Raw genomic sequence first — 71,427 nt, forward strand, 5'->3', positions numbered from 1 at the left:
TGTACATTGTTTAATGTGCAATAACTGTAAAAACTAATTTCAACACACATACCTATTATACATATGTAATCATGTAAATGTGTATTTCAAGTAAATTTGTACATACATCAATCTGATTCCATTTTACTTGTTACACTTCTGCTGCAGCAAACAAATTTCCCAGCTTTTGGGACAATAAAACATTTCTGATTCTCAATTAGATGTTTTTACATTTGAAGTAAAAATATCTCATTGAGAACCAGAAATGTGTTATTGTTCCAAAAAGTGGGAAATATGACATTTGTAAGAGGATACTGATGACATTATTTCCTATGAAAGTGTTTCCACTTTCCATAAGTCCTAACAGTGTAAATTTCTGGCATTTTGTCTAAGTAGTGTTTACTACCATTACTGTAACAGTGACCTGCTCATAATTTTTCGTGTTCACTCAAATGTTGAAATTAAACAAAATGTTTTTGTTACTTGCCTCTTGCATTGCCTATTTACCATTTATGGTCATGTTATTTTATGTGCAATTTAATGCAGTATTTTTCAACCTTGGTCCGCAAGGCAGTTTGCCAATAGTCAGACACACCTGGATTAATCAGTTTGTCCAATAATGTAAGACAGGAAATAAAGAGCTGTGCTTAATTCAGGAAATAGTGAAGTTGTGCACAAAGCTCAGAAAGCACAAGTTTGTTTAAAAAAAAAATAGCACAGCCCCACCAAAAATATTTTTCACCAGCCGCCACTGGAAATTGGACCTGTCAAACTTCTCATCAACATTCGAAAAGTACTGCACCGCATTGAAAAATTCAAAAAGCGTGAGCGGCAGAAGGCTTTGTTGGTCATCTGTGTCCATTTTTATGTGCCTACCATGAATTGTCTAGAAGCTATGACAAGAACATTTTAGCTGTCTGAAGCAGATCTGAGGTAGAAAACCTCTGTTCCTTTAACATCGGTTTCAATGAGGGAAAATCTGGGTCTCTCCTCTTTCTGAGGCTTGTAGCGAAAGAACGGTAACACTCACAGATAAAATGAAACCCATTCTGAAAAGCTGACAAAAATTCCTACTTTACTTTTTGAGTTATAATTTGTTTTGGTAGTCCAAACGGTCTGGGGGTAGTAAAGAGTTGTTCACAGAAGATGTGAAGTTCAAAATTTAGAGTGCGGAATTTTCAGTTTAGAGTGGGGACAGACATTTTTTTATCTGAATTTTCTCAAACAAATGAACCGTACGACCACAATGTTTAAAGTACAGTCATGAATTATAGCTCAAAATGAAGGTATATTTGTTAGCTGTAAGCCAGCGTATGTCTCATTTCAATCGGACCTACGGTTCTCTCGGGACAATGCCAGAAATTGAGCAAGGGAGGGTCACTGCTCCTATCTTTCCCCATTATAACTTTTGTGAATTTTTCTGAAAATTTCAAGTCGTACCTCAACTTCTACCTGCGATTTTAGAAAAACCGTGAAAGATATCAAAAAGCCTCTTTAATATGTTAAACAGGAAAGTCTTGTGAGTTTGTTAAACTTTGAATGAAGTCTCTAAGTTAAAAGGAACCCAATAGAGTTTGAGGTCAAAAAAGTGATAGGAATTTGCTGAAAATTTACCAATCCCATTCATTTCAATGGGAAATTTTTCGCAGAAAAAGTTTAATAACTCAAAATTTTAAAGATATCAATGCCAAAAGTAATAGACGGAAGGAGCTTAACGAGCTAAACGTTTTGATATAAAATTGTTGAAATAGCTCAAAATTTGAAGGAGAAGAAGAGGTTCAAAACGTGTATGGAAGCAGAATAAGAAGAAGCAGAAGAAGAAGAATAAAGAAAAACAGGAAAACAATAATTGTTTGAATGCTTAACAGCATTCAAACAATTAAATTGATTTTAGCAAATGGCTGCAATTTAACACAGAGTGAAAAATCTACGGGGATCTGAATAATTTCCGTACACACTGTAATAAAGAGTAAAGGAGATAAAGTTCCACCCTAACGGACCCCATCGGTCACCTGGAGTATCCGGATGTTCCCTGGAGGTGGGTTCACTGGGGGTGTCTGGGACTGGGGGGCCATTGCCCCCCTCTGGAGGTGCTTGGGTTGCCTCGGGGGGTGGACTGCCGGCGGTCATGAGTGGGGCCCCTTGGAGGTCTTGGCGGCGGCCATGGGTCATTGCCTGGTAGCTGCATTGCCCCTGGGCGGGTCTGGGTGGGGGCCCGGGGTGTGGGGGTGGCCGGCCCCGTGTGGGGATCTGGGCGGGGCCTTGGGGGTCGGGTCCTGACATGTATGCTGCCGGGAAGAAGGCAGGAACTTGCAGCAGTGCCTGGCCCGGGTTCGGGGGCCTCATGTAGACCTTGGCTCCTCTGCTGTTCTATCACAGGGGAGGGGGAGGTCCAGGAGGGGGAGGACCCAACCTTACCTGGATGTCCTATGTCTTATATATTCTGGAAGTTGTGCAAATGCAGGGATGGGCATAGATTTTTTGCTGGGATGGGGCTGGGTTGTTGCCTTCGGACTCCGTGGGGCTCTGTAATGCTGCTGCTTTGGGCCCTGGCAGGATGGGCTGGGGTCTCCATGCCCTTGGTGGCAATTTGACAACGGAGGTGCCTATTGGGGCCAGTGGGGGAGCTGGCTTCCTGGAGGGCTAAGCCCAACCAGCCGTTTCTCCCCATCCCCGCATATTTCTCTCCTCCTGCTTCCTCACATCATCACACAAACATACACATGGGACCTTGGGGGGTGGACAAGTCGGGGAGTGCGGGTATGGACCCCATTTCCGCATTCCTGTGGCTACCTGCCCCCCAATTTTATTTGCACCTTATACACTTCCACTGACGACATTCCACGCAAACACACACTTAGGGCCTTGGGAGTGAGCACATTCAAGGGCATTTGGCAGGGGGATTTCTCAGCCTCCTCCCGAGTGCCGGTGCCCACTTCCAATTTTAAACTGCACTTAGACACCGAGGGCTGAGGGTGTAAGTGGGGTGGTGCGGTGGCATCAGCTGGCATAGGCCGGATGATGCCCGCACTGCCCGCTCACCACAGCCATGGAATACACCTCATGATCACACAACACTATATTGGAGCAGGCGGAGGGAGACTAGGGGTCTTAGCACACCTCTGTTGTTGCTTGACTTCCTGGGGATGGAGACTAGGAGGGAGATCTGGCCCTCTGGTTGGGGTCTGGGGTGGTGGGTTGCTGGGCTCGGCGTTGGGCGGAGGAGCCTGCTCATCAGCACCCCAGCAGAAAGGGTCAAACTCTGGTAACCGGTGATGGTTGTACCCAGTGTGCAGCAGTACCGGGACCAGAGTGAATAGGGTGTGTATGGGGAGCATGAGTGGGTGTCCGGCGTGCATTTTTGTAAGTCTTTGGTTGTATGTGTATGTGTGAGCATGAGGGAGGGAGTGTGTGACTGTGTTTGTGTATGACTGTATATGTCAGGTGGGGCCTTTGACTCCTCCCCTCTCCTGGGACCTCCTTTGATGATATAGATCTTCGTCTCCCCTCCCCCACCTGGTGTGGGGTGTGGTGCCTTGGTCTGCCTGAGTGTTCGTGGCTCCCGGGTCAGGGGGTTTAAGATCTTTGGCGCCTGCCTGGTCAATCCCAGTGGCTGCCTGGTGGGGTCTGGGTCCCTGGGCTCTGCTGGGTCCTCGGCGGGGGTGGTCGCCCCTGGGTCCTGGGTCGCTGGGTCCCGGGCTTGGCCGGCTAGGGGGTGGGAGGCGGCGGGCGGGCCTGTGGGCTTGCCGCTGATATCTCCCGGGGCTCTGCCGGCTGCTGGTTGTGGCCCCCCGGGGCGATCCTCTGCGCCTCTCGAGGGGGGCGGGGGCCTTTCTGGTTGCAGTCCCCTTGCGGTTCCTGTATTCTGGGGCAGCGCCTGGATCTCTGGGACTTGGAGCTCCCCCCGTCTCCTACGCATCTTTGGGGGCAGATCTGTGGTCCCTCACACTCTCTATTGGACGCTCCTATAGATAAACCTTACAGAAACAAGCGCGTGTACACACACAGGTGCTCACATGGTGCTCTCAAAAGTATGGGCTTGGGCACGTTCAACACTTGTCTCAAGGCTGTCGTTGCCACTAAATGCACTGTGATTTATTATCGTGTGATTGTTCAGTTAAACAATGTTGATTTTATATTTCATCATCAGGCTGACGCAGTGATAGCTTGCTCCTGATGTATTGTTGTGTGTCCCATTTTTTTCTGCTCTTCTCTTTCTGCAGGTCTAGAAGCAGACTCTTGTTCATTATTGTTTGTTTTTGTGGACCCCCCCCCCCTCTCTCTCTCTCTCTTCCCACCATTTGTCTTTTCCTTTCTCTTTCACCTCTGTCTCTGTGTCTGGTCGGAATTATAAAGCATTCAAAAACAATAACAATAAAATTTGAAGTATCAGGCGTGACATTTAAAGCAGACGCTTTGATGCTCCACCTGAGAATAAATCTGTAAGGCTTGTTACCAGCATTCAGACAGGACACGGTTAGAAAAAAAAAAGGAAAGGAATAAGAAAGCAGGCACCCCACATTTTTGATTAGCTTCTGAAATAACTTCTCGGGATTCACACGATCAAATGAAACGTAAACATTGTAGTTTTTTGCCTTTTATATTTAACTAAAATTTCCTTTAATGCAAAGATGCATAAGTCACTTCCACGCTGTCGTTTTAAATCAAATTGTTTGTCTGAGATCAGGAAATATCTCTCAATATCACCATCTCCAGAACTTTGGACATAACACTGGCCAAGGCTGTTGTTCTACAGTTGTCAGAGCTGTTTAGCTTCCTTACTTCATCTTTGACAACTGGGACTAGAACAACAGAGCATCGAGTCAGGCAGCCTGCATGTAAAGAAACACATAGCCACTAGAGGGCATTACTCAGCTGTAATCTTATCCATAAATTACTGCAGAGGAAACAATAACTTCATCATTAAACTCCACATTATTCACTACAGGTAATGTGCTCTTCACACAATTAAGCAGTTCATAATATTTATTAGCCATAGCTGTGCAAGTTCTTCAGGACACACCCATCAATATTCAATGGTACAATTATTGATAGTTTTTAATCTCCCCAAAAGTCATTGACGTTATTATTTTGCAGCGTTCTAGCCCCACAACAAAGATAAAATGAACTTTTTAATCTATGGACCTTCCAGTCTGGCCTCCCCTGATACCCTTTTCTCTGATGTTTACACAAAGCACCACGGCCGTACACAGAGACTCAACAGTTGATTCATACATAAGACATAACTCTTTCTGATGTAGCTCACTCTTACAGTTCATATCCATAATAAAATGTCTTATGAAATCTTGATTTTACCCAACAACTCAGTATGATTAACAACTTTGTTATGTTGTTAAAGGGACTTTACGGAGTTTTGAATTTTTATGCTCGCGATTGCCCCCTCAGGCCAAAAGTGTAACGGCAGCTTCAATAGTAGGCTCGTGCACGAGTCGCGCATGCTGTACGTGCACACTCCTTAACGAAAATAACAGCTGAGACAGTCCCTTGTGTGTGTGTGTGTGTGTGTGTGTGTGTGTGTGTGTGTGTGTGTGTGTGTGTGTGTGTGTGTGTGTGTGTGTGTGTGTGTGTGTGTGTGTGTGTGTAGCCCGGAGGACAGGAGAACGCACAGCTAATTCATTAAATAATGTGGTTCTGTACCTTTCTCTTCAGCACAGCCGACAAAGGTTTATGATGGGTCAGTCCTCCTGCATGCTCAGATCATTCCCTTCCCTTGCTTGAAAAGTTGTTCCAAAATGAAAGTTGAACCCACATCTTTTTTATCTGTGAATTCAATGCCGTTCGGCGAGTCTCAAATAAAAATTTGGGCATCTTACTGTAAAAAAAATATACCATTAATGTAAAAAATAAATTCTAAATAAATTATGTTCACGTCCAGAGTCAAACCCGGGTCTTATGCACTACAGCCGAGCTAAACCTCCAGTGACATCTTTTGAATCTGTAACAGTTATATGCTTGATGACAGCTGAAACAACGTTCAAAGAACAGTTCGGAGGGCGATGCCTGAGCGTGAACGCGCATGAAGCAGCCTGCTCGACCCGAGCATCTCTCTTTTTCTGTGATTTTACAGAAAAGCAGGCAATCACAGTAAAAATGCCAGGGCTCATTCTACAGGACCAGGGCATTGCAGGAGAATGTATGAAGAAGACATTTATTATTTCTATACATGTTTTGGCTGGCACACTTCCATAATGCCCCTTTAAAGATATTAAAGATTTTGACATTTTTCTTTTTCTATACCATGATAAATGTTAGTTATGTAGTTACATCAGATTGCCAGCAGATGGCATCATGCCATTAACAAGTTATTACATTCATACATTGCTACCCTACTGTTTTATTGGGGTTTGGCAGGTGGGGCCAGAAAAACCTTTTGAGGCCTCTCATACCGAATTGAAAAAGAAAGAACAATCTTTTGTAGTGTATCTAACAAAACAATCACTAAGTGCTTCAAAAGAACAAATAAATACGTAAATAAATAAAAATGATTAAAAATTATTTAAAATATAAGAATGAGAAAAATATAAAAAAATATATGTGATTTAAAATGTAAGGAAAGGGAAAGAGAAAATTAACAAGAAAAGGGTAATCAGTAGATCACGGGAAATGTGGAATTGGTAAAGAGAGCAGAATAAGGAGAGAGTGGTGATGAAGGTCTCACCAAAGCCAGCCTGAACAAGTGAGTTTTCAGCTGCTTTTTAAAGGAGACCATTGAGTGCACTGATCTCAGGCTCAGGGGGAGAGAGGTCCAGAGTCTGGGGGCCACAGCAGCAGATGATCTGTCACCTTTGACCTTTAGCCTGGTGCTGCACAACCAGTAGGCTTTGATCACTGGACCTCAGGGACCTGCTGGGGGTGTAGGAACTAAGAAGATTGTCATGAGTCGGTGAGTACTCCCGTCGCACATTCTATCTTTGAGGTGTTTTTCAGGAGAGGGAGGCGCCCAGCTGCTTCTGGTTAGCAATCAACGGCACTGGCTTCTTAAGGAGTTGGAGAACACACCTCGACGCGGGATGATTACTACTACTCGGTAGATTCCAGCCGTCTAGTGTTACAGTGACTTTGTATCTCTTGTGTTTGGCTTATTTCTCTGTGGACTTTTGTGCTTACGTCTTGTTCAGGATTTTTTTTGGAACATCTCTGGAGTAGAGCCGTCTCAGGATACAGTGACTCATCAGGAGACTCACCTTTGCCACATACTGTCTGGACTCAGCTTCCCAGTGTTCTTCATCTCTCCAGTCGCCCCACTCCTCTGCTTCCCACACGCTCCCTCTCCTGGATTTACACACCTCGACTCACCCAACTCTCGACCGGCCCCTCCCTATTTTTCCTCATCTCCTTTGCCCAGTAAGTCTTATCTCTGCACCTCCTCAGTTAAGACTTACTTCTCAGGACTCACCTTATTTTGCTCTCCCCTCCTCAGACGCTGAGTACGGACTTTACTCATCCACTGGAAGCTCCAGTGCGCTTTTTGTTCCAGTCTACTAATAAATACCTTTTTTTGATCTTTATTTGTGAGTGTGTTGATTCTGCATGTCCTGGGTTAAACTCCTTCCCCAGACCATGTCAGAATCATCCCGCCAACCCGCTAACCCAGCAGACTCAACCCTCTCAGATCTTCTTCAGAGAATGTCTCAACAGGAGCAGACATTACCACTGCTTATGGATCAGCTCAACGCTGCCCACAATCGTTACCAGCAGTTGGAGGCCCTAGTCCGGCAGATCCATGAGCGGGTTACGCAGCCGCTGCCACAGACTACAAGGTCGGAACCTCAAGCAGCCGCTCCTGTTGCTTCCGGACCGGGAGTTCCTGTCCCCACAGAGATGTCACATTTTCGTCCAGCCGTTTCTCCTCCCTCACAGACATTCAGCGGTGAGTTCGAAGAGTGCCACAGCTTCCTGCTCCAGTGCCGGCTTGCGTTCGAACGCTCACCTGGAGCCTTTCCCACGGACTCAAGTAAGATTTCTTACGTTATTGGAGTACTACGTGGAAGAGCCCTACGGTGGGCGGAAGCTAAGAGCCATTGTGCTGCCTTTTTAGCAGGACCTTTTGATGAGTATTTAGCGGACTTTACATTAACTTTTGGACAGACTGAGTCCGTTTCAGATATCGGAAAGAGACTCTGGAACCTGTCGCAGGGCCGACGATCGGTTGCAGACATGTCTGTGGAGTTCCGAACCCTGGCAGCTAGGACTTCGTGGAACGAGGAGGCGTTGATGGCTGCATTCACGGAGGCCCTCAGTGTTCGTGTACTGGATCAGCTGGCGCTGTGCCCCGAACCTCAGTCTCTCGAGGGGCTCATTCGCCTGGCCATCTCCATTGATAAACGTCACCAGGAGCTACGGCGCCCCGCCAGCAGTGCCCGTCCAGCTCCCATTCCTGACCGAAACCTGGGTGGTCATCGCTCCTTTTCCGAGACCCCCACAGCTGATGAACCTATGCAGATGGGTCGCACTCGCCTCACCCCAGAGGAACGGGAACATCGTTTGAGGTCAGGTCTCTGTTTATATTGCTGGCAAACCGGACACTTTGCCAGAGCCTGTCCTGCTCTGGGAAAAGGGAGAGCCCATCAGTAAAGCCGGGGCTACTGGTGGGCGGAAATTCAGACTCTTCTAGCTCCCGTTGTTCAATTCCATGCACTGTGTGTTTTAATTCTGAACAATTTCAGTTAGAGGCTCTGGTGGACTCTGGTTGTGAGCAATCTATGTTGGATGTCGGTTTGGTGAAGAGGTGGAAAATACCTACCACCCGTTTGTCTTCTCCTCTCACGGTTTCGTCTCTGGATGATCGCAGTTTGTCCACCATCACTCACCAGACCATCCCACTGCAGATAAAGGTGTCAGGTAACCACACAGAACTTCTGGCGTTTTTTGTATTTCCCTCTCCCCAGTCTCCAGTGGTTCTTGGCCATTCCTGGTTGAAACACCACAATCCCCAGCTTAACTGGAGAACCAGTCAGATTGAAGGATGGAGTCCTGAGTGTTCTCTAGCCTGCCTTCGCTCAGCCTCACCAACTCTCCAAGATTCCACAACCTCTCCTCCTGAGAAGATTGACCTCTCCAACGTCCCTCCGGCCTACCATGACCTCCGACAGGTATTCAGTAAGGACCGTGCTTCTTCTCTTCCCCCACACAGACCTTTGATTGCAGCATTGAGTTGTTACCCGGAGCCCCACTTCCCTCCAGTCGACTATATCACCTTTCCAAACCTGAGAGGGAGAGCATGGAGAAATATATCCAGGAGTCTCTAGCAGCCGGTCTTATCAGGCCGTCCACCTCACCATTGGGGGCAGGGTTCTTCTTTGTTCCAAAGAAGGAGGGGACTCTAAGGCCATGTATTGATTACAGGGAATTGAACCAAATAACAGTAAAGAACAAATATCCTCTGCCTCTGTTAACCTCCACTTTTGAACCCATTCAGGACGCCACCATTTTTAGCCACCTGGATCTCAGAAATGCGTACCACTTGGTACGAATCAGACAGGGTGATGAGTGGAAGACGGCATTTAAGACTCCGTTAGGACATTTTGAGTATCTGGTAATGCCTTTCGGCCTAACTAATGCTCCAGCTGTGTTTCAGTCTCTGGTGAACTCTGTTTTAGGAGATATGTTGAATAAGTACGTGACAGTCTACTTAGATGACATTTTGATTTTTTTCAAAGACTCTGGAACAACACGTTTTGCATGTGCGTTCTGTGTTGCAACGACTCCTGGAAAATCGGCTTTATGTGAAGGCAGAGAAATGTGTTTTTCATGTCTCTACTGTTAAGTTTTTAGGGTTTGTGATCGAAAGTGGGAGACTGAAGGCTGACCCTGAGAAGGTCCAGGCGGTCACAGAGTGGCCTACCCCCTCGTCACGTAAACAGCTTCAGAGATTCCTGGGTTTTGCCAATTTCTACAGAAGATTCATCAGAAATTTCAGTCAGACTGCCACACCTTTAACCAACCTCACATCCACTAACCGCCCTTTTGTTTGGTCCACAGAGGCCGAAGCAGCCTTTCAGAAGCTGAAGAGACTTTTTACGAACGCTCCAGTGCTCCATCGCCCTGACCCCCAACTCCAGTTTACACTCGAGGTGGACGCCTCAGACACCGGAGTCGGTGCCGTGTTGTCACAGGTATCACCGCTCGACCATCGCCTTCACCCTTGTGCTTTTTTTTCTCGCCGTCTCACCCCAACAGAGAGCCGATATGACGTGGGTGACAGAGAGCTCTTGGCGGTGAAACTCGCCATTGAGGAGTGGAGGCACTGGCTCGAGGGAGCTGAGATTCCCTTCATCATCTGGACTGATCACAAGAATTTGGTCTACCTCAGAGAGGCCAAGAGACTAAACCCACAACAATACAGGTGGTCCCTTTTCTTCTCTCGTTTCAACTTTCAGATTTCATACCGACCCGGATCCAAGAACGTAAAACCAGATGCTCTCTCGAGACAATATGCTTCTGACCAGGAGACTGAGCTCTCCACCATCCTACCCCCGGCGTGTGTTGTGGGAGGTGTGACGTGGGAGATACGTGACCAGGTACTGGAGGCACAGAGAACTGACCCTGATCCAGGTAAGGAACCTCCAGACAGGATCTGGGTTCCGCAGGCTGTGAGAAGCAAGGTCATTCACTGGGCTCATACTGGCAGATTTTCACTGCACCCCGGAGTAGGATGTACAATAGCACTCATCAGACGCACATTCTGGTGACCGGCCATGTACCGAGATGTCAAGGATTATGTTTCAGGTTGCCACATCTGTGCTCAGCAGAAGGGTGATCACCGTGCACCTGCGGGACTGTTGAACCCTCTGCCAACCCCCTCTCGACCATGGTCTCATGTGGCTCTGGATTTCGTATGCGGTTTACCGAATTCTCAGGGGTTCAACACCATACTCACCATTGTGGACAGATTCTCCAAAGCATGCCATCTCATTCCTTTGAAAACTCTTCCATCTTCTACTGTTACAGCCAAACTGCTCATCAGACATGTTTTCCGGTTGCATGGTATCCCGGAGGAGAGCTTGTCCGATCGTGGTCCCCAGTTCATATCCAGAGTTTGGAGGGAGTTTGCAGAGGCTCTGGGGGCCCGAGTCGCCCTTACCTCTGGACACCATCCCCAGACCAATGGTCAATGTGAGCGTATGAACCAAGAACTCGGTGCTATGTTACGCTGTGTATGTTCAGCTCACCCGTCATCATGGAGTTCGCACCTCCCCTGGATTGAATACGCCCACAATTCTCACGTCTCTACAGCAACAGGTCAGTCACCTTTTGAATCCTCATTGGGTTATCAACTTTCCCTGTTCCCTCCAGTCTCCAGCCCTCGCCTCGGTTCCAGTTTCTCCGGGGGGCCAAACGGGCCTGGGCATCCACCCGGGCGGCTTTGGACAGGACGGCTGCCTCCAACAAACGGCTTGCTGATCGCAGGCGGCGTCCTGCCCCGTCCTACGCTCCTGGTCAGGAGGTTTGGCTCTCCTCCAAGGATATCCCCCTGAAGGCATCCAGCCGCAAACTTTCGCCCAGGTTTCTGGGTCCTTTCAGGATTCTGGACATCCCCACGCCCTCTGCGGTCCGGCTGGCCCTGCCTCCCTCTCTCAGGGTTCACCCTGTGTTCCACGTGTCCTTGGTGAAGCCGGTGACCACGAGCCGTCTCTGCCCTACGCCCGCTCCTCCCCCGCCTGCACGGTTCTACAAGGGCGGTCTGGTTTATTCTGTTCGCAGGATTCTGGACTCCCGACCCCGTGGCAGGGGCATCCAGTACCTCGTTGACTGGGAGGGGTACGGCCCGGAGGAGCGTTCCTGGGTTCCACGCTCCTTTATTGAAGATCCGTCCCTCATCCGGGACTTCGAGGAGGCGTCTGCCAGGACGCCGGGAGGCGTCCGTTGAGGGGGGGGGGGGGGGGGTGTACTGTCATGAGTCGGTGAGTACTCCCATCGCACATTCTATCTTTGAGGTGTTTTTCAGGAGAGGGAGGCGCCCAGCTGCTTCTGGTTAGCAATCAACGGCACTGGCTTCTTAAGGAGTTGGAGAACACACCTCGACGCGGGATGATTACTACTACTCGGTAGATTCCAGCCGTCTAGTGTTACAGTGACTTTGTATCTCTTGTGTTTGGCTTATTTCTCTGTGGACTTTTGTGCTTACGTCTTGTTCAGGATTTTTTTTGGAACATCTCTGGAGTAGAGCCGTCTCAGGATACAGTGACTCATCAGGAGACTCACCTTTGCCACATACTGTCTGGACTCAGCTTCCCAGTGTTCTTCATCTCTCCAGTCGCCCCACTCCTCTGCTTCCCACACGCTCCCTCTCCTGGATTTACACACCTCGACTCACCCAACTCTCGACCGGCCCCTCCCTATTTTTCCTCATCTCCTTTGCCCAGTAAGTCTTATCTCTGCACCTCCTCAGTTAAGACTTACTTCTCAGGACTCACCTTATTTTGCTCTCCCCTCCTCAGACGCTGAGTACGGACTTTACTCATCCACTGGAAGCTCCAGTGCGCTTTTTGTTCCAGTCTACTAATAAATACCTTTTTTTGATCTTTATTTGTGAGTGTGTTGATTCTGCATGTCCTGGGTTAAACTCCTTCTCCAGACCATGTCAAAGATCACCAATGTAAGATGGTGCTTGTCCATGTAAGGCCCTAAAGACCAGAACCAGGATCTTGAAATGAACCCTGAAGTTGACTGGCAGCCAGTGAAGCTGGAGGAGAAGCGGGGTGATGTGGGTGTGTTTGGAGGACTTGGTCAGAAGCCGAACACAGGCGTTCTGAACCACCTGTAGACGGTTCAGGGAGGTTCTGCTCAGACACGTGAAAAGAGAGTTACAGTAGTCTAAGCGTGAGGAGATGAAGGTGTGGAGAACTGTCTCAAGTTCAGAGCGGGACAGAATGGGACTCAGCTTAGCAACGTTCCTGAGATGGAAGAAGGAAGAGCCAACAAGAGAACTGACATGAGAATCCAGGGTGAGAGCTGGGTCAAAGGTCACGCCAATATTCCTGACAGAAGGTTTGGTGTGAGAAGCAAGCTGACCAAGAGAGTCTCTGACTTTGGGAACCAGCTTGTCTGGGGCACAGATGAGGATCTCAGTCTTATCTTCATTCAGCTGAAGAAAGCTCCCAGCCATCCAGGTTTTGATAGAGTCTAAGCAGGTGTGTAACAGCTGCAGCTTAGACATCTCATGGGGCTTAAAGGAGATGTACAGTTGGATGTCATCTGCATAAAGATGGTAGGAGATTCCTGTGAAAGAGCTCAGGCTTATTATCTTCAGTCTTATCTGAAGAGGAAGCAGATAGAGGCCCCAGCACAGAGCCTTGTGGGACACCATGAGTGAGGGAGGTAGCAGAGGACCGAAACTTGAAGACGGTCACAGAGAAGGAACGCTCAGATAAGAGGTGAACCACTCCAGAGCAGTTCCTGATAGGCCTACCCAGTCTCTCAGCCTCTCCAGTAGCAGATGATGGTCAACAGTGTCAAAGGCTGCAGTCAGGTCGAGCAGAACCAGAACAGAACAGTCCCCTGCATCACTGTGAGTCAGAAGGTCATTAGAGACCCTAAGACTGGGGTCTCCAACATTTTTTGGCCCGTGAGCTACTTTTACACAATGAAAGTACAGGAGAGCTACCACCATACAATTTATTCACATTGATGCTTTCCGTGTGTGAATTTGCTGATGTTAAAAGTGCTATACGTGTTCAGCAGTTATGTCATAAATGAACAAATACTTCGAAACACTATCCATTTAAAGAACATTTAATATTCTTTAGTAGCAGTTCATACAAAACATTTCAAGTAATCATTGTTATGATCACTTTTCCAAACAATGCAAAATAATTCTTCTCATAAAATGAATAAAGCAGAGAACATTTTAAATGAAATACAAGCTAAATGTGATGAAAACACAAAATTATAAATAGCTTGAACTGAAGTAAAATAAATGTAAAGATAGAAACAAGATTTCTTTCCTGCTTTCCTGATTCATTTAATCATTTTTATGGGGTTTTTTTTTTTTTTGCTCATCAAAGTTGAGTTAAGCTTCAATGACTGCTGGTAAAATGATGCTTTGCTGTGTTTTTTGTTGACAATATTAAAATAAGGTTGGAGGTTTATCCTTTTTATCTGCCTCTGGATCAGCTTTGCGGGTCTGACGGCTGTGCGCAACACAGAGCAGAGAGAGAGAGGGCTTTAAAATCATGTTGAGAAAATCATTTGTTCAAACTAATACACAGGAAATGTCCAGGAAGTTTGGAAGCCTGTATTCATCATAATAAACAAACAGGCTTTTATTTGTGTTAACCAGCCTTTACCAACTTTACTGTCGCCCAAAATATTTTACTGAGGATGTTTTTCTGAAACCAGATCTTTGTAACCAACATCACCCCGTCTTCTTTAGAAGCACGTCTTCATCACCACTCTTTTTTTTTACTTCCATAAAATGTATTTTAATTATATTTAGAGAAAACGGGACATCTTGCAAACAAATTAAATATCTGTCCCTCGATAATAACAAGTCTGATAGGATGGCTCGCTGGCTGCTTTCAGACGAGTAACTTTTAAGTGAGCTACTGGTAGCTCGCGAGTGATATGTTGGTGACCCCTGCCCTAAGAGGAGCTGTTTCAGCTCTACAAAAACCTGACTGGAAACTGCTACAACCTTTTCTAAAACTTTGGGGATTAACAGAAGTTTAGAGAATTTGAGCTGGTGGTACCTCTGGGAGGGGTTAGCCATTGTTGATGCCTATTGGAATGCTCGTTTATTAGTTTCAATGAAAAACCAGATGCAACCAAAACATTTAGCATAAGTTTGAGAATCACAAACGTTTAGAAACGTAATTTGAAATTTTTAAAAAATATATGTTTTGGAATTGTAGAATTTTTTAATTTGTCTGTTGCTGTACTAAAATTAAAATAAAATCTATGGAGATTTATACTTTATTTTGAAAATAATGAGCAGCAGCAACATATATAAATATTTTATTCTGATTATTTATTCACTCATTACCTGTATATTTTTATTTATTTCTTGACTAATCAAGATGGATTTATGGTTTGTGTGAAGATTAATATGCAATTTCCTAGGGGTGACCCTGGCCACCCCTGGACATCCCTAGGGGACACCACTGCTATGAATGTGTTCTTCACTCTCGAAAACCACCTAAAGTAATTAAAATAACAGAAGAATTGCAGCAGTTTAGTTTGTGTGTTAGTTCCCTGAGGATGTGTTTAAAACGAAAGGATGTTCTCCATCTTGACCTCTGAAACAAATGTCTGACCTCAGCGCTGAGCAGCAAACAACACTGGACCTAATTAGACCAGTATGAATAAATGATCAATCACTGGGACATTACAGACAGATGCTGCTAATCGTTGAGTTATGAACATTTCATAAAGCTTCCTCTGATTTTTGTGGAACTTATTAACTTTTAATCACTCGTTCATGATTAATAAATCCTGTAAAAACAAGGTTCTGGCTCTAGCACCGACAGCTGGGCTAACCAACTGCTGAGCACTCACACACGTGCGTGTACACTAATCCTGAGTTTTTCCCCATTTTTGGGGTGCAGTATCAGATGAGCACTTAGCAAGGGGTCACCAGACCCTTGTGAATAAGCAGCTCAGTGAGACTGGTGGAGTTTCTGTTCTGGGGGGGTCAGATGGGGTCCGCTTTTCAGAGACCAGTTTGCTTTCTGTTGGGTGTGAGTTTGTGTATCGGATGACCTCATTTAACTCATTTTCAGTGGTTAAACAACAAACAAAAACTTGGTTTTGATTTATCACTCAGGAATAGCTGTGATCTGTTCTGTCCTCCTGTCAACCAGCCACAGCTCCGTTCCTGCTGGATGCTACGTTGGTATCGGTGCATAAATAAAACAATCATCAGTAAAACAACCATAGTAATGTATGCACCATAACCTAATTTCCATGGTTACTCCCAAAGCCTGCACTCTTTTTGGTTGCTCCTTGCTGCTGCTTGCTGCTCCCAATGACTGGAGCTCGCCGATAGATCACTTACCTTTCTCATTTCTGATCAGTTTACCTGCTTCTGACGGATTACTCCGATTATATTGTGTGTGTGTGTGTGTGTGTGTGTGTGTGTGTGTGTGCGTGCGTGCGTGCGTGCGTGTGTGTGTGTGTGTGTGTGTGTGTGTGTGTGTGTGTGTGTGTGTGTGAGTGCGTGCGTGCGTGCGTGTGTGTGTGTGTTTTAATATTATGTTTAATATTTTCTGCTCTCGCTGCTGCTTCTTGGTCAGGTCTTGGGTCGTCAATCGACTCACCTGGTTGAATAATGGTCAAATAAACAAATAAATAATGTGGACGACGGTGGCACAGGAGTCAAGTGCTCGCCCCGTAAACGGTAGGTTGCAGGTTCGAGCCCCGCTCAGTCTGTCGCTGTCGTTGTGTCCTTGGGCAAGACACTTAACCCACCTTGCCTGCTGGTGGTGGTCGGAGGGACCGGTGGCGCCTGCGTACGGCAGCCTCGCCTCTGTCAGTGCGCCCCAGGGCAGCTGTGGCTACATCGTAGCTCATCCCCACCAGCGTGTGAATGTGTGTGTGTGAATGTGTGTGTGTGAATGGGTGAATGATTGATTGTGTTGTAAAGGTTCCAGGACTCTAGAAGGCGCTATATCAAATGCAGGTCATTTACCAAATAATCACCCTAGGCACAAACATTGTTTTGTCCAAACTTTTTGAAAATTAAATTAGGAAAATAGTTTCTCTCCCATCCTTTCCGCCCCTTCCTTTCTTTTCTCCCCTGTATCATACTGAAGAATCACCCGCAAGCTTTGTCACTTGACTCTATCACCCTCCGCCTCTCTGTCCTCCTCCCTTTCATTAACCCCCCCCAAACTGCAGCCTTTGGTCTTTGTCCCTCCCTGGTCCCTCCTCATCTTTTGTCTCTTTCCCTCCAGAATTCCTCTCCAGAGGCAGGAGCTTCCCACTCTCTGTCTGTCCATCTGTCAGTCTCAACCACGAGCAGATTTTAGCTTCTCTCTCTTGAAGCCTGAAGGTGCCAAAGGTCTGCTCAGCTGGTTGGTGTGTGAGAAACCAGAGGTCACTGCTGGTTTTTACTTTGTACACACGTTGTTGTCATGTTTCTGCTGCTGACTGTAGTTTTCATTTAAAATGATTGGAATGGTCTAATTGAACTGAAATGCATGTGCAAAATGTAATGGAGTTTACAGAGCACATTATTTTCTGCAGCTGCTCAGAGAAACAAACAAACAAATCAGTTGGAGTCAAAGCAGAAAACCATATATGGAGGAAGGAGCAGTGTTTTATATGTTTCTGTTTGATGTCCTGCAAAAAACCTCAGTAGGCGGATGAAATGTCGCGTTTGTCTTGGTCCCCCAAAAAGAGTTAGATAGCTTAGCGTGGCACATGCTGTCATAAATGAATCTTTGTGGGCATCCCACCGATTCCAGAGCAACCTCCAGACCCCTGCGCCAGTTTCGCCCGAACAAGCTGATTGTAAGGATAAAACAAGTCCTGGTCTGATTGTGTCTTCACAAAAAGAATCTCTTGTTTCTGTCTTTAGAAGAAAGAAGCAAAACAACTTCTCCCTTTCTGTAAAGATTAGATGAATAACCCTCTAGATGAATGTCACCTCTGGTTGAGACTAAACTAGACTTCCATTAACAAAGGCTGTTATGGGAGTTTTTCATAAGTCAAACTTTGGGAAACAACTAAAATAAAATATGTTTTTTTTAATGTTACATATCTATCACACATATTATAATGCTCCACACTAACATATACACAAAGCCTGATAGCAAATCTCATTAGTTTTCAACTTTATTCTGAAAAGACATCATTTCTTATCATCTTATTGTATAATTAAAGCCAGTGGCTTTTATTTTTTCATTCTTGACTACTTTGCCGTTCTAACAAAGGTTGTAACTAGTTGTATTTACTTTTGCATTCATGTCGTGGCAACCAGTTAGTGAACGCAGTGGTTGTCACAAGATCAGCACAGCAGGAGGGTAGCATCCCAAAATCAAATTGTTCTGGAACAGCGATCAGATCTCATGCACATCCCCCCCACTGACAGTTAAAAGGCATCATCAACACAACCAGCGATGACGTCACACACACACACACACACACACACACACACTGCCTCGGGGACAGTTTTCTGTTGATTAAAGCCCCAGCATGGTGTTGAGCTGGTGCTGGGTAACATTCTGACAGTGCTTTGAAACACAGTTACCATTACCTGAACTGGAGCCGTTGGAGCTGAAACAAGTCACATCCATGCAAACACGCCAAAGTCAGCCAAGACTCTAAAACAGGACCTGAAAGTATCGCCTCCGGTCACTCGGTGGTTCATACATACTAATACCTCTTGTGCAATGACTCCCTCACCTTCAAGCCCCACTTAGACAATCTGTGAAGAAACTCAAACTCAGATTGACGGGAAAAGTAAAAACTGTGACATCTTGGATAATAAAAATAATTTAGGAAAAATTGTGAGTTTTAACAGTTCATTCATGAAAAGAGGCTAACTGGTCTTTTCACGAATGAACTGTTAAAAGGCACATGAGCTTGGGGGCTGATCTGGGAACACATTCTTTATAGAAATCCCTACAGTTGCTACCACAACCTTCTAGCTGCTGCCGTGGCTTTTCCTATAACCAACTCAAACAGGTTCACAGACAGTTTTAGACCAAAGAAAACAAGACTCTGTTGAAATCAGCATTTAAACATTCTTTAATTCAGCTGTCCTTAGGTTGCAGGTTTAGTTGGAAGCAGGAGGTTTAATTTGGACTGAAACATCTTCCCTCTCTTTTGTTTCCTTTTTCGGATCTAGGGTGTGGAGCTTGGAGCCAAATTATTCCGTTTATGCACCTCCAGTAAAGGTCAATAAACCCAATTAGCATTTGCAATGCCAATCACTACTTTAGCAGGACAAAGTATACTAATGAATAGCTGAAGCTCTCCCACTCTGCTTTGCTGAAACGATGCCTTCCTGTTTGTACTGATGACCTGCGTGCATTGAGCTGCATGCTTTAACTGCAGCGGGAAGTGTGCATGAAAGTTTGGACCTCTTAAGAGATCATTTTACAATAATCAAGCAGGAGAAGTTGTATAAACACATAGAAAGTCTCACACAAACCCCAGCTGTTTTAACAGCTCTCTGTTTTCCTCAGGCAGCCAATAGTCTGGTTAAACTGGTTACATGATCCCATGATTTACTGCTCGAAATTTGTAAAATTTTGTTTATCCCATGAAACAAGGCTTCATGCTGAACTGCTTTTATTCTCAACAGTAAAAATAATTTTAAACGGGGATTGACAGAAGCAAAACAATCCAACTATGGCAAAGATTAAAATTACTCCATGGATGCTAGACATTTTGACTGGGGTGAAAGGGTTAATCTCGGTCTAGGTTTTCTTTTGTTTGGGTTTCTTTGGGGGGGGGGGGGGTTAATGTTTGGGGGAAACAAATAATCAGTTAACATCCAAAACTGGTACAAGATTTACATGATGCGTTCATATCTTCGGTAGCTGAACATGTGGTGCTGTGAAAGCATCATAAGTAAGCAGCTGTCTTTAAACGTAGGTCAAAAATATTTAGATGTATTTTTTTCCAATTTTGTGCTATTTTGAACTATGTATCAAATCAATTTCCCTCTGGGATTAATAAAGTATTTTTGAATTGAATTGAATTGTACATTTGGAATTCAAAAGAAATAATGTTTGATTCATTCTTGACAGGTCTAAAGTTAAAGTCCCATTAGTTGTCACACACACAGGTGTGTGTGCAAAATTTGTTCTCCGCATTTGACCCATCCCCTGGGGGAGTGGTGAGCTGCAGACACGGCCGCGCTCGGGAACCATTTGGTGGTTTAACCCCCCAATCCAACCCCTTAATGCTGAGTGTCAAGCAGGGAGGCATCAGGTCCCATTTTTTCAAAGTGTTTGGTATGACCCGACCTGGAATTGAACCCTGATCTCCCAGTCTCAGGGCGGACACTCTACCACTAGGCCACTGTGAAAGGTTGGATTAATCAGTTCATTTAAAAAAGCAATCCAATATAAAGGCAGTGGTTATCTGATTGATTGTGAACAAGTGATGTTCAGTTAGCCTGGCAAGCCAGACTAAATAAATGTATTATTTAGTCTGGCCATGCTCCATTGACGGCTCTCGGTTGTGGGGCGGGTTCTACCGTTGTCTTTCAAATGATCTCCACATTCCATTGGACAATGAATGTGACATACTCTTGTTTCACTCTGTTGCATCATCCCACCCACCAGGCATATAGAGTGCCCTGATTGGCCCACAAAGCGATAAAGCTCTGTGATTTGTTCACTAAGCAGATAGAGCACTATGATTGGCCCACCATTATGGACCAATCACAGCTCTTTATGTGTTTGAAACCCCTCTAGAGAGCTGTGATTGGCTAGCCAGAGTCCTGGTAGGAGCTGCTGAGGTTCCAATGGAGCATGCCTAGACCATTCTTTGCAAAGCAAGAATTTGGTCTAGTTCACTAGGCTAATGTTCAGTGGCTTGGCCTGCCAGACATCCTCTGTTTAATTCTACACACAGAACTAACGCCTCCATAAGGAAGCATGGGGCTGACTGGCTGCCAGGCTAGATGTTCAGTGGCTTGACTAAAGTTTTCATGCCAGATTGATAGAATCTGAGTGTTTTAGTTAAACATTTGCAGAGTGACTGCATCATTAAATGTGAAGGTAAACAATGCAGTTTTGGTGAAAATATGCTGGTGTCATGTCCACTCCTATTACATGATGCGTAGGAATGTATTCATAAATTATATCATTAATGATTTGACTTAAGAAAGACTTAAAATGCAGACTAAAATATGATCAGACATGTTTATGGAGACTAAGAGGATGGTTAGGTCACATCCTCTCTCCTCTCTATCCGGTGAGAACAATGGAGAGTCGCCTCGGGCGTTGATTGGTTATTCAGGTGTAACAACGCTTCTGATTGGCTGAAAAGTTGCCGCTCCTTGGCTTTTATTTTGAACATTAACGTGAACAGCCTCTCTCGTTCTTCTCAGAGAGCAGAAGCTGTCAGGGTGAGCTGAAGCTGAGTGCTGCTGCTCTGACAATAACAGCAGTTATGTGGCTCTAGTCTTTTCACAAGGCCGAATGAGTATTTGACTCCAAACGGAGCTACCGAGTCACCTAAAGTCGGTGCTTCGGATCATATTTTTGGACATGTTTTCTTAATTTGCTGCTACCTCGCTGGTTAGCTTCCGGGTTCGCGTGACGTTTTTACTGTGTTGCTATTTGGCTTTATCTGCTTCACAGCTCAGATTAAATCCATCACGAAGTGCTATCGTCTCCAGGTCTTCCAGATTGGATCGCAGTAACGATGGAGTCCCGTTTTGGCAGCACTAGTCCGGTTAGCGCCGCATTTAAACGCAGGCCTGACGGGATCCACGGCCTTTCCTCACTCACTTTGCCCGACGTGAGCGGCTCGAGCGCGCACTGTAGGACTTTGTTCTCGCCCGGGCCGGCGGCGGTTCTGTCTCCGGTCACCAACTTGGCTCTGGACATGAACAATTTAGCCGGACTTGGGAGGTACTGTATGAAGTTTGTGGGTTACTTGAACCTATTTCTTCTTCCTACCAATGTTAACCTTTTTATACACAATGTTTACATGAGTTAATGTTTTTAATCGCAGCCAGTACGACACTCCTAAGAGAAGAAAGTCTCCCCCCCTTGAGAAGGTCCCCTCTTTTGCCTCTGATGCCTCCTCTGATGCTGGTGAGCTCGTTTTTTGTGTGCCATGCGTGAATTCCTGTGTTAATAGGATGCTTCACATCTACATCAGTACATTCATGTGTGATTAACTGGGCAGCAGAAAGCTTTTGGTATTTTTCCATCACCCGTTTTTAAGCTGATTGGTACTCTTTGGTTCTTGCATATATTTTGAGATTTCCATTTGTTCTTCAGGCCTTGGTCTGGATCTCCCCAGCCCCGTGGATGGAGAAGTGGAAGATGTGTAAGTGTTGAGATGTTCTCTTCCTGCCATTACTAACCACCTTCTGACCGTTTTCATTCTCCTCGCCCTTCTAAACTGCCTCTGTGTGCTCTGCTTTAGCCACGCTCCATTTCTCTTCCACAGCATTATTGTTTCTGTCGACTCTATGTTGAGAGAAGCGTAAAAGCATCTTTCTGAGCATCACTTCCTCCAAAGACGAGTCTGTAGTTGACGATGATCCCACGAGTACAGAAACTGTCTGAGAGCCTTGGTAAGAGCTTGTTGAGCTCAGCGTTATCTGCTGCCCAGTCCTGGGTGGCCCCTCAGCTCACAGTTGGGCGCAGTGTTGCCAGATCCAAAATCCCACAATATCGTACAGAGAGGCCTAAATTATCGTTTTTCAGTACAAATTATCGTACATTATAAATATGATAATAACGTTCTATAAACGACTTCTCACTCCAATATAATATAACAAAGAAGGTGTTTTATATTGCCCTGTTTAATTAAACATCTTTAAAACCAGTAATATAATGCCTATAAATGTGCAGAGTGTGTCGGCACCACTCCGACCTCCACGCATTGACACAACATGCACATTTGCGCTGTCCTATTGTCTGGTGTTGCTTTGCTTTACCTTCACCCGTCCCTTCTCTGGTTTTTCTTTTAAGATTACAAGCCATTGTCTCGTCGCTCTGTCCTCCTAGCTTAGACTTAACTCGGCGCGCTCGCGGGCAAACAGCAAAAACTGGCGGGCCACTGCCACATTATTTAACCGTACAGTTTCTCGCGAGAGTAGGCCCTATCGATGTGATTGGGCTATTTATTGTACAGATCCAGTCAGTTTTTGTAATAGACACAATAGCATAAACCTGTAAGCACCGAGGTGAAATCTGACTTCAGAACAGTTTAAAATTATGTAATTGACTTGGGAAAGCCACAGCAAAAGACGGTGTTACTAGGTGCAATGTGAAATTATCGTACATTTGAGGATTTTTGAAACTACTGATCGTACAGAGCCCAAAATTATGGTACACATACGATAATTATCGTACATCTGGCAACACTGGTTGGGCGAGTCTCTGCTGCCGGATGTGTTTTCCTTTGCAACAGTATTGGGGGGGGGGGGGGTGACCTCATTCTCAACAGCTGTTGAGTTGCTCGGAGGATTCCAGGTTGGGGGAGGTTGCCCTGCCTCCAGCTTTAATGAAACCCAACCCCTCTTGGGTTTTGGCACACTTTTTCTAAGCAGCATTCTTTTGGTGGTGGTGGTGGGGGTGGGGGGGGGGGTGTTGCAATGGTGCTGTAGAAACGAGGGCACAATCACAGCAACTGCTTTCCCCTCTTCTGGTTCTACACGCTCCCCCCATCAGCAGACAAAGAGCTCTTGCAGAATGGGGGCTTTAGCAGGCATCTGGTAGATTAGCTGATCTCTGCCCCCCTACACACACACACACACACACACACTGAGCAGCACAGCACCCTGCCTCTCAGCTCCACTAGTTAGCATACAGGTGTGCATGGCTCCAAGGCAAAGGACCACCTCTCTTCTTTCATCCATCCAACTGTTTCCTCTGGCTTCCACAGAAGCTCAGCATTTGTCACTTTTAAGATTCGATTAATTTTGATGGACAGGAGCTTTGTTCTTGACTTTATTTATTCTCACCATGTTCAAGGTGTCCTTTTTAAAATAAACAATAATTCAAATTCAAATTTTATTTGTCACATACACATTCATACACAGTACAAAATGCAGTGAAATGCCTTACACAACTGCTCGTGACCTAAGAGTTGAAAATAAAAAACTGTACACCACGAATTAGAATGAAGGGTAAATTTAACTGGGAAAGAGTAAGGTAAAATATATCTGAATTAAAGTTGAATAATAGAATAGCTTTACAACAAAATACACGATACAATACAAATTAGAATAAAAGGTAAATTTAGATGGGAAGGAATAAGATAAAATATATATAAGTTGAAGTTGAGAATAAAGTAACTGTACAACAAAATACACAGTATGTAAATGTATAAGAATGTATGAAAAAATGAAAATATCTGTACAAAACAGCGGCTGAACAAGTACTAAATGGAAATGAAAAAAAAAACATATATATATATGTATGTATATACATATATATATATGTATATATATGTATATATGTATATGTATATATATGTATATGTGTATATATATGTATATGTATATATATGTATGTATATATATATATATACATATACATATATGTATATATGTATGTATACATATATATACATATATGTATATGTATATATATGTATGTATATATATACATATATATATATATATATATATATATATATACATATACATATATGTATATATACATATACATATATGTATATATATGTATATACATATATATATATGTATATACATATATATATATATATATATGTGTACATGTATATATATATATATATGTGTACATGTATATATGTATATGTTTTTTTTTTCATGTCCATTTAATACTTGTTCAGCCGCTGTTTTGTACAGATATTTTCATTTTTTCATACATTCTTATACATTTACATACTGTGTATTTTGTCTGTTATTTGGATGGCTGAGGTCCTTCACGATCTTCCTGGCCTTGGTCCAGCACCGCCTGCTGTAGCTGATCTTTTTCTGTTTTTCTCCCCAGGTTTGAAAAGGGCATTCAGCAGTCCAGTCGAGTGTGTAACCAGTATGTTCCTTTAACCTCTTCATGCTTTTTCTAGGAGTTGTTCATTATTCATACACCTGTTGATTTGATCATTTCCCTCTTCTGTATCCATTTTAGGACAAGGTCAATTCGAAGAAACAACTCCTTACCAGTAAGTGTTTTCTGATCTGCACACAAAAGGAATATGGTGTTAAAATGAAGGCTAGATGATACTGTCACACTTCAGTGCCATTTTGTGTATTATGCAGACACTAACTCACTGAATCTTTTACAACTCATGTTCTCCTCCCCCAACATCAGCTCCAGCTCCTGGGCTTCAGTCCGTGTCTGAAAGGACAAGAGACAGACTCAAATCGCTATGGAATATTTGGCCAGCCACCTTCTCAGAGGACTGCTTCATCCAGCTCTAAGCATGACAAGGAGAACATGCCAGAGGTCAGTGGGGTCATGGTTTTGGTGGAAAACCTCTAGAAAGTGTTTATTGACCAGAGTTCTGGTGGCTTTAGCTCATTGTTCACTGCAGCAGCTTAAAGCCACACTATGCAACTTTATTCCATGTTTTAAAATACTTTTCTTGAGCCAGTATGTGCTAAAATGTCCTTTGCAGGTTTAATGAAATGTCCCTGTGACCCCCACTGCTCTCTGTTGTGGCACTTAAAACTTCCGAGTGGCGGGCTGCCACCGGTTGGACCTAGAAAACATGGAGCTGACGTGCCTGGCACTGGAGTCTGCATGTTTTAAAGTGATGTTGTGTTGTTTTTAACTGTGAATCTCTGGAAATATCCATCAAAATGTTGCAATAAATGACCTAAAAGATGCCCAGTTGTTGAAAAATATTGACAGTTTCATAACTAATAACCATAAAAATCTGTTCTAAAATACATGGAGCGGGTCCGAGTCTCTGGGCGACAGCATGCTGTGTTTCCTTCTATGGAAGACTGTGAAAACAAAATTTATTTACTGATTTGTAGCAAATGGTTAGAATTCTTTCAGCATTAGTAAACTTTACACATTTACCTTCCATCTAATGAAGGCGGGGGACACATTGCTGATGGATTAAGGAATAAAAAGACGAACGCACAGAGAGAATAGTTTCTCTTTTGGTTGTACTAAATGGACACTAGGGGGTGCTAAAAGCAATCCAACATGGCTAGTCTTTAAAGTGTATCTGTTGCCACGGTGATTGCATTGCATCATTTGAATGAAGTTTTTATTTTTTTTGGTTCTGCATTTTGTGAGTTCTGTCCAGGACGAACGTGTGTGTGAAAGAGACGATAGCAGAATAAAAGACTCGGCTGCATGTGCTTGTATCTGGAGCTGATGATGAATGTCTATGTTGTGAATTTAAATAAGTTTTCTTGACTTTTCACAGCAACCTGGGTTTGCTTCCAGAGTTAAAATTGTTTCTGTCCATGTGTTTATTTTTAGGAGGGCTTTGAATTCAAAAAACCCTCCAAGCCTGTGTCACGGAGTCGTGGGCGCTCCTTCAACGGCGACCACCCAAAGGACGCCTTCGCCCTGCGACCCAACTCGGCCCCGGCTCTAATGGTATGACCATGTGTGAAGGTCGAACGCTTGTGAGCTGGTAGCAGAACGAGGCTGACGTGTGTGTGTTTTCCAGCTCTCCTCACCTCCTCCAGTCTCTCAGATCGACTCCTTTAACTCCAGCCCTTTGTGTCTGAGACGCTCCTCCCTCACCTCCTCCCTACGTGACGACGACGACGACGACGGCTTCTTAGACATATTTGATGACAACATGGAGGTGAGAGGAGTGGATTAGAACAACAAACACAGTTGAACATAAACCAATATGGCAGCAACAGGTCTCTGACAGAAGCATTCTGCTGCCTGCAGGATGACTCTGGGATGCCAACAGGGATGGCGAGTTTGCTCACTGCCCCGCTGATGGCTGACAGCACAGCAGAAGACTCTGTGAGTTATGTTTCATACACTTATCCATAGGGCTGCACGATATTAGGAAAACCTGCGATATTCGATAACAGTGCTTAATATTGCGATATCAATATTACTCACGATAAATGAACAAATACTAAAGTATGCAGTGTTGATGTCGTCTGGCGTGTGACGTCTGCTCTGGGTTCAAAGCAAACAAAAACTAATGCATGAATTCCATTACAACATAACATTTTTATTGCAAAAACATGCAGCTGCACCTGCTACTGTATTAGCAGCTGCACCTGCTACTGTATTAGCGGCTGCACCTGCTACTGTATTAGCGGCTGCACCTGCTACTGTATTAGCGGCTGCACCCGCTACTGCATTAGCGGCTGCACCCGCTACTGCATTAGCGGCTGCACCCGCTACTGCATTAGCGGCTGCACCCGCTACTGCATTAGCGGCTGCACCCGCTACTGCATTAGCGGCTGCACCCGCTACTGCATTAGCGGCTGCACCCGCTACTGCATTAGCGGCTGCACCCGCTACTGCATTAGCGGCTGCACCCGCTACTGCATTAGCGGCTGCACCCGCTACTGCATTAGCGGCTGCACCCGCTACTGTATTAGCGGCTGCACCCGCTACTGCATTAGCGGCTGCACCCGCTACTGTATTAGCAGCTGCACCCGCTACTGTATTAGCACCTGCTACTGTATTAGCACCTGCTACTGTATTAGCACCTGCTACTGTATTAGCAGCTGCACCTGCTACTGTATTAGCGGCTGCACCTGCTACTGTATTAGCGGCTGCACCTGCTACTGTATTAGCGGCTGCACCTGCTACTGTATTAGCAGCTGCACCCGCTACTGTATTAGCAGCTGCACCCGCTACTGTATTAGCGGCTGCACCTGCTACTGTATTAGCAGCTGCACCTGCTACTGTATTAGCGGCTGCACCTGCTACTGTATTAGCAGCAAAACAACAAACTGCATGCATGCAGTTTCTCAGTGACTTTAAAACATCACCTCCACCATAAAACTTTTTCTGATGCTTCAAATACAGAAAAACATCCCTTACCAGGGTTTCTGAATAAATAAAAATATCAGAAAATAAGTTTAAATGTTAAATAATGGTTAACATCACTTAAATACAACAGCAAATTCTCTCATTGCTACTGAACATTTTCTCCACTTATGTGGTTATGACATAAGGCTGTTGCTGTAATTGGGAAGTGAACTGCGCTGGGCCAAACTAGGAGAATATTAAGATTTTCTGAGGGAAAGAGAAAAACAATTGTCTACCTTTCAGAAGAGGAACTGGCAAAAAACTACGTGGAAAATATGTGAAAACGTTTGTTTTTAACCCCAAATTGAACAAGTTTACCTAGATCTTAAAAAGCAGCTCAGCTGATGAAACTGCAACCGATTCTGGTAACAAGCTAACAAATTGAACTAGCTCCTAAGATAACCGGCTAGCAGAGCTTCTGACTGACGGTTTATGTGCAGCAGCAAATCAACTATCCTGATTAACAAGGTTATAAACGCTCATAAATGAAAAATCACTTTGATGTGTGGGGGAACTTTTCCTGGCCCTCTTTAGCAGGGTGGGACTGGGAGGAGAGTGCTGTAGCCTTTTAGCTAGAAGCTAACCGGAGCCACCACCCGGTGGAACACTAGCGACATGGAGGAAGGTGGGTTGGTTCACCGGCACGTGTCGGAGTCAGCCCGGTTATTATCAGCTGCTTAACGACACCGAGCGGACTCACGTTCACGTTTGAAAGCAGCGCTGATTCCAGAAACTCAGCACAAAGTGCGTTCGTTAATCTGAGCCAGCATGACGAACAAGGGAACGGCGCCGCTAACTCAGTTCGGGTGCTGCTTTCCATCCTAAGGTCTACGTAGGGGGCGGGCGTATTACGTGAACGGACCCATCTGATTGGGCGCATATCAGAAGGACTACATTTGATTGGTCAAATAATACTTCCGCGTAAAAAACAGAGCTGGTTTACAAAAAGCTGATGTATGACACGGATGGAAATGTTTGACCCAACATTTATCGCCGTTTTTGGCGTGCTTTGCGATGGGCCTATCGCACGTCCTGTTATCGAGATGACGATAATTTTTCGATATATTGTGCAGCCCTACTTATCCATCAAGTCTTCAGATCAACAACAGGATGTCTTTTCTCTGCATGTTGTCCCCGTCCTCGTGGGTCTTCAGCCTGTTATCCGGTGTCGACCACGGAACCTGTTTCGCTCACCTTCCACGCCCAGTCCGGCGTCCCGTCCCTCTGGGAAGCGCCCCGACTGCCCCACTGACGAAAACACCCCCATCAGGGTAAAGAGACGACGCAGCCTGGCAGGAGCGTGCGTCACCACTCTGGAAGAAAAGTCGGAGTCTCCTAGATCTGTGAGTTTGTTGTTTGCATGAACGTTAACGGCAGCAGTAGTGTCCAAAAACAGGCAGGAACTCACTTTTAGTCTGAAACAAGGAGCCTTAAACGTTCCAGTCCAGTGTAGTTCCAGATCTTTTCTGGGATGGTTTCTACTAACGAAGGGAACTGCAAACGTTCCTCAACACCAGAGTTCTACAACGCACTTCTCCGTTACGCCATGGCAACGAGTGCTGCTTCACACTACGGTTTATAAAACCACCTGAAATAAAAATAAAAGGCACAACTGCTTTATTTAGATTTTGTTAGCTAATTAGCGTTTAGCGTCGATACGAAGAGTCTTGAAAACAAACACACAGCAAATCAAGTCCAGGATTATAACGTTTGTGCCAGAAGTCCACAGAGACGCTCAGCTGTGTCTGTTGGGGTAAACTGTTCACTATGGTGCACTATTTCTGCAGCCATGACTCCGTGTTTATTATACACACAGGGTGGTGCACTAGGTTCTGTAGGCAACGGCCCGCTGGACCTTTCTAAATGGGTCGTGTTTCTCCTCCTAAAGTCAGTTTTTTTCTCCTTCCAGAGTTTTTCTCTGCTCCAAAGGTCCAAGTCCTTCTGTCACGTAGAGATAGAGAAGCTGCTCGACCGTGAGAGCGGCTCTCATGAGCTGATAGGAGACTTCACTAAGGTAGGGCAGACTGGAGTCGGCTGTTTTCTTACTCAAACGGGTTTAAAAGTGTTTCCTCTTCTTTAGCCTTTCGTGCTGCCCACCGTGGAGGGCAAACATCAGGACCTGAAGTACATCACCTCTGAGATGGTGAGCAGAGCCTTTGATAGAAGCCCTTTCTGAGCCAAGACTTAATGCTATCAGTGATAATCGTTTCATGACGTTTAGATGGTCGCAGCTCTGACCGGACAGTTTGATCATTCAGTCGAGCAAATCATCGTCATCGACTGTCGCTACCCTTACGAGTTTGAAGGCGGACACATCAAAGTAAGTGAACCGACGAGCGTTTGAAATACTGACACAGATTTAGCGTCTCACATTCGGCTTTGTATTTACCAAACTTGCTTTGGCGTGATTGGTTCCAGGGTGCTCTGAACCTGCATCAGGAGGAGCAGGTTGAGAACTTCCTCCTCAGGACACCCATTGCCCCGTCCTTCCCAGACAAACGGGTTGTCATCGTCTTCCACTGCGAGTTCTCCTCGGAGCGTGGCCCTAGAATGTGCCGCTTCATCCGGGAGCGAGACCGCGCTCTGAACGAGTATCCCAAACTCCACTACCCCGAGCTCTACGTCCTCAAGGATGGATACAAGGACTTCTACCATCATTTTCAGGTCCGTTTGGGTTCTGAGTTGTCTACATTGAGAAATGGGTTATTGTCGTCATCAGGAACTCTTGTTAGGGCTTGAGGTTAGTTTTGCATTAATACGAAGCCGGTTTCTGTCTCTGGCATTGGTGATGAACATCTTAGGAGCACCTTAAAGTATCAACGATGCAGGACCGCAGCGACATAAACACAGGTAGATTACAGGTGTAAGAGCAGCTAATTGGGTCAGGCCAGACGACCTGGTGACTGACCTGGCAGCACGTTAAGAACAAGAAGAAAACGAATGAGGGGTGCCGTGTAGCTTCTGGTGTTCTTTTGGAAGAAGTTGCAGCATTTAATCAAACACCGGAAGGGAAGAACGAGATTTTAGGTGGAAGCTGCTGGGAGCCATACTTCTAGTGGTGATGTAACTTTACCAGGGATGTAACGATGCGCTAAGATCGGTTTAAAACCAGTTTAATATTCATCGTTTTAGAAAGAAGAAATCAAGTCACAGCGGCTACAAATATTACGTAATATGGCATGCTTGCTTGCGCCAGACATTGTGCCAAAGTGCTGCTAATCAGAGCAGGCAAGTAAGGATGCAACAAATTATTATTGTTAATAATAATGATCAGTGACCTGTATGGATCGGTTCAGTGGTGGTCATAAGGAGGAGGAGCTTATTAAACCACCTGCATCATTTAAGCATATGGGAGCATTGTGGCTGCGCTGTAAGATACAATCATCCAAAATTTAGCACGTGCTTTCAGTCTTAAGGTGCTGCGCGCACACACACACACACGCACACACACACACACACACACACACCTCTGATCATTGGAAAGGAGAAGGGTGGTGTGCAAAACATGCCTCTGACAATTGTCACAAAGGTGGTAAGGCCTGTAAATATTGTTGGGGACAAATCTGTAAAAGAGGACTAAATAAAAATAAACGGCGCATCAGAAAGGTGAGGAGATGACCAGTGAAAGCAGGGGACACTCGGAGAGCATCTACATTGGGCAAGCCATTTTAACAATTAATCAGCAATGACACCTCTGTGTAGCTCCTGATTTTAGCAAGTTGCACTTTGAGCAGAAATTTTTGCACCAAGTTTTCTACAATATAAAGAAAGAGCAAAGCTTTTTGTTTTTTCTGTTCTTTTTCTTTCTGCCGATCCGAAAAACGACCCGATCCATGACTGAAAACCGTGATACGATCCAAACCGAGAGATTTTTCCTCGGCTGCACCACTAGAAGCAAGCATGGCTACAGCAAGCAACTTTGAGAAAGTGGATGCTCCAAGCAGTTTGAAGTCAACAGTGGTGCAGCATTGTGGCTCCTCCACGAACGACATCCTGACAAGACAACAAGGGTCACACTATTGTTCGTGTTCTCCATGGCATTTGTACACGATCACTGCTGCACCTTTCAATGATAAAGGTCAACTACGTACACAGGATCGGTTAGGCCACGTGTAAGACACCACACTTGTATTAAGGCAAAGGCTTTAAATAGGGATGCACCGATACTGATAGTGATGCCAGTATCAGTAAAAGTAACCGATACAATGCAGTTGCCTGAAAGTGGCTTTACTGTAACTTGACATTTCTGTTCACCTAGTATTTTAATTTTGTGATCATTTCTATTCATTTATTTAATTTATTTACCTCAGTCTTTTCCTGTTGAAAGCAGAGAAGAAAATAAAACCTGTATTCCAATTCATTACATGTTTTTGTGTGGTAGAAGTATCGATATTGGCGAGTACTCGGATCCAAGTATCGTGTCGTATCGGTTTGGAAAAAAGTGGTATAGTTGCATCCCTAGTTTTAAATTATGTGCGCCTACATTCATAACTATGAAAGTAAGTTGGCAAGCTTCTGGCTTGGGTTGATAAATGCTACATGCTAGCTTAGGGCTGGGCTATTAATCAAAAATGTATTATCGACTAATCAATATCGGTTTATCATGTCAGTATAGTCGGGAATAAAAGAAAATGAAAAGATGTTTGTAGGTAAGCAACGTTCATGTCCTTTTAAGGAGCTGTACCACCTCGAGTCATGTGACTCGATGTAATACATGTGACAGCCCCATCTAGTGGACAACTTTGTGAAATTCTCAATATTTCGTGATGTTGGTTTTAGGCAATATCGCCTAGCCCTATGCTAGCTCTTTGCTAGCACAGTGAGGAAGCAGTGCTAACAACGTTAGCAGAGAGTTATCATTTCAGAAACAAAAGACTCATGGTGTTAACCCGCCTCTATGATAACGTTGTTAGCGTGGCTTCAACACTGTGCCATCTTTGGCTAGTAAAGGTCTAGCATCTGTCATCATTTAGCAACCCAAAGCAATAGATGTAAGTGGTCACATGCTATTTAAAACCATAGTCTGTATTTGAATGTGGCGTCTTAAATATGGCTTGAATAATCCTGCCGACTGGCATCCATGGCAGGTTGTGCGCAATCGCTAAAAAAACGCAATCGACAACACAAACGGTGCTGCAACCCAGAAGTGATTCAACTGGCTAAGAAGTCAGGAAGCGTCAGACCAGGGGTCCGTGGCATAAACCCTGTTGAGCTCTAAACAGACGTAAATAATGGTTGCTTTTGTTTACATACATGCTAGTGTTAGCATCATCACAGCTAGCAGAAACTGAAGGATAAGAAGCAGTTTAAAACTCTCCTGAGCCCCTGCTTCAACATTAAAATGACTCATGATCCAGTTATGGAGTTTTTCCGTGGAGCAACAAGTTGAGCAAGTAATTATCGTCATGAGTCTTCTTCAGTTTCAGCATCATTGTTGCTTAGGAGTGGGGCTCTTAAGCTTCCTCATAATCTGATTACCTCTCACAGGGTCCTGTCTTCTCCCCTCTGTGTGACTCATCACTAAAGCCTCTATCGCCACCATGCAATGTGCTGGTGTTGCTGACAATGTTGCTTTATTGTAAATCATATTAACTGTTGCTCTCCCTGGCGATGACTCCCTGTCTCTGTAAGGCTGGAGGTAGCGCTGCTGCATGCTAGCATCATTGTTTTAGTGTGACTTATTCTTGTTGTGTGTGCAGTCCCAGTGTGAGCCCCCGTCCTACCGGCCCATGCTCCATGAAGATTTTAAGGACGACCTGAGGAAGTTTCGCCTGAAAAGCCGCACCTGGGCTGGGGAGCGCAGCAAAAGAGACATGTACACCCGCCTGAAGAACCTGTGACCTCCTCACTGAAGCCCGAGTCCTCGCCCATCTACGGGATAACAGCTTTTGAGATCGCACACGCTGAAAAAAGAATTTTTTATTTTTAGATCTCAAAAGTTATTTAACAAAAGTCGAAGGTTTGTGCAAATTTTAACCGAGGGCCGGTGTGACGAGCAGAAGACTCAGCCTGAAGAGAAAGCGTTCAGAGGTGTAATTAAGATGATTTTTGTTTTAGTAAAACCACTTGGACCTACTGTCTGTTCTACTTTATTTTATTTTATATGATGGCATTGGCTGCACATTCGGTGCCATCCAGCAATAATCCAACCAAACCAAGCTGCAAAGGCGCAGGTTTCTCGTATTGAAGCACTTAATTTTAATACCTTGGAATGGTATAGTGCTTTTTTTGATACGTTTTTTTAGACATATGGTTGACAAGTTGTGTTTTACTTTAACATCATGTGTTTTTGTTGTGTTTAAGTGTCTCAAAATGCAAATTGGCTAATGGAATGATGTAAAAGATGAATACAGACGTTTTCATTTCTCATCCTTCTCAGCTGTGATTTTATTGTACCAAAGCACACAACGCCTACCTGGTGACTGCTCTGAGTCTAGCTTAGTGTGAGGAGATTTATGGTCTTGGCATCTTTTTAAAAAACGTTTTAATTGAATTCCTAAATTTTCGTGTGTGTGTGTGTGTCAGTCATGGGGGGAGCTGCTGAAATAAACATCCAGTGTGTGACACAAAGACGAGCCTTCTGTCTGAATTGTGCCGTGTGAGACCGGTGAAGCTGGTTCTGGTTCTGACTCGTCCCAGCTGAGCATAAAGATGATTTAAGCTTTTGGTTTTAAGTTGGACGACTACATTTGATCCATGAATCTGCTCTCAGCATTCCCAGAAACCCTCAACAAGAGCTCTTCCTTTTTTGTTTTGCTTGATGGGCCGTGGACTTTGTTCCTGTTGGGGTTCTTTTTTCCTCTTTTTAAATTTCCCTCCAGCAGCCGGTTGTGGGAGTGGCCTTTGTGTTGCACTACTTACTCCGCCTCCCTAAACACACACATTCCTCTGTATGGAGGCGGCGCTGCAGCCTGACGTGCCGTGACTAGAGGTTAACCGTTGTTGCTGGGAAAATAAAACCGGCCACCACGTGCAGGAAAAACGTGACCCTCTGCAGAAAAGCACAGCCCTGCCCTCTTCAACTTGGTATTTTTCAAATTTGACTCCCATAGAAACCACACAGCAGCAGATAAGAGGAAAGCTCAGCTTGCATTTTACTAAAGAGCAACTTGATTTGGTTTGTTTAGAAAAAAAAACGAGTTTCTTATAAACTTGTTTCTAAAAAAGTTAAATCAGTTCAAAATCCAGATGAGTTCAAATAGGTCAGTATCGAAGCAAAATCTCACCTTAGAGCAAGAGGATCGGTCTTTCCCTCCCTGGTTGTAGATGTTCTAGATGTCTGATCAGATTTGTAAGCCAAAGCATAAATGTTTGCAGATCCTGCACCACTCGTCTTTAAGAGGTAGAAGTTTGAGCTCTAAATGCTAAAGAGGAGCTTTTATCTGATGTGGTTCTGAAGCTACTCTCATAACATCTCACTGATGTCGGTCAGGAATGTAGTTTCAACAGTTTGTGCTGGTGAACTCAACCCTGAGCCTTTCTGGTCAGCTGTTGTCCATCAGCGGTCAACAGGTGAGGCGGTTACACTGAATGCAAATCAACGCAGAAAGCATGTCCAGGCAGCCGTTAGAAACCTGACCCCACCCATCCCGTCTCAGCTCCTCACCTTCCCACCAACACCCAGAGGTGCTGCAGGCATGAAGGGTTCTTCATGGGTGAAGATATAAGGTCATGCTGCAGCTCTGTCTCCCAAACCCGAGTTTTAAACCCTGACAGGTGAGGCGATGGGTGGAACACCTGTTGTGATGCACAGCTGGGGTTTGGAGAGATGTAAAGGAGGAGTTTTCAGGGAACATCTCCATTTCTCCTCAAATCGACGCAATAAGAATGAAATGGGCAAAAAACAAATCTAGAAATTAATTTATCTGGAAATTAGCAGAAATGCAAGAGTTCAGGCAAATATATTATAAAATATTTCTGCTAAAATACAACCATACACTATCCTGGCAAGCAATTTATGTAAATATGTCCACTTAAACTACACAGTGCAACTTCAAGTCAATCACACTTTGTTGTGTCTACCACTAGGGAACAGTGTAGACCCTTTTACTGTTTGTAAACAATATGACGTCAGTGAGAATGCACGCGCAGCTTGGCAACAGAGCATGGCGTTGTGTCAGGCTTTATCAAGCTACGCTGCGGGGTTATCACCGGCAAATCTTGAATGTTCTACTATTAAACTCACTTTAACGAATGGCAACAGACTCCCGGATCCCTGTGGCATTACGGAATGGGTGGAAGATGTAGGTGCGTGGCCAGATATCCAGTGGCCAGATATATATACGTTTTTAGTGGAGAGGCCCAGTAAGTACACACGTGAGAAGCTACGGGCGTACAAATCGTTAGATGCATACAACTATGTTGTCTGTGGCCACGTACAGAAAGTAAAATATTACCACATAGACTCTGAGTTTTGAGTCTTGAAGGCAGAAGTCCTTCCTAGCCAAAGACGAGGACACAAGAGTGCTATGTACGAGGCTTGGGTCATAGTAAACAAACCAGAGAACTACGTACCTGCATGGCAGGGTGAGTACAGCATAGGTTTCTTTTTTTAGCGAGGAGTCCAATGACACCTCGCCTGTAAATAAATAGACTGCTTAAAAGCAAACCAGCAAACGCAACTTACTTTATTTAATAGAACACACATTAACCAGCTTTCTGGTGTAATCTTAGTACATAATTACCTTACCTGATATAAAATGGGCGCTACAAACGCGAGCATTTCGGATCGTGTATTCAGTCGTTTTCATCAACCCTTTTGATGGCCTGCAGCCACAGACGCCTCCGATTTTGTTGAAATGGATGTGCTCCCTTCAGAATTCTGTAAAGTTTCAGTCCACTGCTTGAAGAGAAGCGATTCTGGCATCCATACACGCAACAACCCGACATTTTATGTGCTCAGAACTTCAAAACAAAGGGTTTAAAACGCTGTTTTAGTATCGAGTGTGAATGAGGAAGCCGTCACTCTCGTTGCCAGGCTGCGCGCGTAACTTTTGATGACGTAGGTAGTAAAAGGGTCTATAGGAGAGGAGAACTAGGTGGGAGGAGAAGACACAAATGAGGAGTTAAGGTGGATGCCTGATTCTGCTACATGTGATGCAAGCTTGGAAAAGGGATTCTTGCCTACTCGTTTTTTCTGATACAACTGTCGACAAAACTGTCCACTTAGGAAGCAACATTGACACTGTTGTGCAAATGGAATGGACAACAGATGGAGGTTATGGGCAATTAGCAAAACATTCCCAATAAAGGAGTCGTTCTGCAGGTGTGATCATGGGCCACTTCTCAGTTCCTGCTTTCTGGCTGATGTTTTGGTCAGTGTTGAATACTGGTGGTGATTTACTCTAGTGGTGGCATGAGACGGTGTCTACAACCCACACAAGTGGCTCATGTAGTGCAGCTCATCCAGGATGACACATCAATGCAAGCTGTGGCAAGAAAGTTTGCTGTGTCTGTCAGCGTAGTGTCCAGAGCATGGAGGTGCTAGGAGATGTGGAGGAGAATGTAGGAGGGCAACAATTTAGCACCAGGACCACTACCTCCACCTTTGTGCAACAAGGAACAGGAGGAGCACTGGCAGAGCCCTGCAAAATGACCTCCAACAACACGTGTCAGCTCAAACGGTCAGAAACAGACTCCATAAGTGGTATGAGAGCCCCACGTGAACCTGGGGGTTGTGCTTACAGCCCAACTCCAAGCAGGACATTTGCCAGAGAACACCAAGAGTAGCATTAGCATTATTTGCCACTGGCGCCCTGTGCTATTCACAGATGAAAGCAGATTCACACTGAGCACATGTGATAGATGTCACAGTCCCTACCGCGCTCCAGCCTTGGTGCAGGACTGAGGCATTGTCTATGGTTTTATTGTTGCTGAATGAGTTTAACTGGTTAATATTTGGTAGAAATGACATCACAGCCACTCAGATTAAAAAAAGCACCACTGTCACCAGCCTTGATAGCACAGACAATAAAATCAAAACAGCTGCTGGAACTGCAAAATAACATTTCAGTGACTGGGGCTTTAAGATATGATATTCTACATGGAAAAGGAGGCAAGCATGGCCATTAGTTTGGTGGGAATCCAATTTCTCATGTTTTCTGTTTCAGTCTGAGTAAATATGATAAAAACAAACCTAGTGGTCATTTATCTAAGACTTTCCCTGTGTCTCCCAGGATTTTACAGTGAAATAAATGCAAAACAGCAGAGGTGTGACCAAGTCACTGCTTTGCAAGTCACAAATAAGTCACAAGTCTTGACTCAAGTTCAAGTCAAAGACAACCAAGTCCAAGTCGAGTCCAAAGTCAGTGATGTGGAAGTTCAAGACAAGTCCAAGTTCATAACTTTGAATTTTCAAGTCATAATCAAGTCATTTGTCCAACTTCAATTTAATGACAACGATAATAAATAAATTCCAGAAATAAAGCTTCTTAAAGCTTCATTTATTTGCTGAAACAAGCAGAAAGTGCAACTGAAACTGATTATAAACAAAGTGCTGCTGCAGTTAGCAGAACAAGATCAAACCCAGAACGAAGAACGACTTATGATTTTTGTCCATGTCGTGCCACTTTTGTGTTAAAATATTCAATATGCTCAAGTCATTATCAAGTCAACAGATGCAAGTCGATTCAAGTCGCAAGTCACTGGCGTTCAAGTCTGAGTCAAGTCATAAGTCTTTAAAATAATGACTCGAGTCCACACCTCTGCAAAACACTAATGTTGCAATCATGCTGGCAGGTTACCTTCAAACAGGTTTCCTTCTCAGGGGTAGTCAATTTTTTAAATGGTCAAAGAGGGACGTAGTTTTTGTTTACGATCCGTGAGACTGCGGGATTGCCAAGTCTGTGCCGAGCCTAACGCTGCAGCGCCGGCATTTGTAATGGGACATTAGCAGCAGAACTGGGAGTAAGAAAGTTACTTTTTGTTAAGAAAAACTGGTTGCAGTACTCACATTTGACCACAGGATGTAATTTTAGTTCATCCTTACAGTGCACCTGTAAGGACTGAGGATGTTTAAGTTCGGATGTACTCTGCACTAACACACACACACACACACACACACACGCACGCTCGCCGGCAGGCACGCACGCACGCGCGCACACACACATTTATCTTTCATCATTGTGAGGATCCACCATTGACTACGTTTACATGCAGCCAATATCCGGGTTATGATCGGGTTAAGGTCGGCATCCGGGTTTCTGAGTTGATCAGAATAACCCGTTTACAAGCATAAATAGAAAGAGTTACCTCTAACGTGCATAACCCGATGTAAATGCGGACGTTGGGGTAGCGTCAGGACGTATGGACTACGTCCAGACGCAATATGCGTCATTTCCGGTTATTCTCGTTCCGGTATCCGTGAAAACAACAACATGTTTCCCAGTTCGGAAGAGATAGCGACCGCGTTTGTTTGCGCTTTAGTTTCCTCGCCACTCCGAAAGTGTGGTGCTGTGCCGCGACTCGCCATGTTGCTCCCAACTTGTTGTTTACTTCCGGAGTTCTGGCGCATACAAGACGTCTCACTACTCAAAAGACCAAGATTCCTTGCGAACAGAGCATGCGCAGAACACACGCTTTGATGGGGATATCCCGATATGCGTTTACACGACCAAACATTCAGGTTAGAAAAGGGTTACCCCAGGTGTAGTAACCGGGTTTTTAAAAACCCGGTTATGAGCATATCCGGGTTTTTGGCGGTGTTTACAAGGACCTGCAGAACCGGGTTATTGTGAATATTCAAGTTTTAAAAGGGTTAGTGTTAGAAAAATGTCCTCTCTTAAAAAAATGTGCTCACATTGTAGGGAAAATAGTGAAAATGGTCCTCAGTAGGTAGTGCACGCACGCTCTCTCTCTCTCTCTCTCTCTCTCTCTCTCTCTCTCTCTCTCTCTCTCTCTCTCTCTCTCTCTCTCTCTCTCTCTCTCTCTCTCTCTCTCTCTCTCTCTCTCTCTCTCTCTCTCTCTCTCTCCCTCCCTCCCTCCCTCCCTCTCTGAAGCAGTAAAACCAGCAGCGGAGGCTGGATTAACAGTCTCTGCTGTGACCCTCTGAACCCACTCCTCTCTTCTGCCTACTTCTGGCTCATTTTTGCTTTTTTCCACCCTAAAGGCTGTTGATGCTCGTTCACACACAAATTCATAGATTCCAGCTGCTTGCTCTTTTACGCTAATTATCTAATATTAAAACATGATAATGATGAGAGGTTCTATACTGCACTGGACCTCTTTCAGCCTAAACGATGAATCAGAGTGAGTTCCCCATTAATAAAAATTGACATAGATTCACGGATCAAAGAGAAAATGACACAAATCAAAGGATGAAAACGAATAAAATATAAAAATATCTGTTAATCTCATTTTTACAGCACATTCCACACATTATTTAGAGGACGGAATCCCGAGCGCCCTCTTCTGGCTGAAACAACGCGATACAACAGTTAAGCGTTGAGAGGTCACGTGACCAACACGGAAGTCAACAAAGATTATTTTCCCAGAGAAATGAGGGGCTTCTCTAACGTCTATGTAGGAACATGGTCCGCTGTTTCCTGATCCACTCCGTGTGTCCCGTCAGCGTTCTGTCTGCCGGCGACACTCGGGTTCTTTACTCCCGGGTCTTCGGTCCAGACGAGGCGGTTCTGTGTGAGCAGCACCGGGAGCTCAGCTCGGAGGACAGGAGGCTGCTGCAAAAGGAGAAGATCAGCGTCGTAGCGAGGTATTCTGGCTGTCACTGTCAGGACCACACCTGGAGGCAGGTGTTGAGGAGTGGGTTTCCGAACACTTCCTTTCAATTCAATTCAAGTTTATTTATATAACACCAAATCACGACAAGAGTCGTCTCAAGGTACTTCACATAGTAAACATTCCAATACAGCTCAGTTCATTAAGCCAATCAGAAAAAAGTTTCACATATAAGGAACCCAGCAGGTTGCTTTACAGCAATCCTCATACTAAGCATGCATGCAGAGACAGTGGAGAGGAAAACTCCCTTTTAACAGGAAGAAACCTCCAGAGAATCCTGGCTCAGTATAAGCAGCCATCCACCACGACTCACTGGGGATCGAGAAGACAGAACACACACACACCAAGTAATGTGTCTATAGTTATATTGTGATTTCTTAGTAAATATTCTATTTGGTGAGGGATAAACTTTATTGTATTTCTCCTAGTGAATCTATAATTAAACGGATAAACCAGTAGTAGCACATTCTATGCCAAGGAAAGCAAAAAGTTATTATCAAGAGAGGGATAATGATTTAGTGGTTAGCAGCAGTGTGCTAGTCGATGGCCCCCTCCATAAGGCCACCACAGCTCAGCAGAACATCGTTGTAGCTTCTTCTGGGGAGAAAAACACTTAGAGGGAAAATAAAGTTAACAGCTGAAATAGCAGGAAATAATACAGTTAAAGAGCAGATAGTAGAAGAAAGTAGTCGAGTGTGAAAAGTGGTCAGTGTGTCCTCCAGCAGTCTAAGCCTATAGCAGCATAACTACAAAGAAAACTCTGGATAATCTATCCTATTTAGATGGAGGCATGTTGGAGGCAGGGCAAGGGAGAGACATCTTCACTAGGGATGTCTCGATCTCTAATTTCCCTCTGGGATTAATAAAGTATTGACTGATTTAGGGCTGCAGCTATTGAATATTTTTGTAATCGAGTACTCTATCGAATCTTTTTTTCGATTAATCGAGTACTCTAATAAATTACCCTTTTGTGTTTGTAAACCATTATATCAAATAGCATGTTATAAAATATGAAAGACCTCTCAAAATGAGAAAGCAATTGCCAGTTATTCTTCAAGTTTTATTCAAAATTAAGTTTGCAAAACTTCAGCACTTCAACTTTACTTCACAGTAAACAAATGCGTGTGCAAAAAATAAGTATACAGCCTGAGCCGATTTTCCCCTCGTGCGAGAATCTACCAGCCTGCAAGCCAGACAAAAACTAGGAGGATAACTGTTGAAGTAGCGCTGCGAGCGGCTGCGGCCCAAACAGAACCAGAACCGCTCACGGCGCATGCGCAAACAGCTCGCCGGCTGTTTCCCTATTAACACACGTCCGTTTTAATTTCTACACTTTTTTTTCTCACACAATAACAAGGATTGTCGAGAAAGCATGTTTGCTGTGGTTTTGTCAAATTATACTGATCACAAAACATTTATTTACTTTCTTTCGTTTTCCTCCACCACTCTCATAAATACCTGCGTCCTCCTGCAGCAATCCCGAGGGACACAAATATCAATAACAACACAATAAAAAGTCCGACATGTTGTGTAAAAACTGCAATTTTTAGCACATTTTAAGTCCGACGTGTTGCTACCAGACGTACGGTGTGAGCTGAAACTGAGTGCTACAAACGAAAAAGTCGCACAGTGTCTGCAGAATACATAGAAATACAGGCTAAAATGCACTATCTTGTAGAGGATCCGAGTCCGCTTGCAGAAGTGACATTTACAGGTGCTGCAGCACGGAAGATGTGGTGTTGTGGTAGGCTAAATCCATTTTACAGTATTTATACTGGACTACGTTTTCCACCTTACGACGTGAAAAATGGTTCCACAACTTTTACATTTTCTGTCTTTTTCGCACTCCACCGGGGTTCAAGTTGTCCACCATGGCTTAAGAGAAAGTTAAGTTACATTCGCTACTCGCAGTGCAGTGGGCATGTGCGTCACTTATTTCGGTCCGGGTGAAACATGACCCCGTGCGTTTGCAAAACCATGAATTAATTAAATATGAATTAAACGAATCCTCGAGGCAGAGAATTTGACTCGAGGATTTTTTGTACTCGAATTATTCGAGGTACTCGAGGAATCGTTTCAGCCCTAGACTGATTGATTGATCCGATCACATGATTGGAAATCGACCCCGATCACGTGGTTTCAGACTGATCGGGACTCGGGCTTTACTTCCCAATCCAAGCCCCTCTGATACTGGGTTCAAATTACAGGAGAGCAACTTTGTTCTCCTTAAAGGTTGTCAGCCTCCCTGATGCCCTTAACTTACACACCCAGAAGGAGCACAAAGAGATCCAGTTTCTACTTTTATTATATTATTTATATGGACTCAGCGTAGCGGGGATTCTTTTGAGCAGAGAGCGGCAGGCAGACCGCTGATTATTCATGAACTCCAGCTGTGTTCTGCACACGGCCACAGTAACATTTTCTAAGTTTCTAAGTGGCGTCACCAAAAAATATATAATTAACACACAGTCTTTCATGTCAATTCTTTTTCTCTCTGGTATGTTCTGTCTGTATTTGAGCATGACGTGTGGACGCGCTCGCGCTGCCCCCGCTGCAGCGCTCGTCACTGGCGCAGCCGGGCAGCGCGGCGCACTCCGCTTTTTTGAGGTCAATAGATCAATTTGATCTGCTAGTTAAAACGTTACTTGTGAGGTGAAAAAGAAGGAAGCAGGCAGGAGTTTTTCTGGAGGACTGGGAGATGCAGGAAGATCAGAGACAGACAGGACAGGAAGATAAGAAAATAAAAACCAAGAAAACAAAGTTCTTAAAAAAATAAAATATAGTTAGATTTATCCCACTACACGTTTGTACTTGTATAAAGCAATAATTTATCAGCATGTAGTATTTATATAGTTGATACAATTCAGATCATTTTGAAAACTCCGTCCCATGACCAGGGACGTATCTAAGCATTTTGGGGGCCAAGGCAAAATAGACCCCTGCCAGGTATTTTAAGTTGAAGTGCTATCTGTTTTTATATTAGACTTTTTATATTCGCAATAAAGTCCAAAAGTGAAACATTTATGTTATTTATTACTTGATTGTTCAAGCTACCTCACATCAGTTTCTTCCTTTTCTTTCTTTTTTTAAATTTATTTATCGAAAGTATTAGATCGGGACTCGGTATCGGCAGTCTCAAAATCAAATGACTCGGACTGGAGGGCCAAAAAAACCTGATCGGGACATCCCTAGTGTTTACCGACTGTACACTCCACCTTCCTCTACTCCCCCACTTGTCCAGATCTGGGCTAACATCAGATTTTAACCATAGGCCCTATCAAATAAAAATGTTTTAAGCCTTAAAAGTAGACAAGGTGTCTGCCACACGGACTAAAGTTGGGAGCTGGTTCCACAGGAGAGGAGCTTGATAACTAAAAGATCTGCCTCCCATCCTAATTGTAGATATTCTGGGAACCACCAGTAAACCTGCAGTCTGAGAGCGAAGTGCTCGGTTAGAAGAAGAAGAAGCAAATATAATTTCTATAGCGCCTCTCAAGATAAAAATAACAAGGAGCTTCACAAAAACAAAAACAAAGAACATAAAAATTGTAAAAATGTAAAAAAGCATTTCGAAAATGTTTAAAAAATATATTTAAAATGAGCAAGAATAAGCAATTGCGATTTAAAAGAAAAAATGTTAAGAAAGAGAGAGAGAGTGAACAGGAAAGAGGGAAATCAGTGGATCCTGAGGAAGGTGGAATAGGTGGGGAGAGCAGAATAAAGAGAGAGAGGTGAAGAAGGTCATACAAAAGCCAGCTTGAACAAGTGAGTCTTCAGCTGCTTTTTAAAGGAGACCACTGAGTCCACTGATCTCAGGCTCAGGGAGAGAGAGGTCCAGAGTCTGGGGGCCACAGCAGCAAATGATCTGTCACCTTTGACCTTTAGCCTGGTGTGCTGCACAACCAGTAGGCTTTGATCACTGGACCTCAGGGACCTGCTGGGGGTGTAGGGACTAAGAAGATCACCAATGTAAGATGGTGCTTGTCCATGTAAGGCCCTATAGACCAGAACCAGGATCTTGAAATGAACCCTGAAGTTGACTGGCAGCCAGTGAAGCTGGAGGAGAAGCGGGGTGATGTGGGTGTGTTTGGAGGACTTGGTCAGAAGCCGAGCACAGGCGTTCTGAACCACCTGTAGACGGTTCAGGGAGGTTCTGCTCAGACACGTGAAAAGAGAGTTACAGTAGTCTAAGCGTGAGGAGATGAAGGTGTGGAGAACTGTCTCAAGTTCAGAGCGGGACAGAATGGGACTCAGCTTAGCAATGCTCCTGAGATGGAAGAAGGAAGAGCCAACAAGAGAATTGACGTGAGAATCCAGGGTGAGAGCTGGGTCAAAGGTCACACCAAGATTCCTGACAGAAGGTTTGGTGTGGGAAGCAAGCTGACCAAGAGAGTCTCTGACTTTGGTGACCAGCTTGTCTGGGACACAGATGAGGATCTCAGTCTTATCTTCATTCAGCTGAAGAAAGCTCCCACCATCCAGGTTTTGATAGAGTCTAAGCAGGTGTGTAACAGCTGCAGCTTATACATCTCATGGGGCTTAAAGGAGATGTTTAGTTGGATGTCATCAGTGTAAAGATGGTAGGAAATTCCTTTGAAGGAGCTCAGGATGTGCTGAAAAGGAAGCAGATAGAGGAGGAATAGTAGAGGTCCCAGCGCAGAACCTTGTGGGACACCATGGGTAAGAGAGGTGGTGGAGGATCTAAATCTGGAGACGGCCACAGAAAAGGAGCGCTCAGAGAGATAAGAGGAGAACCACTCCAGAGCAGATCCTGATAGGCCGACCCAGTCTCTCAGCCTCTCCAGTAGCAGGTGATGGTCAACAGTGTCAAAGGCTGCAATCAGGTCCAGCAGGACCAGAACAGAACAGTCCCCTGCATCACTCTGAGTCAGAAGGTCATTAGAGACCCTAAGAAGAGCTGTTTCAGTAGAATGAGCTCTACGAAAACCTGACTGGAAGCTATCATAGATGTTATGTTCATCAAGAGCAGCTGTGAGTTGTTTAGCCACAACCTTTTCCAAGATCTTGGAGATGAACGGAAGTTTAGAGATGGGTCTGAAGCTGCTATGGAGAGAGGGGTCGAGACTCGGTTATTTAAGAAGCGGGTGGATTACAGCGTTCTTAACGTGAGCAGGGACCTGACCAGAGACCAGAGAAGCATTAATTATAGAGAGCACGCTGGGACCGATGGACTGAAAAGCACTTTTAAACAAAGATGAGGGTAAGACGTGGAGGGGGCATGCAGAGGTCTTCATAGAGTTAACTAGTTTGGTTAACTCAGGCAAAGAAACAGGAGCAAAGCTATCTAGGATGATGGACCTGGTTGGAGTCGGGAGAGGCAGCGATAAGGCTGAAGGAGAGATGCTAGATCTAACCTTATTGACTTTGTCCACAAAGAAAGACAGAAAGTTCTCACAGTCTGCAACAGAGTGGATGGAGGCTGTAGGAGAGGCAGGAGAGACAATGCTGCTGATGGTGTTAAACAGCACCTTAGGGTTCCCTTTGCTCTGGGACACCAGGTTGGAGAAATAGGAAACCCTAGCGTCTCTGACTGCAGAGTTAAAGGATGACAGAAGATCCTTTAGGTGCAGCAGATGGACGTGGAGATGGGTTTTCTTCCACAAACGCTCAATTTTTCTGCATTGGCGCTTCAGGCTGCGAAGGCTGTCATTAAACCAGGGAGTAGAGTTCACTGCAGGAACTGATCTGGTTCTGACAGGACAGATGTTGTCCAGAATGGAGAGGCAGTGCTGGTTAAACTGAGAAGTTAAGGAATCTGGGTCGTTATCAGAAGAACAGGGTGGATCAAAAGCAGCAGAAAAATAGCTAGCTGTGCTCTCATTAAGAAAACGAGAACTAACCATACGGCGAGCAGGAGGTGGGGACGCAGAAACTGACACGTTAAAGAAAATGCAATGGTGGTCTGAAATATAAACGTCCTCAGGACAAACACTGTCAGCATTTAGACTCAGGGTAAAAACAAGGTCTAGAGTGTGCCCCCTGGTGTGTGTGGGGCCAGAAACATGCTGGGTAAAGCTGAAGGAGTCCTTAAGGCTGGAGAAATTCATGGCAAAGTGATCAGAGGGATCATCAACGTGGATGTTAAAGTCACCAACAATCACCAGTCTGGACAGCTTCACAGTGGAGGATAGAAAGTCACTAAACTCCTGAAGGAAAGAACTGTTTGGACCAGGTGGACGATAAACCATAGCACAGTAGAACGGGTCCTTACGCCCAACTTTAATCAGCTGCAGTTCAAAGGAAGCAAAGTGACCAGAGGTTGTAGAGCTACATGGAAGATGGTCTCTGAAAACAACAGCTAGGCCTCCACCACGACCAGAACCCCGGGGCTGGCTAAGAAAAGAATAACCACTCGGGCAGAGTTCAATCAGAGCAGAATAATCAGATGTTTGCTAACAAACTTCAGTCAGAAACAGAAAATCCAGGTTTTTAGACAGAATTAGATCATTGAGCAGGAAGGACTTATTGTTAACAGAGTGGGTATTTAATAGAGCCATGCTGAGTGAGGTGGAGGAATCAGAAACTACAGAAACAGCTGGAGTTAGTGGACGTAAATTAGCAGGGTTAGATCCACGGTGTTTATAAAAACCACTTATGGAGGGAACAGGAGGAGAAACCACTGAGGAATGAGGATAACCCGACCTTAAAAAACTTGGACGGATGAACCGTGCCGCAAAGCGGCCTGGCAGGAATGCAGAAGTGGCGCTCAGGTCACCAAACAAAGGACAAGAAGCTAGAAAATAGTGCCGATGTTTACCAGATAAACCACGCTTTAAGAGAAGTCTTATTCTCATCTGGATTCCTGCTCGTTTACCTCTTTTCCTCCGACATTTTCCCGGGACCGGACAAACATCGCTAGAGGTGCGCAGCTCTGGATCGTCGATTGGTTCCGGGCCGGTACGCCGCTCAGGTAAACAAACAGGATGGTAAATCCTCGGTGCATCTTGGGCAATCGTGAACAAACGGAAGGACAAAAGAGTCTGGCGATCAGAGGAGATGGTAGCAGGGACACTACTGAAGAAGATCGCAGACAGAAGCAAGGTGGAAAAGAGGAGGTTAGTGGAGAGAAGTTTGAAAAAGTGGCCGGTGACTGCAGCTAAGCCAAGCACAGGTGCCATCTTGCTGACCGGAAGGGAAATGGAACGTATGGAACAATCAGATCACTAATGTATGATGGAGCTAGATTATTAAGAGCTTTATATGTGAGAAGAAGGATCTTAAAATCTATTCTGAATTTAACAGGTAGCCAGTGTAGGGAAGCCAAGACAGGAGAGATATGATCTCTCTTTTTAATTCTCATCAGAACTCTAGCTGCAGCATTTTGGACAAGCTGAAGACTTTTAACTACATTCTGTGGACTTCCTGAGAGTAATGAATTACAGTAATCCAGTCTTGATGTAATAAATGCATGAACTAGTTTTTCAGCATCACTCCTAGAAAGGATGCTTCTAATCTTAGCAATATTCCGAAGGTGGAAAAAGGAAATCCTACAAACCTGTTTAACCTGGGATTTTAATGACATGTCCTGGTCAAAGATAACACCAAGGTTCCTTACTTTGTTCTCGGAGATTAATGTAATGCCATTCAGGTCAGGTGATTGGCTAAGCAATTTCCTTTTCTGGATTTCTGGTCCAAAGATGAGAACTTCCGTCTTGTCTTGATTTAAAAGCAAAAAGTTTAGAGTCATCCAACTTTTTATGTCCTCAAGACAAGCCTGTAATCTACCCAACCGATTAGGTTCATCAGGGTTATTGAATAAATATAACTGAGTATCATCAGCGTAACAGTGAAAGTTTATCCCATGCTGTCTAATGATTTTACCAATTGGGAGCATATACATAGTAAAAATAATTGGTCCAAGCACTGAACCCTGTGGTACTCCACAAGTAACCCTGGAGTATGAAGAAGATTTGTCGTGTACATTTACAAAATGAAATCTGTCAGACAGGTAGGATTTAAACCAGCCTAGTGCTGTTCCTTTGATCCCTACAACATGTTCAAGTCTTTCTAAAAGAACATTGTGATCAACTGTGTCAAAGGCAGCACTGAGATCTAACAAGACTAGAACAGACACAAGATTTTTATCTGAGGCCATGAGAATATCATTTGTAACTCTCACTAATGCAGTTTCAGTGCTGTGATACTCTCTAAAACCAGACTGAAATTCCTCAAACAGAGCATTAGTGTTTAAATGCTGACATACTTGGATGGCCACTATTTTCTCCAGGACTTTGATTAAAAATGGAAGGTTAGATATTGGTCTATAATTCATTGGGTCATTTGGATCCAGAGAAGGTTTCTTAAGTGAAGGTTTGATTACAGCAACTTTAAAATCTTGTGGTACATACCCATTTACTAAGGATAGATTGATTATATTTAGAATGGGGGCAGTAACCAAAGGAAATGCTTCTTTAAATAATTTGGTTGGGATTGGATCCAAAATGCAAGTGGAAGGTTTAGATGAAGCTAATATTTTTGATAACTCTGAAAGCTCAACTGGATCAAAACGGTTCAAGCACAGATGAGGTTCTACAGTCACCTCTGATGCTGCCTCACTTACTGAGGAAAAAGAAATCGCATTAGGGAGAATGCTAAAGATTTTGTTTCTAATAGAATTAATTTTACTTGTAAAAAATCCCATGAAGTCATTGCTGCTGAGGGCTAAGGGAATAGATGGTTCAGAGCTATGATTCTGTGTAAGTTTAGCAACTGTACTGAAGAGAAATTTAGGATTATTCTTACTCTCCTCAATTAGTTATGAAAAATAAGCAGTTCTAGCTTGTCGAAGCTTACTTTTATAAAGCAGAAGACTATTTTTCCAGGATAAGTAGGACTCCTAGTGTCATCTAATGCCACACGTAAAGAAGAAGTAACATTATGAACTAGATCATCAATTTGTGAGGGGCTAGAACTGAAAATATTGCCCTCTGCTACGTTCCTCTGAGATGCTGAGGACAGTAAAGATGGAACAGTTGATTTAAAAGATGCAACAGCGTTGTCGGATAGAGACCGACTATAGTGAAATTTACTTTCATGTCTCGAGAGCTCAGTTATAAAAAACTCAAAGGTTATCAGAATGTGGTCCGAGAGGACTGGATTATGTGGAAAGATTGTTATTTCCTCACACTCTATGCCATAAGTCAGCACAAGGTCTAATGTATGATGGCAGGAGTGGGTGGAGCTATGTATTCTTTGAGTAAAACCAATAGAGTCTAAGATATTACTAAAGGCTACATTGAGGCTATCATTTTTAATGTCCACATGTATGTTAAAATCCCCCACTACAATGACCTTATCAGTATTTAGCACCAAATCAAATAAAAAAAATCAGAGATCTGACCTAAAAACTCAGAGTAAGGGCCTGGTGGACGATATAAAACTACAAACAAGAGTGGTTTCACAGTTTTGCAATCTGGATTAGGAAAACTAAGAATAAGATGCTCAAAAGAACTGTAACTATTAATCTGTACAGAAGCTGCAGAGGGGTGTGTTAAACTACGACTCTGCTTCCTGGTCTGGACCCTGGGTAGTCATGGAGGACTAATAAAATTGGCCATGTTCATCAGTCCCAGTAACCCTCCATCTTCCCTCTGACAGGCTGACAACCAAGCAGGAAGTTCCTTCCTGGGATCCTTTCTGCCACCCAGAACTGGGTCTTTCCAAACCACTCGGAGTCCATCATTTATCAGTGACGTGTCTACTCACCTGGAAGTTGTCAGTCTGAATCCTGTCCAGCCACAGCAGGTGCTGAAGAATCCTCTCTGGGAAACACTTCAGTATTCCTGAGCTGCTGTCACTAACAGCAGCTAAAAAAAAAATCCCATAAACACGCTTCAATCAGTGGCTTTAATTCACAGCATCACCATGACAATGGTTTTAAACAACTGGAAATTTTTGCTGAATATCACATTTTGATGTCCCTGTCTCTGACTGTCACCATGACCTCCAGGAGTGTTAATGGCAGCTTGTCCTCCTCAGGCAGGTCTGGAGTGCCGTCTCTCTGTCTCGGGAGGCTTCTGGTCGCCTGCTGGTGGACCCAGCTCCAGGTCAAGAGGCTGCAGCTGTTCAGGATGCAGACAGCGGAGTGATGCGCCTGAGAGCAGGAGACCCCTTCACCGGAGAGACGGTGGTTTTGTGGCTGGGGGTCCACAGTCTGGCCTTCACCCTGGTCTGTGAGCCTCACGAGAACCTGCTGCTGGCCGAGGGAACCCTGAGGAACCTGAGCCAACACTGCTTAGAGAGCCTGCACATGCTGGGGCCGGGCAGCGAGGTGAGAGGACCAGATCTGAGCATCCCTGACTGTAATGACACGTCATATGTGATGCTCTGTGTCTCCGTCAGTCTCACCGACAGGCCGTTCAAATGCAACTACACACATTATATAAACCACAGCACTTGAATTGTATTACAATGAAATGATGTAATTTGTCTCCTGTTGATTTAGTGACAACTAGACGGAGGCTTTAGAAGCAGGGTGTTGCACTTTGCAGACACTCCCTAGATGCTCGTCTCTGCAGCAGAACAGATGTTTTGAACATTGAATAAAAGGTCCAAGAATTGTTCGTTTTCACCGTTATGCCTTTGGGAGTGTGTTCAAACAAGGGAAAAGACTTTAGCATTTTCTTGTTTTAGCTAACCTGACATGTTCTGTTGGATAATGTGTAGGGCTGCACGATATTAGGAAAACCTGCGATATTCGATAACAGTGCTTAATATTGCGATATCGATATTACTCACGATAAATGGACAAATACTAAAGTATGCAGTGTGATGTCGTCTGGCGTGTGACGTCTGCTCTGGGTTCAAAGCAAACAAAAACTAATGCATGAATTCCATTACAACATAACATTTTTATTGCAAAAACATGCAGCTGCACCTGCTACTGTATTAGCAGCTGCACCTGCTACTGTATTAGCAGCTGCTCCTCAAATCAAATCAAATCACTTTTATTGTCACGTCACATGTGCAGGTACACTGGTACAGTACATGCGAGTGAAATTCTTGTGTGCGAGCTTCACAGCAACAGAGTTATGCAAAAATACAGTCATGTAAAAACAAGTAAAATATAAAAATGGCTAATCTAAGTAATAATATGTATAAGTTGTAATGTATATACATTACTAAATGTTTATGCAAGTATATTATTATTATTTTTTTTAATATATCGTTCTACGTGTGTGCGTGTGAGTGTGTGTATAGTGTGTATATACGTGTTTTACAAATGAATAAAGTAAACAATAAGATAAGAGATATAAAATATACAGAGGTTGGTATGTGCAAAACAGTGGCATTAATGTACAGTATGGAGTGTGTAATGTTGGAGTTTCAGTAGTGAGGCTGAGGTGTCTGCGCCATGTTCAGCAGTCTGATGGCCTGATGGAAAAAGCTGTCTCTCAGTCTGCTGGTTCTGGACCGGATGCTGCAGAACCCCCTTCCTGATGGAAGGATGCTACTGTATTAGCAGCTGCACCTGCTACTGTATTAGCGGCTGCACCTGCTACTGTATTAGCAGCCGCACCTGCTACTGTATTAGCAGCTGCACCCGCTACTGTATTAGCGGCTGCACCTGCTACTGTATTAGCAGCTGCACCCGCTACTGTATTAGCGGCTGCACCTGCTACTGTATTAGCAGCTGCACCTGCTACTGTATTAGCACCTGCTACTGTATTAGCAGCTGCACCTGCTACTGTATTAGCAGCTGCACCTGCTACTGTATTAGCACCTGCTACTGTATTAGCGGCTGCACCTGCTACTGTATTAGCAGCTGCACCCGCTACTGTATTAGCGGCTGCACCTGCTACTGTATTAGCAGCTGCACCTGCTACTGTATTAGCACCTGCTACTGTATTAGCAGCTGCACCCGCTACTGTATTAGCGGCTGCACCTGCTACTGTATTAGCAGCTGCACCCGCTACTGTATTAGCGGCTGCACCTGCTACTGTATTAGCAGCTGCACCTGCTACTGTATTAGCACCTGCTACTGTATTAGCAGCTGCACCTGCTACTGTATTAGCAGCTGCACCTGCTACTGTATTAGCACCTGCTACTGTATTAGCAGCTGCACCTGCTACTGTATTAGCGGCTGCACCTGCTACTGTATTAGCAGCTGCACCTGCTACTGTATTAGCAGCTGCACCTGCTACTGTATTAGCAGCTGCACCCGCTACTGTATTAGCACCTGCTACTGTATTAGCACCTGCTACTGTATTAGCACCTGCTACTGTATTAGCAGCTGCACCTGCTACTGTATTAGCGGCTGCACCTGCTACTGTATTAGCACCTGCTACTGTATTAGCAGCTGCACCTGCTACTGTATTAGCGGCTGCACCTGCTACTGTATTAGCAGCAAAACAACAAACTGCATGCATGCAGTTTCTCAGTGACTTTAAAACATCACCTCCACCATAAAACTTTTTCTGATGCTCCAAATATAGAAAAACATCCCTTGCCAGGGTTTTTAGAATAAATAGTTTAAATGTTAAATAATAGTTAACATCACTTAAATGCAACAGCAAATCCCAGAGGGACTGGGAGGAGAGTGCTGTAGCCTTTTAGCTAGAAGCTAACCGGAGCCACCACCCGGTGGAACACTAGCGACATGGAGGAAGGTGGGTTGGTTCACCGGCACGTGTCGGAGTCAGCCCGGTTATTATCAGCTGCTTAACGACACCGAGCGGACTCACGTTCACGTTTGAAAGCAGCGCTGATTCCAGAAACCTCAGCACAAAGTGCGTTCGTTAATCTGAGCCAGCATGACGAACAAGGGAACGGCGCCGCTAACTCAGTTCGGGTGCTGCTTTCCATCCTAAGGGTCTACGTAGGGGGCGGGCGTATTACGTGAACGGACCCATCTGATTGGGCGCATATCAGAAGGGCTACATTTGATTGGTCAAATAATACTTCCGCGTAAAAAACAGAGCTGGTTTACAAAAAGCTTATGTATGACACGGATGGAAATGTTTGAACCAACATTTATCGCCGTTTTTGACGTGCTTTGCGATGGGCCTATCGCACGTCCTGTTATCGAGATGACGATAATTTTTCGATATATTGTGCAGCCCTAATAATGTGAAATACAGAAAACAGTCTCTAGGATAACTCGAACAAAGGTGTGGTTTACGCGTTTAATCAATATATCTGCAGTGTTCTCTAGTGTAAATCAGTGCCTTATGAGTCATTAATGATGCTCCTGTTCTGAGATGCAGAGGTAGGCTGGTGCACAGGTGGGCTGAAAATAGCAGGATTATTCATAATAATATGCACACACCTTGCTTGTGATTGGCTAACAGAATGCGTTCCGCCATGTTGCAAAGTAACCACCTCCAACACACTCCGCTCTCTCTCCTCATTTCAAACATTTTTTTAAAAAGCCTCCCTCTGGGCAGGTGCAAGCTAAGATGGGTGAGGCCATAAATGCAAATTCACTGTGTGACATCACAGTGTGATGATTTTCTAATCCTAGAGTTTCACCTTCTAATTTCTATCAGAAGCTATTGCAGGAGATGGGTGTTGGAGACTGTTTTCACGTTCTTCCTGTGAGAAAAACAGAATGAGCGACTATAATAAGAAATAATAATTAAATTTTTTTAGTCAACCACACTGGTTCAGAGAACTGGAGGTTTACCTTTAACTAAGGTTGCAACGATTATAAAGTTTTGTGGTATGATTATAGTCTGAGAAATATTCACGATTACCACGATTATATTACATGAAGTGATTTCACATATGTACACTGCTCACAAAAATGAAAGGAACACTTTAAAGAAACACATTAGATACATCAGATCTCAATATGAAGTTGGATATCTATACATATAACGACAGGGCAATGTCTTAGGAACAAAAGGATGCCAAGTCTTTTAATGAAAATAAAAGTTATCAGCCTACAGAGGGCTCAATTGTGTAGACACCCTAAAATCAGAGTGAAAGGAAGATGTGGCAAGCTAGTCCATTATTTCAAAAACTTAATTTCTGCAACTAAAATTGCTTTTCAGTATCTTGTATGGCCCCCACGAGCTTGTGTGCATGCTTGACAACGTCGGGGCATGCTCCTAATGAGACAACGGATGGTGTCTCGTGGCATTTCCTCCCAGATCTGTGTGAGGGCGTCCCTGAGCTCTTGTACAGTCTGAGGAGCAACCTGGCGCCGCCTAATGGACCGAAACATAATGTCCCACAGATGTTCTATTGGGTTTAAGTCAGGGGATCGTGAAGGCCATTCAACAGTTTCAATTCCTTCATTCTCCAGGTACTGTCTGCATACTCTTGCCACATGAGGCCGGGCATTGTCGTGCATTAGTAGAAATCCAGGACCTACTGCATCAGCGTAGGGTCTGACAAAGGGTTCAAGGATTTCATCTCCATACCTTATGGCAGTCAGGGCACCATTTCCTAAGCAGTAGAGGTCTGTGCATCCCTCCATGGATATGCCTCCCCAGACCATCACCAAACCTGTCATGTTGAACGACGTTGCAGGCAGCATAATGTTCTCCTTGTCTTCTCCAGACTCTTTCACGTCTATCACAGGTGCTCAGGGTGAACCTGCACTCGTCTGTAAAAAGTACAGGGCGCCAGTGGCGGACTTGCCAATTCTGGTGTTCTTGAGCAAATGCCAGTCGAGCTCTACGGTGCTGGGCAGTGAGCACAGGGCCCACTACAGGACGTCGGGCCCTCAGGCCGTCTTCATGAAGTCTGTTCCTGATTGTTTGGGTGGAGACGTTCACACCAGTGGCCCTCTGGAGGTCATTCTGTAGGGCACGAGCAGTGCTCAGCCTGTTCCACCTTGCACAAAGGAGCAGGTATCGGTCCTGCTGATGGGTTGTGGACCTTCTACGGCCCTGTCCAGCTCTCCGAGAATAACCGCCAGTATCCTGAAATCTCCTCCATGTTCTGGAGATTGTGCTGGGAGACACATTAAACCTTCTTGCTGCAGCACGTGTGGATGTGCCATCCTGGAGAAGATGGACAACCTGTGCAACTTCTGTAGGGTTAAGCATAGCATAGCATAGTTTATTTATATAGCACATTTAAAATGCAGCATGGGAGCTGCCCAAAGTGCTGCACAGGCTAAAACAAAACACACCCATTACAAGGAGCTAAAGCAAATGATAAAAATCTCAATTAAAAGCAGAGAAAACATGAATAATAAGAGCACATTAAAACAATGACACAATAAAACACTAAAACGAGTCACTGTCTAAAAGCCAAAGTGTAAAAGTGGGTCTTTAAACGAGATTTAAAAACCGCCAGAGATGGAGCCTGCCGAACTCCAATGGGCAGTGAGTTCCATAGCTTTGGGGCAGCATGGACAAATGCTCGGTCCCCCCACGATTTGAGTCTCATCCGCGGCGTGTGCAGCAGCAAAAGGTCAGCCGACCTCAACGAGCGGGTGGGCACATATGGAGTGAGAAGGGCAGAGACGTAGGAAGGTGCCAGGTCATTGAGTGCTTTAAAAACAAAAGTCAGTAACTTAAACTGCACTCTGAAAATGACGGAGCCAGTGAAGATGTGTCAGGAGAGGGGTAATGTGGCTACGTCGGTGTGTACCCGTCAAGAACCTGGCAGCAGCGTTCTGAACAACCTGCAGCCGATTCAGGGCAGTGTCCGGAACACCAATGAGGAGGGCGTTTGCATAGTCCAGGCGAGAGGTAATGAATGCATGAATGACTGACTCCAAATGCCTCCGTTTCAGGATTCGTCTGAGGTGAGTAAGGCGGCGAAGCTGATAAAAACAAGACCTCACTACAGAGTTTAACTGTGGGGCCATTGTGAGTCCAGCATCCAGCTTGACCCCGAGACTCATCACACACTGGGGTTAAGGGTTAAAAGGTCACAAACAGGGTGAGAGCCATGGTGGTTGCGGGGGTCAAAAACAATAAACTCAGACTTCTTTTCATTCCGTTTTAAGAAGTTGGATGCCAGCCAGCCCTTCACGTCATCCATACATGCAGCCAATTTCGAGCCCGCATTTTTCTCGTCCATTTCCACGTATAGCTGACAGTCATCTGCGTAGATGTGGTAGCTCAGGCCATGCTGATTCAGGATATTGCCCAGAGGCAGAAGGTAGATTGAAAACAGCAATGACCCAAGAACGGAACCTTGCGGCACCCCCCAAGGCAGTGGAAGACTGGAGGATGCACAGTCACCAATCTGTACAGAGATGGTACGGTTTGATAGGTAGGAGCGGAACCATTTAAGCGCCACCCCCGTCACCCCAACCCAAGACCCAAGCCAATTCAGTAAAATTTGGTGATCGACCGTATCAAAAGCCGCTGAAAGGTCCAGCTGGAGCAGCAGTACCCTAGACCCAGAGTCAGATGCCACCAGAATGTCATTTAGCACCCTAACCAAAGCAGACTCAGTGCTATGGTTTGGTCTAAAGGCTGACTCAAATACATCCAGCAACGAGTTGCTATTCATATGGGCAGTGATCTGGCCATGCACAATTTTCTCAAGGACCTTCGAGAGAAACGGGACTTTCGATATAGGGCGGAAGTTCTCATAAGTGGAGGGATCCAGACCAGGTTTTTTCAATATCGGCTGAACAACCGCATCTTTAAAAACCTTAGGGAACACTCCAGTGCTGAGGCTAATGTTAAAAATGTTCATGAGTGCCGGGCTCAGCGCAGGCACCGAGTCACGTACCAATTTAGCCGGGAGGCAGTCCACCGAAGAGCCAGCTGGCTTCATGGAGCTAATCAGTTTCATCAAATCAGCAAGCTGAACAGGAGCAAAGTCTGAGAAGGCAGGTGGGTCCGGCGGTTCCACATGGATAGTATGTATTTGAGGCTGGAGACTAAGCCTAATACCAAGGATCTTGTTGAGGAAAAAGCTCTGTAGCTCTGTGCATAAAGCAACAGTAGGATTTAGACCATCAGACTCATTTAACAGTAGCAGGGAGTTGATTGTGCTGTACAGCCTGGACTGGTCTCCATGATGCTGTGAAATGATAGCAGAAAAGTAGTTGTTACGAGCAGATCTAACTGCTCTCTGGTAGCGTGAAAGTGCATCAACCAGGAGCAGCCGAGAGCATGACAGTCTGTCTCTCTTCCACCTCCGTTCCAGCACCCTACACTGTCGCCTGAGGCTACGGGTGTCATCATTCAGCCAAGGGTCAGATATTGTCTGTTTCCGCCTCGGTCTCAGTGGGGCTACAGTGTCCAGAGCAGCAGAGCAGGTCACACTGAACCGATGCAGAAGGCCATCTACATCAATGCAGGAAACCGACAAGGGCGGAGCGAGGGCATCAGTGTCCAAAACCGACAGAAAGATGGAAGTCGTACTCGGAGATAAGCGCCTGGAGTAACGGGCAGACCGTCGCCGGGCTGGAGGAAGGAGACGTGAAATGCTGAACGTGATCACAGCATGGTCGGAAAACGCCACAGGATCCACAGATAAATCATGCACATCCAGTCCAAAAGATAAAACCAAATCCAGGGTGTTCGAGTCAGCATGAGTGGGAACATTTACCAATTGCTGTAGTCCAAATCGCCTCATACTGCCAGCAGAGAGCCAAAACTAGCACGAGTGGAAAACCAGCCGAAAGAGATCAAGAGGGAGAAACTTGAAATGACCTCTACATGTTAAACCAGTCCTGTCTTGAGGGCTTTGTAATTGTTGCCACTTTAGTGCACCTGTCATTAAGTCCATGAACACCAATACAGCTGAAAGTGATTAACAATGCCCTCAGCTGCTTAATCAACCAGGAAATTATCAGACAGTTTTAACTGATTTCATGCCAGGCCCAATAAAAATGTTCCTTTAATTCTTGTGAACAGTGTATTAACATAAATCACACACACATTCTATAAATTATTGATAAAAGGCATGATTACATTCTATAAAGTTTTTGAATCGATGAAATATCTATAGTTCCTTTTCAGGGATTTTGCTTAGAAAGATTCACTCTACTACTGATTTGTAACGTTGATGTTTTATCTCTACAAATAACACAAGCCTGGAGGAGTTCTACTGTGTGGTGGAGTTGCTAATGCTAACAGTTAGCCTCTACTAGATGAGATGTTCTCTGTTGTTTACTAGACTCAACCAACAACAGCCTTCCCCGTTGCGAGTCAAGATGGGTGAGTCCATGAATGTTAAGTGACAGTGTGACGTAGATCTGTCAGGCTTTTCTAATCCTAGAGTTTCAGGAGGTAGGTGTAAGAGACTATTTTCATGTTCAGCCTGCATAAAAAACTCAGAGTGACCCATTGTTATCAGAAAGAATCATTAAAAATGTTTTTTTCAGTGAATCACATCTTTAATTTATTTGCCTAATAGTCCGTTTGAATTTCTGTTTTCTAGTTTTCTGCTCATTTGAATTTGTTCTAATATTTATGAGATTTCCATGATTTGCTTTGTTAAGCCTGATATTGAATCCATGTGATTTTGGCCGTGGGCAGGACACTGTCTCTGTGGGGTAGTGGGTGGGTAACAGTACAGAAGCTGCAGAGGGGTGGGTTAAACGACAAAAAGTTTAACTGTTGGTGACTGGTCAGGGTTAGCACTGAAGAATGGAGACACCTTAATTAAGATGCTAAATTCCTACTAGTGCATTTGTTATTATGAATATTACTTATTACTTAAATGTAATTTCTACTTGTTCGTATTTTTTCAAATTCATCAGTAAGAATATTATTTGGACAAGGATAAATTATATTATTGTTAATGTAGAACAGGAATTACAGAGAGGTGTAGTTGATTAAATATAAAAATGGCTTTCCATACAGCTTGTTGTAGACAGATACAGGGGAAACATAGAACAACACAATATGAACCGTTACTGTTAAATCCATTCAATCACTGATGTAATCTGACTCACTTGGACCTAGTTCGTCTGCATAGTGATTTCAGAGAGACAAGTTGGGAGTGTCGCAACTTTTTTCTTCCAGCTCTGCAGATGGACGAGACATCGTTCTGAATTTCTCATTTAGCAGCTTTGGGAGTCTAAATATCTCCTCACAGAAGACTTGAAGCACTTTCTAGGTGGAAATGGAGCAGTTGTTGTTGGCGCTGGTTCTGCTGCGTACGTTCGTTCAGTTTCACTTTAGCTTTGGTCCGCTATTTTTATAAAAAAAAAAAAAGTGGTGTTGCAGACGTCTTTATGGTGGGTTAACCGCAGCGTTTCACACCATGGTTAATAGTCAAACCGGTTTATCCCTGCAACCCTACCTTAAATACATCCCATCTACCGCTCAAATATTAGCTGACAGCCCTCCTCACAGCAGACATCTGGATTTGAAAGATGCAGATGATGCTTCATTTGATGCAGGGTTTCAGGATTAGTATCTGAAGTGGGATCTGTCTCCTTCCTTCCTGTTAGCCTCACATCTACCAACACTTTAAAAACAAGCTCCTAACCGCTCTCTTCCTCCAGGTCCTGCTGAAGAGCAGCCGTATTGATGTCCTGCTCAGCCGCCTGCTTCCTCACGGCCAGCTCCTCTTCCTGAACCATCGCTTCACCCAGAGTCTGGAGAAGGATGTGGCGTCTTTTCTGCTCAAATGAACCCAAGTGGCTGCAGCTGCAGGTTAAAGGCCACCTGCTTCCAGTGGGAACTTCCGCTGCTAAACTCCTATACTGTTTACCTTTGGTGACATTTCTGCATTAGGAACAGACGAGCAGACGGCGTGTGGCTGCCGAGTGCACACCGCGTAAATACCGAGTGGAAAATATCTCCCTCAGCCACTCACAGCCCACCGCTGGCTGTTTACTGTGTGGGAGGCTTCACTTCAAATCATGTTTGTCAAATTGAAGAGTGGAAAGGAAAATGTGGCAGATTAAAGAGTGCAGCTGAAGAAACCAGTTAAGACTCACTTGTCAGGATCAAAGTGTGCCATTTATCTAATTTACCACGCTCAGAATGCCACGGTGTGGCCTCCAGGAGCCACGTTTGACCTGGTTTCTGTGTTTTCAGAGGGTCTGAAAGCACAAATCAATATTGAAAGATACTTTATTGTCATTTCTTGATAAAACTAAGTGTATTATATTTGGTAATAAGTCCTGCATGTTGAGGATTTAACCTGCTGCCTCGCCCACCTTACAGTTACTCCTAACTGACCAAATGCATCAAAATCTGGTTTGTTATTGATCGAATATAAATGCAAATGAATTAATTTTCACATCCAGGAAAGTATCTTTGCACAGAGTAATAGTTGGATAGGAAAATAGGATGTATGCCAACGTGGAATTAACAAGGGGCAAACTGTTTCCCTTTTATTAAAGAAGTCATTCTGTCGCGTGCACGTCCCATTTGCCGGTTCCGTTAAAACCCAGTTCCGTTAGAACTTATGAGACTGTGCATCTGTCAGGGTTCAGTGGGGATGTCGGTGAGCATTATTGTACTAGACCCTGGTATGGACTTCCTAAGTAAGAATCATAACTTCTATTTTAAGGTAGAATGATATGCAAGACTTGTCCCTTTGTAATAGCCCACTTCTTTTTAATCAATCCCGTTATCTTCGGTTTAGATACTAGGGACGAAGCCCGGCGGGAGGCCATCCCTTCCGGCAATTATTTGGGTTATTTGGATTAATTGCGCCTCTATCAGCTTATGTGGATGGTTGGTAACTATAAAATGATTCCTGTTAGTTGGCTGGACTAACATAGATTTATCAATTTATCTAATTAATCCAACCTCCCAGCGCTGATAGAGACTTTTTCACACTTGCAATCAGAGCCAAAATTAACCTCTAATGTTTTGGTTGTATCATCCTTAAGACAACTCGTTACTCGCGGGTGAGGGAGGAGACAAGCTCCTTTTATCTTAAGGTTTCTTTATATTAATCTGTCACAAACCGTGAAGTAAATCCTGATAATTCAGGATCCTATAATTAATGTGCTTACCTCTGTGCAATAATGGTCAGGGCTCCCACTGGCCCCTTCAAAGAGGCCACCTTTAAGAATCAGGAATGTAGATTCTTTTTCAAAAAGTTTATTACAAGATCAAAAAATACAAAAATGAGTAAATATAAAATTAACTGCTTCCCCCAAGGAGGAATTAGTTCTAATGATTGATTAAGAAATAAGGAGTTGATTTACACCAACTCTGTCTTCTGTGAATCGCCCCAAACTTCTCTTCAAAAACTTGTCTAGCTCTGCTTCTCTCCAAAAAAACTGACCTGTCATCCCCCGTCCAGAGGACGGAGGATGACCTCTCCAAATCTGCTCTGTCTCTCTGTCGTATGCCCCAGCTGCTTGTCGAATCTCCCCAGCTCTCTCAGAGCTGTTCTTTTATACCCTTCCTGGGCCAGCTTAGGCAAGGTAAAAGGCACATATCATTACCTCATAACAGAGAGGTCATGGGGTCATTTGCCAGACACACACTTTTTTGCTCAACACAAGACATTTGGTATCATTATCACTTCATGCAGCATTCTACATGAGAGCACAGGTCACTACATCATCAGGTTTGTAGCAAGTTGTAGGTCTTCCTTCAGCATTCCTGAGAGGGCTTCTTGATCCAAACGGGCTGTCTTCATTCTGTTCCAGTCCTTCTTTTCCCGCCAGAGGTGAAGCCAGACTGCCTCCTGACCTTTTGCCCAGTTCTGTCCTCTTGTCCCTGTGACCCTTCTGTGACCCTCAGCTTGGATGCTTGTAGTGCAGCTGGGCTCCTGTCTTCTGGCTGATTTTACTCGCATAAGCCAGTTCAGTGTGTTTCAGCTTGCCACTGTCTTTGGCATGTGGGGACTGGCAACAATTCTAAACACAATTTATCCCACTGATGAGTCAGCAGGGTTCTGACCGGGTCGAGGGGACAGCAGGATAAGCAGAGAGGCCCGGACTTCCCTCTTCCCAGCAACCCGTGCCAGCTCCTCCGGGGTAACCCCAAGGCATTCCCTGGCCATTTGAGAGACATAGTCCCTCCAGTGCGACCTGGGTCTTCCTTTGGGTCTCCTCCCAGTTGGATGTGCTCAAAAACCTCACCAGGGAGACATCCATGAGACATCCTAACTAGATGCCCAAGCCACCTCAACTGGCTCCTCTCGATGTGGAGGAGCAGCGGATCTACTCCAAACCCTACTCAGATGACCGGATTGTGTTTGCTGCAGTACATTACAGTCCAGGCTGTGATGTTAAAGAACAGTGTTTCTCAACTTTGTGCTCAATATATTTTTTTTATCTGGAGACCACCACCTCCCCACACTACGGCCTACCAGAACCATCCAAACAAGAAACAACGTTGGTTACCTTTGTAACCCCAGATTCTATGAGTATGGCGGAGCCCTTTAAGCCTTGCCTATCAGGAGTTAGTCCCCGACAACCAGTGGCGGTTCTACATCGAATTACTCCCCGGGCGAGGCCCCCTTTGAGCGCCCCCAACCGCCCCACCACCACCACCACACCACCCCACCTGCACGAACACACGCATGTTTTCTACAAACAGGCATGTTTTATTAGAACGACTATTGAACATTCATTTTTCTAAGTTGCACTTATTTACATTAATTACTATGAAGTTGTCAGAATGTAAAGCAATATACATTATATACTGTATCAAAATATATAGAATCAAATATACAAAAACAAACAATAACTAAATATTAAGAATATATGAACATAATAGATAATAAATATTCTAAATAGCAAAAATATTTCACACATAACAAACTAAAGATAATCACTACAGCATTGCACTTAGAACAGAAAACAAACTAAAATTAAAACCTAACCTTGATGCAATGTCATCAATAATGTCATCATATGAAATCTGCTCCCCTACTGAGTGATTGATACTAATCAGAGCCAGGTTAGTGAGCCGCCCCTGAAACCTAGGTGACCTCAGGTATGACTTGATCAAGTTTTGAAAAGCTCCTCTCAGCTTGAGCCACAGTGACTGGCAGAGCAGTCCAAAAGTTGGGGTAGATCTCCAATAGATCTTCATCATGATCCATAATATTTTAGAATTGCCTCTGAAATTGTAATTTAAACTGACATAAAAAAAAACTGTAGACTACCAAAAATGCCAACATTTACAGAACAAATCATGTAAAAATAATCAGTGCAGCCATCTGCAATAAATAAACAGGAGAGTTAGTGGTGACTGGGGAGTTTTCTTCTGCTTGTAGAGTTCTTTTATTTATTATTATGTGAACATGATCAACATGTGTTTGTTGTTGTTCAGGCAGGCCACGGGCTGCAGTGAGCATTTAACAAATCCTAGTTTGAATCAGTAAAAAACGATTCAAGGACTTTTTTCGAACCATTTGAATATTCGTTTCAATATTTCAGCCCTATTAGCTCTGTTAGCAACTAGTTGACCGCATTTAACCGTTAAACATGCATCATGCAACATGCATCATGAGAGCTACATACCTTTATCTTTCTCCTCTTTTTTCTTTTTTTTCCCCCTGAATGGGGGCACCTGGTGGTTTTAGCCTTTTTATGTTCATCTCTTCTGTTTGGCTCCTGACTCAGAAAGTTTCCTTTAGTCAGGACTAAACCATTTGACCTTGATGGGGGTGTGACCACAAAATCGTTTTGTTTTTCCTTTTTTTATTCGGCCATTTCACACAATTCAGAGAAACCTGAAAGAATGATAGGCCTGTGTTTATGATATTATGAATGAAATATGGAAGAACGTTAAGATGTGATTGACTTTAGCCATGTTAATACAGTTGATTCAGCCCCTGCACGCTCATTTCATTTGGGAAAGACGCAGAGGTGAATTCCCCCGCCGCACCCCTCCCCTTCCTGTTCTTCATACACACACGGTGCACGTGAACGTTCTCAGTCAGCAGGAGTATCGCGCACCTGCAGCTGCAGGGGGCGCCAACTTGCTGTTTCCAATCCAGACACTGTCATATGACAGATAATAGAAAACCTCGGTGCGGCGCAGATTTCCTTTTTTTTTTTTTTTTTACTCAGCGCTTGTGCGCCCCTTTTGTGTCATGAAAAAATGCCGCCCCGGGCAATTGCCCTGTCTGCCCGTGCCTAAAACCGCTACTGCCGACAACGACCAATGACTGAAGAGCTTTAATGTACGCCCGCCTAACAGGTGGGCCCTGGTCCTATAAATAGGTATAAGGACCAAGGATCATCTCCAAAAGTTCAAAGAACCCCAGAACCAGTGGGCCAGATGCTTAAAGGGCTCCGCCATACTCATAGAATCTGGTGTTACAAAGGTAACCAACGTTCTATTTCGTATGGCTCCGCCCTTTAAGCCCCGCCTATTGGGTTAAAGGCAGAGCATGATGTAGTAAACACCCACTGGTTAAGAACAAGTAACAAAAAAGCCCCCAACAACCTAACACAGCTGTGGCGGGCGTAAGATAAGATGAGCAGCTGTGAGGGAAGACTGTGTGGGGGAGGGTGGGGTTATCCCGAGGTCACCCGGCAATGAGCCAGAGAACACAGGGAAGAAGAATCAACACCATAACAATAGGTGGAGAACAGCAGGGTTAATTGAGGAAGGCTCAATAACATCTCGCTGACCCCCGCAGAGCAACGGTTGAAAACATACGCTGCTAATAGGGCTTTGGAGCGTGATGTCACGCCGCAGTGCATTGTGGGATCGCGGCGCCATGACAGTTGGCCAGAGAGGTAAACAAGCACACAGTGTTGGAGTGTTGGAATTGGGAGTGATAGAATCATGCTCAAAATCAGCGCAAAAGAAAAGGGGCTGTATCGCGACCGATTGTGCCCAGACGCCAAGAGAAGGTACTTTGAAAAAATTGCTTGCTTCGGTAATGTGGACCCATATGAAATAACGAAGTGGAGTGGTAACCCAGACAATCTTCCGCCTTTGTCCTATCCCGATATCTTCGCATACCTTGTCTGTGGAGTAAGCATATACACAGCGAAGCAGTTTAAGAATTATAAATCCCTGGAGGACCACATCCAATTCACGAACGGCTGGGTGCTAGATTTGTCCGTCTTCAAGCCTCCACGCTGCGAGTATGTTGTCATTAAGACAAAGGTAAGTCGCTTTGAACATGATAACTTTCTAAACAACTTCCTTGTTGCAGTTTTTGATTTTCATGTACAGCCAACCCATCTATATTAGCCTTGGTTAATTATAGACTTAATATTAAAAGTGATTTTTGTGTGTTTAAGGTCCGGTGTCGGTACAATCAATCAATCAATCAAATTTATTTATAAAGCGCTTTTCAAACAAAGTGCTTTACAAAATGACCCCAGATTCCCATAACAGGTTAAAAACATTAACAGACATATGCAAGCACACGCACACACACAGACTCTCACACACACACACACACACACACACACACACACAAGTAAAAATTATATTTGGCTGAGTCCAGATGAGCCAAGTAAGGTTAACGCAAGGAAACGCCATCAGAGGAGCCGTCTGTCCCGGCAGCATCAGGTCTTCCACACTAAGTCAGGGTGCTCAGTGGAAGGGGGGCATAGAGCGCCCAGGAAGCTACAGTCGACCACCGCTCCCGGGGCAGAGGGCCCCCACAGAGGAAACACTGGATTAAAATGAGTAAAAATGTAATAAAAGAGCTAATATAAATGACAAAAATTAGAAAATAAGTAATAAATAAAATGACATAGACAGTAAAATAATAATTTAAATAATAAAACTGTGCTAAAATATAATCATATAGAACATGCAAAGCAAGTAATAAAATATAATCATGTAAAACGAGAAATAAAACTGTAGAAAATATTTAGATAAAAGCTAACCTAAAAAGATGGGTCATGAGTCTTGACTTAAAAACATGAACGTTCTCTGCGGCCCTGAGGTCCTCTGGCAGCTCGTTCCAGAGGCGAGGGCCATAACACTGGAAGGACGCCTCGCCGTGAGTTTGTGTCCTGACTTTAGGGATGACCAGGAGACGCCTGCCAGAGGAGCGCAGAGGCCGCGAGGGTTCATATGGTGAAAACAGTTCTGATAGATAAGAAGGCCCAAGACCGTTAAGACACTTAAAAACCATTAGAAGAACCTTAAAATTGATCCTGAAACATACGGAGAGCCAATGCAATGATTCTAAAACTGGTGTCATGTGCTCCCGCCTCCTGGTCTTCATCAGGACACGTGCTGCCGAATTTTGTAGAAGTTGTAAACCTGAGATGCTCTTTTTAGGAAGACCAGAAAGCAGGGCATTGCAGTAGTCTATCCTACTGGTGATAAAAGCATCAGCATCTCCGTATTGGCCCGAGAGAGAATGGGGCGGACTCTGGCGATGTTCTTTAGATGATAAAAACCTATTTTTGTGATATTTTTAATGTGTGGGGTAAAAGTCAGCTCAGAGTCAAAAATCACACCCAGGTTCTTCACTTGTTCAGATGGATTAAAAGACAGAGATTGTTGTTGACGCAGCCATTTGAAGACAGGCGAACCGACGGACAGCTACCCTTGACGGAGGAATGAACAAACACCATGCAGGCACCCAGGGGCGTAGCACCAAATTCTGGGCCCTAGGTACAAGTCTTCTAGGTGGGCCCCCATGCTCAATTACTTAATATCTCTCTTACACATTTTTTGTCATGCTATAAGACAAGATAATAAATATGATCTTAGTTTAACCTCTATATTGAGCAAATACAAATGCCAGCATAATAAAAGTGAAATGCCCAGACTTCACATATAATTATTTTTATTTGCCAACAATGTGTTCAAACAAAAATCCTGGAATTTATTTTCCAGTAAATGCCCACTGACGGGTCTTCATGTTAGCTAAATCACTTATGAGATCTTTAAAGTCCAATCCTTTGGCTAATTGGCTTTCAATAGAAAGAAGAGCTAGGCTGTTCAGTCTATCCTGGGACATTGTTGATCTCAAATAATTTTTCACCAGTTTCAGTTTGCTAAAAGCCCATTCACCCCCAGCAACAGTCACAGGTAGTGTGCAAAATATCCTCAGTCCAATACAAACTTCTCCAGAAATGCTCTGTAATTGCATCCTGTAGATGGCATTAAGCAGCTCAAGAGGAGACCGAATGTGTGGGAATGTGGCACCAGATATTGTTCTCAGGTGTAGCATCTCATTCTCAAATTCAGCTGTGAGATCCTTGTAATGTTTTCTCATCAGTGCCTGGCATGATATCTTCATCTGCTCTTCAGTCATGTCTGTCATGGTTCATGATGTTAAGCTTTGCTAATACTGATATATATTGATATATTAAATACATATGACATGCAATAAACCAGGTTCTCTCTGTGAATGTAATGTACTCTAAATTTTATAATCCCTGCATTATCAGCCAAATTATAAGATTGTCCGTTTTCAAGATCAAATATAAAGAAATTTAAAATAGGCTTAAAATATCTAACCAAGTCAATAACAATCCTCTAACATCAGTGTCATCATGCTATACGAAAAACAGTGGCAGCTTCACGTTCCTGAGATTACCACGAATCCATCGATACCAAGTTTGTCCTGGTCCATGACTGGGAAGGAGCTGAAATATCCACACAGAGTGAACCTGTTTTTACTGCAAGGTCCGTGAATTAATTGGCGGCGGCCGCCCGCGATAATAATTCTGGTTAATATATATATATTAATTAGTGTTTTCACTGACAACACTAATTAATTTATATTTGATCTTGATCAGAGCCGGATTAAATAAATGGACTACACTAGGCAGGCTGCATTTTTAGGGCCCCCCCCCCTCCCCCTCCATCGATGTTATGTAATGAATTGAAATCTGAAACTTACAAAATTTACTTATAAAAGTTCATTCACATTTTACATAGCCTAGTTTTTGGTTACAAATTGGTTGTTTGTATGCCAAAATAAGTCATGTGTTGTAGGCTGTTGCCTCTGCTGAATCAGAAATTCTGTGTCAATTTTCTGAGTGTGAACTTATTGTTTTGCTATTTGAACATTAATAAAATTATTTGACAAATAATTAATAAAACCAGCAACACTTACCAAGGAAACCATTTAGCATTATCTACTCCGGGATAATCTTCAGCCTTCCAGCATCACATGGCCTCAGTCACAGCAGAAACACGCCTAAAGAAATGTTCCTTGGTTAAGCTTCAGTCTATGTCTCCAGATTTCCTCTGTGATGCAGAAGAATATCCAATATTTTGAGAGGGATAGTTTAGTGCAAAGTACTCATCAGTTTGGTACCACTTTGCAGGATCAGATGGGTAGCTAGTTGTTAATACCCTGTCTGGGTCTAGAGGCTCCTATAAGACTATATTGGGCTCACTTCTGGCTGGCTGCTGTTCTTCCAGTTTGTCCTTCTGTGAAGGCGCTGATGTTGACGGCGTTGGCGCTACATCGTCTTCCGCCGCATCTTCCACTGCGTCTTCGGGTTGTGTCTCCTCCGGGTCTTGCTCGGGCCCGGCCTCTGGCTCTGCTGACTCGAGCATGTTCACAGCTGTCGGACGGCTGCCCGAGCAGCCCGACAGAAACTTCTGTAAGGCCCCCCGCTGTCTCTTCTTTAGTTCCTCTTCATTTTTTTTTTTTGCGTTTTGCCACACCCGAAAGCATCGTGAAAGTTAGCCTACTCAAAAACACCTGCTAGCTTTGTTGTGTCCCGCTCTGACTCTGACCGCTTCTCTGACATCCTTAAATGGCGCCTTAACCTTCTGGGGTCCAGGGTGTAATTTGCCGTCAGTTTTCCTTTGTATTTCCAAAATAAAAACCATAACCACTACCTTATGTGGTATCAATCTTTTCAGCACAACCTGGACTTTATGAATCTATGCTTATTTTTTATATTTGGACATAAAGGGGTTGCATATTAGACCTTAAATCACTCAAAAACATAAAATCTGAATAGGAAAAAAGTTGTTTATTTTACTGTGAAACCAACAAACATTTATGACGAATGTTTTTTATCATTTAGACTGGTAATCTAGACTGTACATTTATAAAAAATATGACTAAATATAGCAAATAACTAATTTAAAAAAATTATTAGCTCTCTGGGATCCAGAGTGTAAATCACCGTTTTTGACTCATTTTGGTTTGTCTTTTGTATTTTCTAATAAAAACAATAAATATTGCCTTATGGGGTATCATTAATTTCAGGACAGCCTGGACTATCTGAATTTATACTTATTTATTAATTTGGCAATAATATACATGGATTTTGGAGAGAGAAGAGTGGCTCCATCTCACGCCGAGATCTGACAGCTGCGCGGCGCCGCCCACTCCTCTTGATGGATCTCCGAGGAGCTGGATCTCTTCCTTCATCCTCTACCTCATCATGACCCAACTCTTCTATGAGGAAGGATGGATTTGCCACATCGTCATCAACATCCTCGCTATTTGCCTCAGACTCCGGCTGCGAGTCTCCGTCCACTTCCTCTGCTTCCAGTTCTAAAAACAGCCGTACTATCTGAACTGCCTGGTGGACATTTATCCTTCTCATCATCCTTTATATAAGCCTAGTAAAAGCCTACTAAACTGCAGAGACAATATATCTGTCCGGATCGCTCCAAAATACAAAGTTTACCGTCAATATCTGTCTAATTGTTTGTTGTTACTCCGTTCGCGCCACTCCTTTCCCTGCGAAGCGGCTCCTTTTTGCGCACATCTCGTTACTCGTGCAGCCTTCCTTTCTCTCTCTCAGCTACATAATACTTTTTGTCAGCTGAATATGTGAGACTTCCACCAACAGCAAAAGGATCTCGTGTTTTTGTGGGTTTTTAATGTTCACAAGCACATTCCCGCTCACAGATTACTAAACCGCTGTTTTGACAAGTTATCAGATTGTCTAAAAATAGGTCATTTTTTAGTTTAGTATAACTCCGCTTTTACGTTGCCTATTAACAAAATTTAAAAACTGGGGTGTAGTTTATAATCTCCTTTTTAAAGCCGAATTGAAACCGAAACTCAGGGAGGCGGAGTCTTGCTGCTACAGCGTCCCAAATCAGACCTGTTCAAAAGACGCGTATACTTGTCCGTGGACCCCAGAGGTGTGACGTAGCCAATGAAACGGTCTATGGTTAAGATAAACATTGTCACTATTTTTAGTTAATTGATAAATTATTTAAACAAATTGTAGATTGGAGTCCTAGCTACAAATTCTATCATAGGACATTTGTACATTTAATTTTTTATTTATTTATTTATAATTTTGTTCCTCTGTCTGGGCCCCATCCAGCCAATCAGGCCCTAGGCACGTGCCTACTTTGCCTTTGCGTTAATCCGGCTCTGATCTTGATGGTGAAACTAAAGGCGTTTAACACTGAACACCTAACATGATTGCAGCTTCTGAGAGCTAGCTAATATCAGCTAAAACTGTGTTCTGCTGCTGCTGCTCACCGTCCTTCTACTTGCTTCTGTTCAATTAACCTTTTCTCCTTCTTTTCTTTTCTTTTCTGGAAGCCAGATTTCCCTTTCTTGGGAAAAGACATGACTGACTCTCCTGCCTCCAGCTCTGGCTGTCGGCATCTGCGATGTCTCATTAGCTGTACATGCGACCGTGCAGCCCCTGGCCACTGGTGTGGACTAAACCACTTTGCACATTTTTAAGGGGTGATAGATGCCTCAGAGATTATTCAGTTATTATTTTTAAGGCGAAATTCTGTTTCTTAACCTCTTTATCCAGGTAAAGGGAAGTTTATTAAGACATTAAGTAAGTTGGGGGGAAAAAACAACAACAATAAAACATTTTTATTCAAAGCTGTCTCAGGGCCCCTCCCTGCAGTGGGCCCTGGGTAAACGGTACCCTTTCCCCCCCCAGTCCGACGCCCCTGCAGGCACCATTCAGTGGGGACCGGGCGCAACCGTAGCAGCACCACGCCCTTTTATTAACGCATGCACATTAATCACAGCTGTAAGAGCACAACCAATCAACATAATTTAACAATTGTAATTTCGGTAAAAGCTTCTCTCTCTGGGCCTCAGGACCAATGACTAGATCTGCTCGGGTGCAAGATCGGCTCGGGGTCCGTCGACTGCCGATGACGTCAAAGTAGTTGATTGGCTGAACATGAACCTTACGGAATTACGGAATCATGTTATGTTGTTATCACGTTACGTTGTTATCACGTTACGTTGGTCCAGGCAAATCTTTCTGTTGGAAAGATGGACAACTTTTACAAAGAAATCCATCATTACCTCTTTGAAAATACACTTTTAGCATAGAGCTGCATGTATATTAGGGCTGAACAATTAACTGCATGTGCAATTAAATTGCGAT

General features: G+C 44.2%; 3 protein-coding genes across 4 annotated transcripts; all 3 read left to right on the forward strand.

Moving 5' to 3' along the window:
• Positions 1-10,810: 10,810 nt before the first annotated feature.
• LOC129154840 (uncharacterized) lies at positions 10,811-12,528 on the forward strand. Its single transcript, XM_054735090.2, has 4 exons — positions 10,811-11,115; positions 11,296-12,047; positions 12,139-12,364; positions 12,441-12,528. Exons 1-2 carry the CDS (start codon positions 10,811-10,813, stop codon positions 11,867-11,869), a joined length of 879 nt encoding a protein of 292 aa, XP_054591065.2. The 3' UTR covers positions 11,870-12,047; positions 12,139-12,364; positions 12,441-12,528.
• Positions 12,529-21,111: 8,583 nt separating this feature from the next.
• Positions 21,112-34,169, forward strand: cdc25b (cell division cycle 25B). Its single transcript, XM_015941958.3, has 15 exons — positions 21,112-21,533; positions 21,637-21,719; positions 21,909-21,957; positions 24,618-24,659; positions 24,756-24,789; positions 24,939-25,073; positions 26,067-26,186; positions 26,260-26,400; positions 26,493-26,570; positions 28,754-28,942; positions 29,509-29,613; positions 29,680-29,742; positions 29,821-29,919; positions 30,018-30,263; positions 33,299-34,169. The coding sequence occupies exons 1-15, from the start codon at positions 21,325-21,327 to the stop codon at positions 33,437-33,439; spliced, it is 1,734 nt and encodes a 577-aa protein (XP_015797444.1). The 5' UTR covers positions 21,112-21,324; the 3' UTR covers positions 33,440-34,169.
• Positions 34,170-40,030: 5,861 nt separating this feature from the next.
• On the forward strand, positions 40,031-60,156 carry ap5s1 (adaptor related protein complex 5 subunit sigma 1). 2 transcript variants are annotated; one of them, XM_054735088.2, is made up of 3 exons: positions 40,031-40,348; positions 50,338-50,625; positions 59,731-60,156. In XM_054735088.2, the coding sequence occupies exons 1-3, from the start codon at positions 40,127-40,129 to the stop codon at positions 59,857-59,859; spliced, it is 639 nt and encodes a 212-aa protein (XP_054591063.1). In that variant the 5' UTR covers positions 40,031-40,126; the 3' UTR covers positions 59,860-60,156. The 2 variants fall into 2 exon arrangements, with proteins under 2 accessions (XP_054591063.1, XP_054591064.1); XM_054735089.2 differs by having other exon boundaries at positions 40,032-40,308; positions 50,334-50,625.
• Positions 60,157-71,427: the final 11,271 nt, after the last annotated feature.

The sequence above is a fragment of the Nothobranchius furzeri genome, chromosome 18, assembly GCF_043380555.1.
Source record: "Nothobranchius furzeri strain GRZ-AD chromosome 18, NfurGRZ-RIMD1, whole genome shotgun sequence".
NCBI lineage: Eukaryota > Metazoa > Chordata > Actinopteri > Cyprinodontiformes > Nothobranchiidae > Nothobranchius > Nothobranchius furzeri.

Bases quoted from the DNA above. Each gene is read 5' to 3' on its own strand.
- ap5s1 (XM_054735088.2), top strand. From the start codon at position 40,127: ATGGTCCGCTGTTTCCTGATCCACTCCGTGTGTCCCGTCAGCGTTCTG. The intron at 40,349-50,337 runs GTGTTGAGGAGT...CTCCTCAGGCAG, and splicing joins AGGACCACACCTGGAGGCAG to GTCTGGAGTGCCGTCTCTCT. The intron at 50,626-59,730 runs GTGAGAGGACCA...CTCTTCCTCCAG, and splicing joins TGCTGGGGCCGGGCAGCGAG to GTCCTGCTGAAGAGCAGCCG.
- LOC129154840 (XM_054735090.2), top strand. From the start codon at position 10,811: ATGGTCTCATGTGGCTCTGGATTTCGTATGCGGTTTACCGAATTCTCA. The intron at 11,116-11,295 runs GTGAGCGTATGA...TGTTCCCTCCAG, and splicing joins TCCCCAGACCAATGGTCAAT to TCTCCAGCCCTCGCCTCGGT.
- cdc25b (XM_015941958.3), top strand. From the start codon at position 21,325: ATGGAGTCCCGTTTTGGCAGCACTAGTCCGGTTAGCGCCGCATTTAAA. The intron at 29,743-29,820 runs GTGAGCAGAGCC...CATGACGTTTAG, and splicing joins AGTACATCACCTCTGAGATG to ATGGTCGCAGCTCTGACCGG. The intron at 30,264-33,298 runs GTCCGTTTGGGT...TTGTGTGTGCAG, and splicing joins ACTTCTACCATCATTTTCAG to TCCCAGTGTGAGCCCCCGTC.